This window comes from Conger conger, chromosome 16 (genome assembly GCF_963514075.1).
Source record: "Conger conger chromosome 16, fConCon1.1, whole genome shotgun sequence".
Classification (NCBI taxonomy): Eukaryota; Metazoa; Chordata; class Actinopteri; order Anguilliformes; family Congridae; genus Conger; species Conger conger.
The window spans coordinates 6,204,107-6,276,195 of record NC_083775.1 but is presented as its reverse complement, the minus strand read 5'-3'; the positions used below and the strand labels follow the sequence as shown (position 1 = coordinate 6,276,195).

The 72,089-nt window shown below is 42.4% G+C and overlaps 3 protein-coding genes across 5 annotated transcripts in view; all 3 read right to left on the bottom strand.

Moving 5' to 3' along the window:
* The window catches only part of igf2bp1 (insulin-like growth factor 2 mRNA binding protein 1), a 72,260-nt gene extending 55,794 nt beyond the window's left edge, over positions 1-16,466 (bottom strand). For all 3 annotated transcript variants that reach the window (XM_061224353.1, XM_061224354.1, XM_061224356.1), the window contains exons 1-2: positions 16,292-16,466; positions 14,904-14,964 (exon numbers count right to left, since the gene is read on the bottom strand). In XM_061224353.1, the coding sequence (XP_061080337.1) occupies positions 14,904-14,964; positions 16,292-16,466 (236 nt within the window). The remainder of the gene's footprint in view (positions 1-14,903; positions 14,965-16,291) is intronic.
* A 23,272-nt stretch (positions 16,467-39,738) lies between these two features.
* On the bottom strand, positions 39,739-51,914 carry ube2z (ubiquitin-conjugating enzyme E2Z). Its single transcript, XM_061224622.1, has 7 exons — positions 51,086-51,914; positions 49,379-49,451; positions 48,185-48,372; positions 46,960-47,071; positions 46,406-46,518; positions 40,964-41,054; positions 39,739-40,011 (listed from the first exon to the last, which is right to left on the bottom strand). Exons 1-7 carry the CDS (start codon positions 51,541-51,543, stop codon positions 39,835-39,837), a joined length of 1,212 nt encoding a protein of 403 aa, XP_061080606.1. The 5' UTR covers positions 51,544-51,914; the 3' UTR covers positions 39,739-39,834.
* Positions 51,915-55,704: 3,790 nt separating this feature from the next.
* Positions 55,705-61,785, bottom strand: atp5mc1 (ATP synthase membrane subunit c locus 1). Its single transcript, XM_061224698.1, has 5 exons — positions 61,669-61,785; positions 59,654-59,701; positions 57,979-58,056; positions 56,860-57,041; positions 55,705-56,063 (listed from the first exon to the last, which is right to left on the bottom strand). The coding sequence occupies exons 2-5, from the start codon at positions 59,690-59,692 to the stop codon at positions 55,949-55,951; spliced, it is 414 nt and encodes a 137-aa protein (XP_061080682.1). The 5' UTR covers positions 59,693-59,701; positions 61,669-61,785; the 3' UTR covers positions 55,705-55,948.
* Positions 61,786-72,089: the final 10,304 nt, after the last annotated feature.

The following is a 72,089-nucleotide window of genomic DNA, read 5'->3' as shown; positions in this document are numbered from 1 at the left end:
CTAGCCAACATAGCATCAGAAACATACTTACGTTGTGAACTGACATACATAAACATTAAAGATAGCCAGTTTGACCCACACAACATATTCCTAATTATTTTCATCAAACACGTCCTTTTCAAAGGATGAAAAAAAAACATGAAGAGGCAGCTTCTATTTTTGAATATGGAGTTGTTCCGAAAAGCAACCTCTACAGTTGCTTTCTGATTTTTGTTTGTTTAAAATTCATTTAGAATTTATAGCTTAAAAAAAAAAACACAATGGAAGCAAAAGGTTTTAATCAACAAATAGTATTTAGTAATAAAATCATGTTTGGTTACAAACTTATACTCACTTGTAGCACTACAAACTTTCAATCAACTACATATGCGATTCAAAATAACTACTTTGATGTAATTTAAAGTAAAAAAAAAAAATGTAATAATTAAGTTCAATGCTTCAATAACAAATATTTCTGTATGACAATGTTGCATCTTGCTAAAGTTACTCAGGAAACGAACTATGAGGCTAAAAAACTTCCACAGTTGAGATCCATCTCATTTCACAGATTCAGTATATACAAAAATATATATAAAAAACATGACAATCCAGACACATAATTAAGTCTTAAAATGGAATCCTGACCAAGTACAATATCAACAAATTGATGACTATCACAATTGGTATCGTCATCAAGCGCAAGAATCGATTAGATTTAATTTGTCTAAAGTTCAGGCACAGTACATGTTAGGTTAGCCTGAAACCAGCTCCTGCATCCACTGTGAGAATGCCTTTGCACATTTGCATGTTTTCGTTTCAGATTTTGAAATTGGAAAGCTAGAACCACATGATTCAGTTAATTGAACATGATAATTTAATGTCCAACTAATTGAAAAAGAATGAAAACCATTCTTAACTCAGCTCCATGGTAACAACAAAATTCTGACGATTGTCATTTTGTCCTTTGCATTTTGCATATAAATGTTTATACTTGCTTGACACGAAATAGATTTGGCTTATTTTGCAGCAAATAACTTTTTGTTTCCACTGAAAAAAAAAGTTGTGTTAAACTGCTATAAACCAGAATTCAACATGAGCCTTTATTAAAAAAATTGAAAGACCCTGGGTCATTCAAATTAGTTCTTTAAAGGTTATAGAGTCTTATAAATGTGCTCTTTTCTTAGAATTTCCACCCAGAAATATTCCTTAGGTTTAATTCTAAAATATTTCTGGTGATCTCTTAAAATATTAAAGCTCAAATCTTGTACAGCAACATGCTAAAATGTTAGGTCCTGTTCATGTTACACAAAACAGTTCAATACTTTGCAAACAATGTGATGTTGCAAAGTATCAAAAAGCTACCCATTTCACAGTCTATTATTGATCAAAGCTATAAGCCCAAGTCATACTTTACTTCTGCTCTGAATTTAGACAAATAGCATTCTTCCCCCCCCCCCCCCCCCCCCCCGTTTTAAATGCAGTTTAAAACAGACAAATCTTTGTTGAAAATGAGACTTAATATATTTTCAAGGAAAATTAACTTTTAAGTAAAAAAAAAAAAAAAGGAATCAGACATTTAGTCTGGCTGAAAAGTGCTCTTAACAGATGTGGATGAGTGTGAATTCAGTTGTCAATGACTTGTGCTGGAAGAACTCGGGAGGACGAGGAGGGGGCAGTTCCTTCCTCCAGGCTCTGATGTCACGCCTTGTGTTGTTTTGAATCGGTGAACCCCACGGAGCTATGGAATACACAGACTACACTGCCCTGGAGAGCGAATGAGAAGCCTCCATTTAGAGTCAAGCAAGCCCCCCCCCTACACTTTCCACTGAAAACACGCGTACGAGTCGTACATTTCCCCCTCGGTTGTGGTCGGTCGTAAATAAACCCCTGCCCCTGAAGAGCGTTTCGTACACCGACACATTCGAACAGATACATTTAACTTGATACGAACCGCGACACGGTTGTTTTTGGGAGAAACTGTGTGACTTGTTTTAAATTTGAGAATGCAGGCGATTTAATTATGACAACTAGAGTCCAAGACCTGTCTCATAATAGGTCATAAGTAACATGCATTTCACCGGCAATGGGAGTTGGTCCATTTCATTCATTTGATGACTTGAAGTGTTAGCAATTTTATGTTTAATGTCACCAAACAGCATTAGTTAAACCATCACATTTAGTTAGAGCCAACAGAGGTCTCTATTACATAAATTAATTTAGAAGCAAAAATTAACCGTCCCTTCCACCAGAAATTTTTTTATTTAATCAAACAACCACAAAAGATTCAAGACAATTAGGCAACTCTATATCAGATGCTTCTCATCATAAAATGAATATACTTTTGTCTCCCATCTTTCTGAGGGATGTCAGCTTTACAAACCATTTCATGAAATAACACTATAATCAACAAATCAGATCTTGTCTGATAAATGAAGGGCTGCTGTGAAGAGACATGCATTGACAATTGGGGGGGGAACACATTCCCAGTGAACATAACACAACCAATGTCCCATGGACAGGATAGACAAAAAGTTAGGAAGAGTAAAGGAATGACTTCACAAGCATAATTTAAACGTATACATGTTCCATACGTGCACACGGGCAGGATGAAATATCTCCGAAAACAATAAGCACTCTGTGTGATGTGGCATTTTTTCTGAGGGGATGGCAAAGTTCTTCACAATGTGGTATGATTACACACGGGCGTCTCACTCCCACCAGCCCACAGAACGAGTCAGAGACAGCAGGGCTACACCAGCATATGCCTGTTTGACTGACATGTGAGGCAGAGGCCATTTTAACTGTGTTTGTGTGGGAGAGGGGGGGAGAGAGAGAGAGAGAGGGAGAGAGAGAGAGAAGACCGAAGGGACAGGAGAAAGAGAAGGGAAGAAGAGCTTGAAGACAGACAGGAGACAATAGACAGAATGAGAGAGAGAATGAGAGAGAGGGAGGGAGAGCAGGAGAGGGAGAAAGAGAGGAGAGAGAGGGAGAGAGAGAATGAGAGAGAAAGAAGACAGAAGGGACAGGAGAAAGAGAAGGGAAGTAGAGCTAGAAGACAGACAGGAGACAATAGACAGAATGAGAGAGCGAATGAGAGAGACAGAGAATGAGAGGGAGGGAGAGCAGGAGAGGGAGAAAGAGAGGAGAGAGGGAGAAAGAATGAGAGAGAGAATGAGAGTGAGAATGAGAGTGAGAATGAGAGTGAGAATGAGAATGAGAGAGAATGAGAGAGAGAAGACAGAAGGGACAGGAGAAAGAAGGGAAGAAGAGCTAGAAGAGGAGGAGACAATAGACAGAATGAGAGAGAATGAGAGAGAGGGAGGGAGAGAGAGAGAGAGAGATAGTCAGTCTCAGGTCTGTATGGTTAGATGGCCTCACAAACAGAATGCTATGCGCACACACACCTGCCATTCACCATCCTCTCCCCTAGAAATGGTGTCCTGTTCCTGTTGGTTCTAATATAACTGTGAATCATATCTGAACTAAGTAAATCTGGGGGGGGGTTTTTCTGCCATTAGATCGAGGTTAAAAAGTTTTTAAATGCCAACAGTGAACCATGCGATTATTCATTCATTATTTCTCAAAAACTGTCCCTTTGCAAGTAGATTTTAGAGTAAAAGCATACTTATACCAGAAATAATACACACCTCATCTTTAGACTTTTTAAAGCCACCATTTTGTTATTTATTCTTGCATGTTTAATGGCAGAGCATTATTTCTTAACTGCAGATGCACTAATGGATTTTGTGTTTAATAAAAAAAAGTTCTGTTAGTACAAGTGTAAAAGTTAAAACATGCAGAAAAAATCTGGTGATTTCAGAGTCCAACATTTAACAGAACAGAGACTAGAGGTGAGAAAATTGTATTTTCAGCAACAGAATTTCAAAATGCAGTCGAATTGCCATTAAACTGAACAGTTAAACTGAACTGTGAAAGTCATTCCTCTAACAAGGTGGACAAACAACCACACACTTTCCGCAAAGAAATGCATAACAAATTTGAAAAGGGATCGTGCATGTGTGGTGTCTTGTTTAGATTGTGCATTCTAAATAAGACCCTCATCTTTAAGAATGCCATTCTCATGTTAAACAAAAAGCAACACGCCTTAAAATGACAAAAACAAAAAGACAACCCTGTTGCTAACTTTCTCCCACACACGAGGCACACCAGGGTATACCCCAAAAGCAATAGCTTACACAAATATACCAATAGCAAAATAAAATGGAAACTGACCCAAAAAAAGTCTCCTTTCGGCCCCATCACCTTCCCCTTCCAGAAGACGCAAGGCAGTGTGACCACTGGATCCCTCAATTCTCAGAATCCAGAAAACAGAAAACATTTCTGCAGTGGAATTTTAATTCAAACTATAACTGCCCCCACGAACAACCGACATCTCTAGAATTCTGTTTTTGTATTTCATAGGACGGAACAAGGAATCTCCATGAACAACTAGGGTACGTTTTCTGTACCGATTTTCACCTCCAAACTAAAAGGTTTCAAAACAGCCGTCAGGAACTAATCAAATGAAATGCACTTTAAGAATTGAGTATTTCCATGTGTAAAATTTGGTTAGCTTGGTTTGTTAATATAATGTTAATAAACACTGATCTTGTCACCAGTACCTCTTTGGAACGAGCAAAAGTTAATTGAATGAATTAGATAACCGATTCACTTTTAGATGACTGTTCTTTTAAATAAAATGGAGTCTTTGAAACTCAGAAACAAGCATTTATTTTGGGAGAATAGACACTGGTGTCAGCAGTTACTGCTTTAAAGCAGGGGCATTAGAAGACATTTCAGATGCAACTTCCGGTACGTGTAAGATTTACATCTTCCACACACAGACAAAAAAAAAAAAACTTCTAATGACTAAACCATATTTTCACCTCTGCTGATACATGCACAAACATACATACATACATACATACATACATATACACACACACACACACACAATTTACAAGTTATGTTCCCTCAAAGCTGTTCATCAGCATTATAGTTCAACTAGACAAAGCAAAAGGTTTGCTACACCGGGATTTCAAAGAACAGGGAAAAAAAACAAAAAAAAAAAAACATACTGTTTGGCCTTTATGACATTACAAGTTCTTAATCTAAATATATACACAAAACAAAAATAAACCTTGTTTAATGGAATGCATGAATTTGCTGCAGCATTAAAAATGAAGGCATTTAAGAAAGCAAATTACAGTTTACTTAATTAAAAAGTCGAAGGGAAACGCACTCACCCATTTTCTATTTATCCATCTAAACAACCATGTATGTCAGAGTAAGGTCATAACCCAACCATGGGCAGACATGTTTGTCAGAGCTAGGCCATAACCCAACCATGGGCAGACATGTTTGTCAGAGCTAGGCTATAACCCAACCATGGGCAGACATATGCTAGAGCCAAGCTATAACCTAATGATTACAACCTTACATGTTCCTCTTTTCCACTGAATCATGTTTGATTACCATTTCAGAAATGTTTGAACAGTAAACAGTAAAGTGTAATTGAATCGCACAAAGAAAATACTACGTGCAATTAAAAGTAACTACAAAATGATTTCACAAGATTAACATTTTCTACTCTTACAACTTACGCAGAAAGCTTATTTAGCAACACAGTTGGGAGGCAAAGATGGCCACGCAGGAAAGAGAAGTACAAAACCAATACGACATTTCAAGTCACACATGCACACGCATACATGCATGTACGCGGACACACACATACGTACACACACCTCTACTAGAGCCCACCATTTCCGTGTTCTTACGATACTGTCTGTGAAAATATTGACAAGACTATTATGAAACAGAAAAGGTATACTTGGCCAAATTGACATTGGAATTCACTTAAAGAAACGCATGATCAAAGACAAATGGCGTCAGTTGCAAACCGTTGGCACGGAAACGGGACCTAGGGCTACACCCTCCTCATTCACCGCCGGCCTTCGGCAGCTAGGGGAAACGTCAGCGGGCTATCCTATTCGCAGCCGATTACATAACACCATGCATAATGTTACAACGGCAAAAATACCAAACCCCCCCGTTTCCTGGAAAGAACGAGCAGCACAGCCTTCAGAATAAAAGCCTCTGCGGGTATCCTGAGCGGTTTTCTGCTCAACCCTTGTGGCATGCTTCCGCAGAACTTACAGACCCCAGAACAGCACCTGTACTCTGTCCGGAGGCTCTGTGCGCTGAATGGAGGAGTCAGCCCGGCTCTGTACTCCCAATGCCACCTGCATTTCTTCAGTCACTTCCCCACGCCCTGCACGCTCAGTCCCCAGCACGGTAAAACAGGGCTCTTTTATTGTCCATCTCTTGGCCTTTTTAAAAGCAGAGATACCGTTTTTTTTGTTTTGTTTTTTCCCCAAGGGTCATTTTGCAAGATTAAGATAAACGGAAAGTTGCTTTAGATTCTAATTCTAATACTAACTCCAAATGCATTCTCTTTCTTTTTTTTTTTTTTTTTTTCCCCCTGGGGTGTATTTTTGCATGGTGCAAATTCAAAGCTCCACTGTAACATCGTGAAATCTAAACTCGGAAAGCAGTTGTGAGAAAACACCCTTTTGCTCATCTTGACCATCAAAACAGACACCTCCTCCGTCCCGACCAATCGTCTTCATCGCTCAGCGCCCGCCTTCAAGGCCAAAGAGCCTCGCTCGGCAACAAACGGGGAGGCCCCGGTTTCTAGAATGTGTGTCTTCAGGTGAAATCAGCGACAACACATTATCTCACGTTCCCCCGTCCGTATACAGTCTAGTATGACGGTTTGTGTTTTCACCCCCCGAGTTCTTTCGAGAAAAAGGTCCAGGCCACTCACTTTCTTGCCCGGAATTTAGGTGTGGTGGCGTCCCGATGCTACGCCGCACTACGCTACACAGGAAGTTGCGTGGAATAGATGCAATCCAGATATGATGCAGAGGTGTGAAAGCATGTTCGGCGCATGTTCAGTACTCAATAATACTCCAGTTGTTCTGGCTGAATTGGCAAGCGACAATAATGACCGTTTTTCTCCCACGATAGCTAAGTCGATGCTAGAATTTCACAAACTGCATACACAAGAGGGTCCACGTCCAATTTAATATTCTGTCATCTCTTACTTACCTACATGAAAAGACATGCAGGTTAGGCTACTTGGGGGGCACTGACAGGGCACTGCTGCACAAGAGCGCGTGTGCTCAGTCAACTTACCCTGTATAAATAAAGCTTCATAATAACAATCAATATCTGAAGGAGCTCACTAGCCGAACAGCTCGGCAAATTTCTTTTAGTTAATTTCCATACAGAGAAGCACCACAAACTATTTCCAAAGCCAATGTCATGATGCGAAGATCAGGTAGAGAGCACACACAGATCGTGCACACACACCTCCATTTTGGAACTCCCTTTGTTTCTTCCGATACACCGAACACTGTCACAGGAAAAGCAGTTTGGTAAGACTTCCTGGAGACGAGATGACAGACTGAGGTAATGGTGCCATCACGCACTGTTGTGATGGCACATTTTCACACTGCCGTTCACACTGAATGACGTTAACTACACTGGTTAACTGAGCTGGTGCATATAGGGAACAGAATCCCATCCCACCAGCCGCATCCCACCATACCCGTGGCAATGTCTGTGCCCTTCAGCAGGAAATGTAAATTAAATTATTTTGCGGGTATTCAGATTTGATGTGAAATAAGTTTAATATTCACAAAGAGGATGCTCTCAGCATGACCATCAATAACAGTTCTCAGTTTTTTTTTTTAAATATATATATATATTTTTTTTTGCATGGTATTTTTCCCCATTGTTTGCAGACACATGGTGCATTTGACCAGACAACGGATTCCATTTCAAGTCTTGAAACATTCTGGCAGAACTCAAAACACTACCTGGTATGTACAAGTACCAAAAGAAAAAAAAAAAAAAACAGGAAGTTGCAAAATGACAAGAAAGTTCATCAAGACTGGTTACCACCACTTAATTCCTCTCAATAAATATTTATCCTTGAATGAGTGTTGTGCCCACATCACACCAAACTGCCACAGTATATGGAGGTCATCTGTGTTCACTGCATCACTTCAGGAAACGGGTTTTCATTGGAAGCCGCACGGTGCTAAAACTCAAACCGGGATCGCACTCATTTTTTACACGTAAACTTAGGCAGGTTAAGTACCTGGTGATTACATGCGTAAATCGGCAAAAAATTTACAACTCCTATTAAGCTGAAATTAAATGAATGTTCATCCTAATCTTTTACACATTAGATAACTCCTCTTCATTTCACATTCACGTAACAGTTTTCTTAAGATCTGAAATATTTTACTTGTGAATTTAACTTTTTTGTAATTTGTCCTACTGCGATCTAAATTACAAATTTGGAAAATGCAAACCGAAAGCAAACCAAACCAGTTACAAACAAGTTACAGATCCTTTGGCCCGGTTATAAAACAGGATGATTACCAACTCAATGTTAATAGTAAATAAAATATCACATTTAATCAAAGTATTAAGCATTGCATTGGGCTGTATGTATTTAACATTGAGCAAGAGATTTCAGCAAGAATTTCTGTTATTTTCAATCACCAATCCCCAAAATATGTTACTTAAAAACAAATAGTACTGCCTACAGATTAAGCTCAGGTCTTAAGCAAAACCATTTTTACAAGACAAAATAAATACGTACTCATTTCAGAGTTAACCCTCATCTTTACCCAGTTTATTTTCCAAGGTTTTGTGACAGAAAAAAAAAAAGAAAACACAACAAAAAAAAAAATCATGCTTAATATTTAAGCTCCGCCAGCTATTCAATTGTTTCTCATTTAGGTCAAAATTACAGGATTGGTTTTTCTTATAGATTTAATAAGATCAATTCAAATTTCAAATTCACACATCGCAGTATTCCCATTTCCATACTTTTGGTCTCCAAACTTCAAAACTGCAAAAACCTACAGGCAGCAATTCCCCCAAATGTCGTGGCCCCTAAAAGCCCTTTGCTCCTCTTTGAGAGGGAATGCGGTTCTTTGCACGGTCCGAAACGAGCCATCAGGTGCCCCCCACTTCCTACTCCATTCCTGTTGTGCGTTTCTTGCCTCCGCGCCCCCCCCCCACCCCAAAAAAAACAGACAACCCAACAACCGAATGGCGGTGGTGGAGTCCACGCGCATAGGCATTACTGAACCTCATTCAACTCACAGCCACCAAGATCCTTCCATTCTAGAACAAACCAATGAACACCCCCCCACCACCCACCCTCACCCCTCCCCACAACCTCCCCCCCCGTGCTTTCTTCCAGGTCAATGCAATACACTTTCAGCCATTTCAAAGAATAGGTTGCCATTTTACAACCTCTTTTTTCTTTTTCTTTTTCTTTTGGGGGTTGGTTTTGGTGGTGGCCGAGAGTGAAGTGGTCCCCGCAATCTGGGAGAGGAACCTAGGACTGGAAAAAGGGCTGTGCCCCTTCGAAAACGGGACAGATGGTTCGAACCGGAGAGAAGGACTTTTCAGGGTTTGGTGGTAGAGGGGAGGGGGAAGGTGGGGGGAGGGGAGGGTAGGGGGGGGGGGCTCTTAAAGAGACACTGCACGATTTCTCCGCCGTCTCTTCCCAGCCCAATGCAGTCGCACCCCACCCATCTGTGCGCAGCGATCCAGTGCGAAGAGATGCGAAGAGGAAAGGCTACCGGGAAGTTCTGTCATGAAACGCCAGTTTCTGCTCGACGGCCACAGGCAGCAAGCCCACGTGAGGCGGATCATATGATCCGGAGCCCAAGCGCACATGCGTGTGGGCGGGTGGGTGTGTGTGTGTGTGCGTGCGCGTGTGCTTCCAGTTCTCCAGGCTGCTGTGGGCTCCGCACACGCGACAGCACCACTCCAGAATACTCCCTCCCCGTTACGAGTCTCAGAGAGCCCCTCTCTCAGTCATCGTTCTCACAAACGGTTCTTCGTAACTGCACCCAGGTGCTGCGCTTTTAGGCTGCCTCTCCCTCTTCCATCTCTCCCCGCAACCTCCCCACTTGCGCCACGAGCACTCCTGAACCGTAAACATCTGGATTTCGGTTTCAAGCGATTCTCGTGAGGTGAGAGAAAAAAAAAAAAAAAAGAAGAAAAAAAAAGTTTTCATTCAAAAATATTTAATAGGATTAGCCCTTCACCATGCCACGACTCCCAATTACAAAGTTGAATTAAAATATTCCGTGTCGGCCTCTAATGACTGTAGAGTATTAGGCTGTTGTTTCAGGCAATAAGAGAAAATGACACACTGTACAAAAGGCACGTGCTGGGGGAAAGAAGTAAAAGAAGAACTTGTTTTTGAAGAACCGAAGCAAAAACAAATATAACTTTTTCTTTTTCTGTCACCTAGGGCAATTTGAAGAATTTTATGACAAACATGAATTTCTTGTTTGACGAGACCAAAATGAGGGATGAAAAAAAGAGTGAGCTGGCGACAGGACTATGCCGACTCTCCCTCGCATTCTTGTTTCGATCTGCTGGCAAACACTCGGCCATCCAAGTCACAGAAGATGGCTCGTAGGCACACACTACTGTAATTACAGAGCAGTCTTACACAACAAACAATTACAGTAATGAATGCAATCAGAAAACGCAATGGCACGCTCTTCTCCAAACTGCTTTCAAGGAACGGTTACAAAACGATCCGCCCAGAAAGAAGGTATGGCAAACTTCAGCACAACCCGGCGAAGATTCAAAGCAGCGAACGGCCGAAGTCGTGAAACGTTTTCCCTTATCCGGCTAACAATGAGTTTGAGAAGTGCCCGGAGTTTCACTAGCGAGGAAACCGGCCGGTTGTTTGTCTTCTCTTCTCTCTGAAGTCTTTGTGCTCGAAAACGATCTTGACACAAAGGTGCAAACAGCAAGCTCACACAAATGAAACATTCCTCATCCGTCTTCAGGCAAAATGAAGGAGTGTGTGTGTGTGTGTGTGTGTGTGTGTGTGTGTGTGTGTGTAGTATGTGGCCCTACCCCGTAAACCCACTGTAATCCTGAAGTCATGGCCCCACGACTCAGTCCAACATATATTTTTCTTGACTACACTTTCGTATTGTCATTTGATGTCTACATATAGTCTGGAGTTGATGTTAAATGAGCTCTCTGGAAGGCAAGTACACATTGAAATACACTTCTCCCAAAAGGTTTATTTGGGGAGAAAATTAGAAAATGTGCCTTAAAGCAAAGTTTTAAGCACCTTGGAAATCAGAAAAGTGCTTTCTTTTGGTTGGATTTTCTTGTCTACTTTAAACAATCTATTTCATGTTCCCATTAACCCAAGGGATGACTACACAAATGAGGAAATTTCACTAAAGCCCGCACAAGAACTGCAACTTGCACCTGAGAAGTCATGAATTGAGAAGGCAGCGCATAAACATTTACTTCTCACAAAGAATCCACAAACTGATGAGACAGTTTCTGTCATTCAAAAAACATAAAAAATAGTCAAGCTTTAGTCAAGCACGCAAAATGAAACATTATCCCCACACATCGGTGGCTATAACGCGACACCACGGACACAAACTTCAGTCCGTTCGCAATTTATCTATTGACAGGGGAAATGCACGTTAGGTATGTCCAGTCACTGGTACGAACCACAGAACGCTGCCAGATATCATCAATATCCCTTTATTTTCAGCAAAGTCTTCGCCCGGCTGCGTTTAACCCTTCGAAGGGCAGGCTTTCTTTTGGAACGCGGTTTCAAAATTCCAAGCCGGTGTTCTAGAACTCCATCGCTGCCAACGGCGCCGGCGGTGACCGTTGCCAACGGCCGGCGGTGACCGTTGCCAACGGCGTTAAGAGCGTTCGGTTAACCGCGCAGTCGCGATCCCGCACCTGGAACGGGCTTTTGAAGGCCTATTATTTTACCGCATTTCCTTCGCACAAACCCAGCTGCCCCCGTCCCTTGTGCACACACTCCTATCAGCAGAAGCAGGCGTGTAAACGCATATATGGGGGGTGGGGGGGGGGGGTGAACATCGAAGGCCCACCCTTATCTGCTTGGTCGTTCTCTCACTATGTCGGCCATACTTCACTCGGCCGTGCCATCAGTCAGAAAGACCCTCCCTCCCACCGCCAGGCACAGAAGCTGTGGTAAGGGCAGGACTTTCTGTAGCATTCAGCAAAAAATAATAATGCATGGGCCACAAGGGTCGCCAGAAAAAACCCCCACAAAAAAAAAATAATAACCACTGCATGTACACAATTGCACAATCGATACGCAAACTCGGAAATGGCGTCGTCCTTAAAATAGACTGGCCACCCGCTTCACATAATGTGTATCCATTTCAGTTGTGGAATCGGGTTCAATGGGAGAGTGACAAAAACCGTAATAGGTCCACTGTCAACAAAACTAATAATCAAAAATAATAATTATACTTGAATGCGAGCTATGCGTGTTCACACATTGTCTCAATGCACTTTAGGAATAGATCATCTGTGTCTGTGACCATTGCTAATAAAACTATCTATTATGAGTAACATAACATCTCCCATTATGACATTATTCTTATAAACTTTCTTAACAATGAGAATCGGGTCTTCAGACATATACTGTAATTTATCCCAAAAAAAAAAATATTAAAAGCTTATTTTAAAATGAACATTTTATGAAAAACTAATTCAGACAGCAAGATCCCGTAACCGATCCCGTTTGCCTTAAGAACCATACAGGAAACAAGAAATCCAGATATTTCAGTAAAACTAATTTATAAATCAATTTCAATGAGTGCGTTTATAACTCTTCAAGTACCCTTTCCATTCATGGACTTGTGGAACCGGGTCATCTTGCCATCAAGCCTTTGAAAATGTTGTACACTTTAGCACTTCCTTTTAGAAATGTAGAAATGTAGAAACGTGATTGTTTCATTGCGGTTGTGGCAGCCAAAAATTGGCATAATTCAGCTTTGTTAAAAATCTGACTTATCACCCTACATATATGACGAACAGAGACTATGACTCACACGAGACATGACCTTTTTCATAAGTGACATTGATATCTTTGAGGCAAACAAGTTCATTTTTGCCTTATTATCTGAATCACCATGTTTATTCATAATATCAAAAGTCCTACCTGTAGAGATTCACACAGAGTGATTTTTTTTTTTTTAAACTAAAAAACATTCACACACATCTGCACCTCGAAGGTCAAAAGCCACAAGTCTAAAAACAGAGACACTTCAAATTAACCAAATAAACACATCTCACTATATCATTCAGGAGAAGGACAGAACTCAGGGCAGAGGGCTATCGATTGGCACGTTATTTGTAACACCCTCAACTCACCTTCAAGAACACCCGAAATTGTGAAATTAAATTTTCCAAACTTGAAAATGGCTTGCAGGTGCCAGTGAGTTGTGAACATTCCAAAATGAAAAAATTTATAAACACAACTCAATCTCAGCCCAGAGAGCACAAACAAATTATTACAAGTATGAATGAGGATCTTAAGAAAAGCAATTTAAACTGCATACACTTAACTTGCACTGCTACAGTCATCAAAATGTTACCAGAAATGCGTTTTCTTTTTTGTGAATAGCAATGACATAATAGCTTAGCGAATAAGATTTATCAAAGGGAAATCAGGTGAGATGTTATGGTTTGACACAAAGCACACTAGCCTCGGCTCTCCTACACAGTATCATGCTGCTGGAGAAAGGTCAAAGTGGCCTGGTGTTATATGGTAGTCGTGGGCAAGGGCTGAATATTAACCTATTTTTTTCAAAAAACCAACCCACAAAAAAAAGAAAAAAAAGAAAACACACAAAAAGTAGAAACCCAGTGCGTGGAAAGGGGAGGGGTAGCAGGGGTGGATGGGCAGTAAGAATTATGGTGGGGGGGGGGAAGGGAATTCACCGTTTTGTTAGTAAAATGTTTTTTGTTTTTTTGTGCTAAAAAAAAAGAAGGTGTTTTTGATCAGCTATATTCATAAGCACCCCCCCTCCCCAACACATTAATTCCAAGCATCACCCACAATCCACATTTTCACCAACATTATAGGCATGTAGAGTACATTTCAAAGCACGTTGAGTTCAGTGGCAAGGCAAAAACAATACAAGCAGCAAATCTTTCAGCCTTTCCAGTTCCAAAGGTGTCAATGTCCTTTCTCCAAAGACTGTATGGTTAGCCCAACAATATTGCTCTTAAGAAATCTAGGGAGACTGAATGCTGCGAAGACCCAAGCCAGTTTGGAAGCAGGCATTACCATTGCAATGAGAAACGTATTATCTTTTTTTTATTTTTTTATTTTTCTGGTCCAAGAAATTAAATATATGCCGAGTGGGCCCCTGTGAAGGGCCACGTTTCTCTTTTAAATGAGCATTTTTCTTAAATGAGATTAACTATTTGAAGCATAAACACAGATACTCGACAAATCACTTGACTTACTGTACCGCAGTCAGCTATCCGAAAGAAACCCTATACATACGAGAAAATGGGGCCGAATTGCAGGCGTGTCAACCTTCATGCGTTTTCAGACTAGGCCTCGCGTCGCCTATACGTCTAAAGAGCAGTAGCAATTAAAATGGCACCGCAACTAGTGATCCACATGCGTTTTAACCCCGTCTGGTTCTTTTAGTCTTCTTTCTGTTTGTCTAATTCACAAACATGAACTCCGATCTTGAGAATGGTAGCCTACACTCGTATGTGAACGCAGTGGTAGCACACGTAATTAGACGGCCATTTGAGTGAACAGGCCCTACATCTCGATAAACAATTAATGTATACAAATTTACATTGAAAATGCAAAACTTTTTTTCAGAAACATGATTATGGTTGCGTTGGCTAAGTAGCCTACGTAGGCCCAAACCGAGCATACATTGTAAGATACAAACTCGTTCATTTTCGAACTCCCACATTCCGTCAAGCGGAATGTTACAATGAGGCAAAACGTGGAAGTGGGGAAATTAAAACAAGTAGCACCAAAATACCTTTGTTTCTTAGGGACAGAGTGTTCGACCTCAATGCGTTTGCCGTGCAGCTCCACTTTACCTGGAAGACAAATGTTTCAGATATAAATTACGTCCTCCATTCATTTGCTATCCGTGTAGTCTTATTTACACGTTCCTTAATTTGTTACAGAAATAATATAATTTGACTTCAAATGTTACTTGGAATTAAAACTTTGTAGTTGGTGTTTACCCCTTTCAAGTTTTTTTTTTTTTTTTTAGTTTTTTTAATGATGTACCAATATACAGCGAATCCCATGTGGTATATAGGCTACGACGTGGAAAGCGTCATGGTAATTTCGACAGATTTGTTGAGTAATTCAAATAAAGCATATCGTTTTATCACTAAAATACACTTTAAAATTCGTCTGTTCCCTTTCTGCCCTTGACGAACGTTAGTACATTTTCAATAAAAGGCTACACAACCAAGAAGGAACTTTTAATAGCGTTTAGATTAAATATTTTTTTACGACTTCAGCCTTTTACTCTTGTCTGGGTTTGTGTACGTTATCCTCGCAATGTATTTATCAAACGTTTATCTAATGAGCATGTATTCGCTGGCCAGAGTTTGGACTGTGATCTACTTCAAGCACAACACACGAACAGCATGGCGACCTTCGCGCTATACAGAATACACATCACATGCTACATATGTGCAAAATCATGAAAAGACATTTTACGAAATCAAAGTCAGTCCTGTCCTCCTCCTTTATGGTATTTTTCACCATTATACCAGGTTTCTCATTAAAACAAATGTATACCATTGGGTTTGGTCGATTCATTTGCGAAACGTAACTATAATACATTTTTTCTTCGCAATAGTGGCTTGTTGTCCAAAAGGGGGAGGGGTACCGTTTGACTCTATAGCTGATCCGAATATACAGAGCCTACTCACGCGAAGACACAGTAGCTTCAGTTCTGCTAGCACAACGAAAACGTTTAACTGCGGGGCAAAAATAGGCTAACGGTTTATTAAATGTGGAATTATCAATCTGTTCGATACCATGCATATAACGTGTCACAACCAAACCAAACATTTCAGAAATCTGCAGCCTATATTTAGCGTATTTCTTTATATGCCTGTCCTTCCCTCTCCCCCCCTCTCGCTCGCTCTCTCTCAATACGCCCCCTCCCCTTTAAAAGTTGAATACCTTGTTGGTCAGCTTCGGACTTTAGACTTATTTAAATAAATATGTCATACCATACCATATTCCAAAACCTCAAAACTACAATTTACATTATGAAAAGATAGTGCTAATTGGAAAGGCAAGCGTTATAAATTAGCGCATTAGGACGTTTCCCGACTGAATAAAATCGACAAGAAGGTATAGCGGTAATGAAGCACCCATTACATTCAATTAGCTACTTACCAGAACATGTTTCAATGGCTTTCATAGCACATTGGTCGTCCGGACAGTCAACAAACGCATAACCAGTTTTCAGGAGAAACTGTCCAGAGAATGGAATCTTGCAGTCTTCAAAGACTTTAACCAAGTCTTCAGGAGTCACGTTTTCACTAAGATTTCCAATGTATAGCTTGTTCATGTTGAAGAATGACAACTGCAGAGATCCTCCAATAAAAAGAAATAGCAAAAAGTTTTTTCTTTTAAAAAAACGCACCAAAATCTGTAGAGCGCAACAGCGAGAAAAGAAAACGCATAAAAAATAATATTGCAAAACAAAACCAAAAAGATGAGGAAAAATGTAAATGAAAATGAAAATAAAAAAAAGTTATGCCAACGGTACTGTTGTATTCTGGTTCAGTCCTGTTAGCTCAGCGCGTAGAGATGCGGAGAAATCGAGACTTCAGCACCTTCCGCTCAGTGATCGCACACGGCATTAAAATGTTTTATTTGGATTAATCTGGTGGTGGTGGTAATGGTGGCGTAGTGGTAGTGCTATGGCGGGATCCGGGGGAAAAAATCCTCACTCTCTCTGCCCCTCAACCTCGAGTCGTACCCAGCACTGTCACAGAGCCTTCCTCCTGACTCGCGATGGCACCGCCTCTAAACCGACTCGGAAAAAAAAAAAAAAATTGACTACATTTTTTTTTTTTGTTTGCAAAGAGGAAACCACGTGGTCTTGGAGTAGCGAGAGAAAGGGCTGGCCCTCCGAGGCGGAGGAGCTGTGCGCGCACGAGACGAGCTCGTCTTCAGGAAAAGCCGACTCTCTCTCTCTCTCTCTCTGCTGGAGTTGGTATGGGCGATGCGCCTTTGTGGAAAACACATGCGCACTCAGGAGTGAACTGGAAATCACACTGACATTATTATTATTGTTGTTGTTTTTTTTTTGTTGCTGTTTTTTATTTTTATTTTTTTACATTTAACGTATAAAGCGCCGAAAACCATCTGTTGGTGTTGGAAGTGACGCGTTAGAGGACGTGGCTACAGTTTCAGGGAAGGGGGCTAGGGGAGAGATGGGAGTGTAGGCTTTGCATGTCAGCTTAGTAGGCTAATACCTCGCGTAAAATAAAGAACGGTTTACAAAGGTATTCCGACTATAAGCACTGTCCACCGACACCCCTTATTGTACTCGCGAGTCTCGTGAGCGTAGGTATAGCTGGGTCGTTGTATTTTAGGCCGAAACGTTGCCATAATTCCGACCAATTAAATGGCAGAGGCCTACGATCACACTGTCGTTATAATTATTTGTGTGAAGCCCGGAACCATAATACACCTCGGGGGGACGTCGCCCTCAAACCAATTATTGATACATGATCAAATCGTGTCCACCTATTATTATAGTTTTGGCTAATAGTTGTATTTATTTATCTTCTCCTATTCCGTGGTAGTCAGTTGTGGATTAGGCTACCGATTATGAGTTTTTACTTACCATTGAAAATAATGCATGCCGATGCGTTTGTCTAAACGGAAAATGAATGTATCAGTTTGTTGATCTTACAATGTTACTTGAATGTTTTGTCAATGTTATAACATTGCTGCAACATTGTGTGAACGTTGTGTGAATGTTCGGTGTGTAGTTACACACCAGGCACGGAAAATGTACGGCCTGATAAACTGTAAACTGTACCCGATTCAGTGTTTGACATCTTAAAAAAATAATAATAATAAAAATTCTGATATAGGATACGACCTTTTTATTTTTGACACTGGTGACAATTTCATACCCAGGTATACCCAGGTAACTTTCACTTACTTAAAGCACTAAAATGAGAAGTCTCTCCCATATGTTTAATATGCCAGCCATGTAATATAAAGGCTAGCCTTAGGTGATATTAAGAAGGTGACACAAAAAGTGTCAAAAAGTTTCTATTGCAGGAATTTTGTGTCAAAATGCCAAATATAAAAGGCATCATGTGTTTTCAATATAATAGTAGGCTAGAACAGGCTACTAGTTTGTAGGTAGCTAGCTAGCTGTTGTTAGCTAAATCAAACACAAAAATTGCTAAAATTGAAACTCAACGATTAAGCAATTTTGTGTAGCCTATGAGTCTCCAGTGATAATATTTTTTTGAAACAATGAATACACTGAACCTACACTCCTATAAAACTTTGCGCAATAAGCCTTAAACTTTGTGTAATAAGCCTTAATAGTAAAGTAGCTAACGTAGGCTACTGAATGAGTTGCCACTTTGCTGTTTTTGGCAGTTTATTTTCAGAATTGCAAGCAGTTTTATCAGTCAGATTTCACACACAGTGTCATCACTCATGAAAGGGAATTATTTGGAAAAGCAAAAAAAAAAAAAGGTTATTTGAAATAAATACAAAATAGCTGAGAGAGAGAAGGAGAGACAACATAAGGAAAGTAACATCCAAGTTACTATGGAGCGGAATACAATAGCAAAACAGTGAGACCCTCAACAAATAGAGTGTGTATCAGTAGTTACACGTTTTCAGCCAACTGTCATGTTTGCACCATTGAGTGTAGGTATGTGTGAGAGACAGAGGGAGGGGGAGGGAGAGAGAGATGTTGGAGGGAACAGGAGGCTGTTGACAGGTAAAAAGGAACAAGTAAAATGGAAATTAGTGAGAAAGGAACAACTTTTTAAAGTTAAATGGATGTATTCCTGCCTTTTGCCCAATGTATGCTGGGATAGGCTCCAGCCCCCCTGCGACCCTGTTCAGGATAAGCGGGTTAAGATAATGGATGGATGGATATTCACAAAATTACAAAATTACATGATTGTCTCTGATCATGAAAGTAAGATATAAGATAACCAAGAGAAAAAAACTAACAAAAACAACTGGAATCTACACTTTAGATAGTCAATGATCACAGCTAGATTTGCCGACAAAGTCTGCTATCCTTCAATTACATGGTCAAACAATCTAATTGGGGTATGACATCCTGCCACTAAGCCTCATTTTAAAACTGGAAATAGACAAGGCAATCTGTCATTTCCTTTGTATTTTCACAAGTCGGTGATGTTGTCTTAATCACCATTTTCCTTTAAATACTGCAGGTATGCAAATAAACCAGTCCCTGAACCATGGAGTCAATGTTATGACTTTGTTTTCATTCTACAACAGATCGGTTTCTCAGGTTAATGTGGTTGACATGCTACTTCATATCAGGATAGTTAGCACAGAGCAGAGACATACGCTACCTACGTTCCTGTTGATCCTATGCTTATACTGTCCTAATATTGAACCAGTAGTTGCTATGGCTACCATCATATAGTTATCAGCTGAATGTTTTTCAATCGAAAAAATATATATCTATATATATATGTTTATGTTTAAATCTGATTTAAGTTGTGTTCTGAAGTAAATATTCGTATAGTGCGGACGTGTGCTCATTAGATTCGCCTAAAACTTCTAAACATGTATTTAATGTTTAAAGAAGATACTGCTCACACTACACCCCAACGCCTGGTCATATTTCGTCCCTCCCCAATGTCTAATACATGGATACGGACTTCATTTGTATGTCGTCCATCTGCAATTTATGCTGCCGCAAGCGCCTGAGTCCTGGTTCAGTGTTCGATAATGGCGTCTCCCACATCCAGTGGCACAGGAGCCCAGTGACAAGGCCTCTAACCAAACTGAAGCCTGCGGCTTTGCGTTACGTGGATAGCAAGCCAGTTTGAAGGCAGAATCTACTACACAGCCTAACGAGGGTTGGAGCGGAAACGAATAGGTCGTGTTCTATTAAGATGTCGGCAGAATGCCAACGATATTTTGATATTTTCAGTCTCACAGAACCACGATAAACAAGCGAGATGGCAGAAAAGAAAATAACTGGCCCTCTAGGTGTCGTGCAAATAATATTTTGTCTCGAAAATGTCCGGAAATGTGAATCACGATTTGTGGAAACAAAATGCCAGATGTAGCTACATAAAGATGTTACTTTAACCCAATGTAACACGTCAATTTCCAGTCTGAACAGTGTTGTGGCGTTCGTAAAACGTTCAGATACGTGTCGTGTTAACATAGGCTACACAGCCTATGTGTGCATTTGTTTATTTGTAACCTTTAAAAGCGATATAAGTAATTAACCGAGACATTCTTTGTTTCGATATTAGTTCGACTACTAATTTTAGCAGGCTGGTAAAACAGATCAGCGGACAACCTGCTGAAGAAGAGTTGATTGTGTAGCCCAGTTTATTTCAATTTCATGACAGCGGAGCACATACAAATCTATGCTTGAAGCTACAGAGAAGCGTTTAATTGATGTTGATTTCTGTAGCTAAATAACCGTACAGCTGTGCACTGCACTTTTTAAAGTCACTAGAATAACCTAATTGTATAGGATTTGAGGGCAAAAACGATTTGAAAAATAGGCATTTAAGTATGAATATGGATGGACGTACAGAATATATGAATACACATACAATTGTAAAGGTAGCCACAATTCTTTTCGCATGGGTGTTTTACCTGCTGAAAGAAGCAATCAAACGTCTAAACTTTAGCAGGAAAAAATTGTGTCTATGGTTTAAATAATTTAAGTTCAGTAATTTGGCGAAAATGCTGAAGAGTAAACCAAAATGGGACGTTTTTATAATACGCAGGTTTGAAAGTCATATTTTTGCGAACACATATGCACAGATTCAGTTGTGATTGTTTTGGCATTACATTTGATATGACAGACATCTCTTCATGCCCAAGTGTGAATAATTAGGATGGCGTGTGTTGAATGGCAGATTGTTTACAGATGCAGTTAGAATACTGCTTCCAGATTGAATTAGCTGCTTTTCTCAAGGAAATATAAGGCCTGGATGTTCATGCAGACTTAAAAACAAACGCAGACATTCACCATGTTCAGCCGTTTCTGGCTTACATTGGAAACCTCTCGACCTGTCTCTGGTAAACAGGCGAACTCACCTTTGCTGCTTTTCCTGGGTGACCCTCACACAACCTGTGAAAATTATTATCCTGCAGGATAGGAGAAATTGCAGAGAGGTGCGCCTTCATGCACCGAAACGACAGGCCATTTACAGTGCCAGAGTAACAACACAATTTCTTGATTCAGCATCTGCAGTTTTGACTTTTTCCAGAGGTCAGTTAAGTTTTTACCAATTACATTACATTACCCTTTTATCCAAAGCGACATACAAAACAGTGCATGTCAAGGTCACAGAACAAACAACTGAACACAACGGGTAAGGTACAATTCACATACGATTGCTTGTTTCCAGTGCACAAGGCAGATAGGCCAGGTCTGTAACTACCATACCAAGACATTGACAAGTTGAGGAACTACTGTACTGAGACGAATACAAATTCGAAAGTCCCAAGATTAAGGTACAATTCAGGGCAGGCTGGCAGTGTGACGTGACCGCGGCGCTTCCTTCTGAGGAAGTTTTTCCACTGCATCTCATCCGAAGCTCCTCAAGCCTCAACAGACAGCCGCGCGTAGCACCCACCTGAGCGATTACCAGCCAGAATGCTAACCGAACATGAGCGGAAAACAGAGAGGCCAGTATTTATTTCGCTTGTTAAACTACTGGATGAATAGGTGGCCGGGCCTGAAAGAGTTGCGTTTTGGAATTCAGCCAATGCCCTGGCTTCAGCACCCCCCCCCCCCACCCCCACCCTTTGTGAGGAGCGCCTTTAACAAGGACTTTTCTTAACGCACGGTGGGAGTCCAGGCCGTGATTTAATGTCTGTCCAGGGGAGAGGCATCTCCTGCAGGACTGTCGCTATCTTGGCCCTTGGGGTTTTTTTTTTTTTTTTTTCTTCCCCCCCTCTTCTCTTCACTTGGTCAAGAGGGTACAGTGCTTGCGTAACAACCACACACCGCTTCCAACAGCGCCCCCTATATTCTGGGATGTATCTCACCCCCCCCCCCCCCCCCAACCCCCGCCCCCCCCCTGTCACTGGAGAGGGGCTGTACTGCGTGCAGGTATAAGCAGGCGAGGCTATAATGCCTGCTGGTAGAGTCTGGGAACTAATTCCTGGCTGAACATTTGGCCGTAGGGCAACTTCAAAGGGGCGGCTCAAAGTGGTGTACAGATAAGAAACAGAGCAGGGACTGAGGGGCATCAGCCATTTGAGGTGTAGATGTGTGTGTATATTTGTGGACGTGTGTGTGTGTGTGTGTGTGTGTGTGTGTGTGTCTCAGCGAGGGTGGGCTAGCAAACCTCACGCTGGCATTACATAACATTACATTACATTACATTACAGACATGTGGCAGAAGCTCTTATCCAGAGCGACGTGCAAAATAAAGTGCAAAACCATAACCAGGGACAAGTGCGCCGAAAGACCCGAGAGGGAAGTACAGTTCTAAGTGCTAGTAGTGACCACATAGATAAAAACATGAACCCATGTAGATTAATCAGGTAACAAACTGACCAAGAAGCATGACTCATACAATTCCAGTCCAGACCTTAAAATCGGTTAATTCACCCGACAGGCACTATTTTGTAGATTCTGGGGATAGGCCAGGTCAGGATGATGCAGAAGTGAATGTCACTGCTGCCTTTGAAACTTGGTTTAATCATTGCCTGGTCAAGTCTCTCCACATAGTAGCTTACCAAAACTGTCACTCCCAAAAATCTCTCAAAGTCCTGAAAGGAGTAATCTGGTGGTTGACACTTGTCAGTTGTCTTTAGGCAACAATAAAACAAATGTGCCAAATTTCTTTTTTTTTATTCAGTCATTTAAATGTATTTTAAAAGATATTTTTTCGAACCCTATATTCGTGCCACTATAAAAGTTAACCCAAACTGTCTGGCCAATAAGTATTGTCCATTAGCTATGACATGCCTCCACTTTCCTGTAGGCCAGCAGCACAAACTGTGGGTCAAGAGTTATAGGGGAGGGATAAGGGGAGTGGGTATCCTTGTGTGCCGCGCTACTCGGAGAACATTCTCAACTGATTGAAAATAGGATGATACATTTAAAACGCTTGACATCTTTCATATAGAGACCTGTTACTTCCTTAATGTTACTTCCTTAATATTGAATCTCATCAAAATGGTCACTAGGAGAGGGTTAATGTCCGTAAAACCTTAAAAAGGGACGTGCAGTATTGTAACCAATAAATATGAAAGGAAAGATATCAATAAGTATGCATGGGCCAGGAGAAGCTGGGATGTCCCACACCTGTTTCAACTAGATAGAAATGTGAACTTTCTTTCTTTAGTTTGAATGGGAAGTGGAATATTCAGCGGTCTTCTGGTTTTTGAGCTTTTAGTTTTAGGCTTTATTGTGTCTATTTTGGGAAGTAACTGCAACTGGTTTGGTATTTTCTTAAATCTATTTCGTGGCTGTGTCTGTAGCCTTCATTGTCGGAGTTGAACCTTGTCTGTAGATTAGACATGGATATTTGTTGCACATTTATGAATTTTAAACTTTTAATAAAGGTTGATCCAACAAGTTTAGTCTCTGCTTATCAAAGAATGCTGGATTCAGAAGTTGTTACTAGATTCCCCACACCAGAAGAAACCTCAGACAACATCAACACTCAATACAGAAATCTCAACACTGGAAAAGCATCTACACTAAACACAGAAATCTCAACACTGGAAAAGCATCTACACTAAACACAGAAACCTCAACACTGGAGAATCATCAACACTCAATACAGAAATCTCAACACTGGAGAATCATCCACGCTAAACACAGAAACCTCAACACCGGAGAATCATCCACGCTAAACACAGAAACCTCAACACTCACTGGAGAATCATCCACACTAAACACAGAAACGTCAACACTGGAGAAGCATCAACACTAAACTCAGAAACCTCAACACTGGAGAAGCATCAACACTAAACTCAGAAACCTCAACACTAGAAAGGCATCAACACTAAACACAGAAACCTCAACACTGGAGAAGCATCAACACTAAACTCAGAAACCTCAACACTAGAAAGGCATCAACACTAAACACAGAAACCTCAACACTGGAGAAGCATCAACACTAAACTCAGAAACCTCAACACTGGAAAGGCATCAACACTAAACACAGAAGCCACAACACTCACTGGAGAATCATCTACACTAAACACAGAGACCTCAACACAGGAGAAGCATCAACACTAAACTCAGAAACCTCAACACTGGAAAGGCATCAACACTAAACACAGAAGCCGCAACACTCACTGGAGAATCATCTACACTAAACACCGAAACCTCAACACTGGAGAAGCATCAACACTAAACTCAGAAACCTCAACACTGGAAAGGCATCAACACTAAACACAGAAATTGCAACACTCACTGGAGAATCATCTACACTAAACACCGAAACCTCAACACTGGAGAAGCATCAACTCTAAACTCAGAAACCTCAACACTGGAAAGGCATCAACACTAAACACAGAAACTGCAACACTCACTGGAGAATCATCTACACTAAACACAGAAACCTCAACACAGGAGAAGCATCAACACTAAACTCAGAAACCTCAACACTGGAAAGGCATCAGCACTAAACACAGAAACCGCAACACTCACTGGAGGATCATCTACACTAAACACAGAAACCTCAACACTGGAAAGGCATCAACACTAAACACAGAAACCGCAACACTCACTGGAGGATCATCCACACGAAATAAACTCAACGCGGCAATACTGTGAGCACTTTTATCAGAGTCGGGCCCCGCAAACTTTCCATTCACAAGTGGAAAATGTACGTTTGGTTCACTGCACAAAGGACTGTTACATCGATTTTAAGTGGATTGCTGAGCCACAAAGAAAGGAAAAGAGCAAACGAGGCTGCACACAAGTTTATATTTCTTCTCCACTGTAGCTGCACACCTGAACTTTAGCCTCTCTCCTTTCTCAAGCTTAATTCGCCGGTCTTAGAGACACACTGTTTGTTATTTTGGCTCTGTATCCAGCAAATTGGATTTGAAATAAAACAGTGAAGGAGGTTAAAGTTCAGACTGTCAACTTTTATTTGTGGGTAATTAACATCCGCATCAGGTGATCAGTATAGGAATTACATCCCTTTTTATACATAGTCTCCCCCCCTATTTTAGTGAAGTAAACATAATGGGACAAATTCATGTAATCTGAAATAAAGTTGTTAGTTTTAGTACTTGGTTGCAAATCCTTTGCATTCAATGACTGCCTGGAGTGTTGGACCCATAGACATCGCTAGGCGCTGCCAGCATCTTCAAGCCAAACACATTTTTAATGCCCTTCAGGACAGGTGGGATGACTTGGCCAGTCAAGGACATCCTACTGCTTGCCCCTGAAAAACTCCATGGTTAATTAAGCAATATATTTGAGGTCATTTTCCTGCTGCAAGACTGTCCAATGAGCTTTGAGGCATCTCCTTGGAATTTAATGTAGTTTTTTTATTTTATTAATCCCGTTGCTGCTGTCAGCAGTGACATCATCAACGAATACAAGTGAGCTGGTGACAGTGGCAGCCATACATTCCTAAGCAATAACACAGCCTCCATCTTGTTTCACAGATGAGAAGGGCAGGGAGTGCTTTGGATCGTTTCCCTTCTTTCTCTATCTATCGCTTTGGTGATAACATGCTGACACTCGTCTCATCTGTCCATAAGAGTTTGTCATTTTTCAATGTACTTTTTAATTTTTTATAAATGTATTTTAAAGCATACTCTAACTTTGCTATCCCTGCTTGTTCTTGAGGCTTACCTGTGGATTGCATCTGGTTGTGAACCTCAAAGTAAATGCTTCTGTTTACTTTGGTCTTTTACACGTCTATGCCTACATCCTGGAGACTGCTCTTAATCGGTTCTTGCCTCCAAACAATGTTTTAAACACTTTATTTTATTTTTGGTTTCTTGACACACCCAATGCTTTGGATATATGTCTGATTTATTTATTCTGCTCAGTATGGCCAGCTTTACTGGCATTGACACTTATTTGATCCTCGTGTCAAGAGACAGCAACAGAGTCCACATCCAGAATCAAATCTAGACCTTCGCTTTCTGGCGTAAGAACTAATTATGTAATGACACACAGCAGGTCAAAAAACAGCTGAGCAACCAATTTATTCCATTAATTTTGCTTCCCGAAAATGGGGAACTGCATTTCCTTGGGGGATCACATGATATAGATGTAAATACTGTCAAAACAGTAGAACAGTTTGCACATTCACCTCATATTTGTTGTTTTATTTCACATTGAACAGAGAAGGGGGAGGGGTCGTATCAGCCATCCACAACAGAGTTGTGGTTTGAAGGTGTTTGTTGCTGCTATTCCTCTCTTGGCCGTTAGAAGTCCTAAATTACCTATAGTACCTTTAACACACACCCCAAACATAAAGTATTTTTTATTTTAAACATCAGTAATAAAGTAATAACTTGTGTATGTAATATAGCCACTGAATGTGCACTTTTCAGCAGGTAATTTATAAACACACTACACACACGTTGTGCCCATGCTGTGCTATGTTCTTGTCTATAAGTCATTAATATTATCATAAGAAAATACACCTTTTCATTCATTTTCTTTGCGCTGTTTTAAAGTAATTATTGACTAGAAAAGAGGTGTAGCACACAGTTAAAGCCAAAGTTCATTGCTGCTATATTAAGCTTGGATAAGTTGCATAAAGTATAAATATTGTGTGTGAATTCTCAGAATTTTTCTTATAAACCTATCAGAATCACGGAGATTCATGACAATTCAATGTTTTTTTTATTGCCTTCTAATGGGGTCATGGTGGAAGAATTATTTCTTTTTTTCAGATAAAGGAACCCATCTTATTAAAATGAATTATCATTGGGACTATGCAAACATGAATTAAAAGTAAAAAGTGAAATCTTCTGTATATTATTGCATCTGCTGCGCAACATTACTGGCTTTTTGGCAGGTGCTCTGATCCAGACTGACAACAATGAGGGGAAAAATGTAAATCATTATTTGTTTTCAGATACATTCTTTTCAAAGACAAACTTACTTTAAGCATTAGCTGAACAAACATGAAATGCACATTCTTTGCTATTTTATAACAAATTATTTTCATCAAAAACATATCTTGGTATTGGGGCAGAAATGCTTGCCAGTACAAAAATTTACAAATTACAGCATGAATCAAAACAATTCAACTTATTTTATAATACAGTGATCAAAACCAATGTTGATAATGATAATGCATTTGTGCACACAAGTACTGTACTGAAATTAAAATGTCAAATTGACAGACTTTGTCTCGATTATTTCCCCCAGTGAAGTACTTTTCTGAAACTCCGTCCCCGGCTTGTTTGTGACACAAACACTGGAGATTGCAGGACTGACTGTTGATTCTGCAGAAGCGCAATTTCTGTGCCATACAAGTTGCCTCTTTTGACTTGTGGGTCATGTTCTGTTGTCCACGAGTATGAAAGGGGAAAAAAGGAAACGAATGATTCAAGACTAAAGTGACTGTTTTAGTCCCTCGAAAACAAAACCACAACAAAATCAAGTGAAAACTGTGAAGCCTAAAACACACAAACAAATGATTCTCGACTCTCAACCCAAAATGGCGGGACAGGCTAAAGTGAGCTCACAGCGACTCATGACCACAGTGACACAGGGTGTCTGGGCTGCAGGAGGCTTTAGCACCACATCTACAGATGCTGTCTTTTTTTTATAAACAGAAAGACCTAAAAACGAAGATATGCCCACATAATTTCCAATACATTAACGTCCCGCAGAAATAGAGTGATCAAGATACAATGCACAGGAGAAAGGCAAACGCATTATAACATGCAAGTACAAGTTTTTCCTGGAAAAACACAGTTGAAAAGATGTCTGAAAACCATGATGCAAATAAATTTGTCCAAATTGAGGGTCACATTTAGCCGATTCATTTTAAGAGAAGGTGAAGTCTTCCCTAATTCTGTATTGACGGGGGCAGGTATACAGAGTAACAAATTCCTCAGAGTATGTCATTCAGCATACTGAAAAGCACTTATCTAACACTGCTTTGTAAATGACTATACAGCAGTAGCATACATTTCTAGTTCTAAGTGAGGACATGTCTGCTTTCTCAAACAGTGCACAGTGATGTGATCTAAAACTATCACAGGGAATAAACCTGAGTGCACTACTTAATGTTCAGTTTAAGACATTGTCAGGTTATGTGATGCACTGGGCACATTGTTTGAAGTTGATTCAATCAACTTCATTTTGGTCTTTGACACATTTTTTTTTTTTACTTTGCAAACATTTAGATAAGTTCAGCAAGCACTAAAACTAGGCTGAGATTGTGAAGAAAAAGTGAAACATTTTCCTTGTTTTTGTTTAAAAAAAAATAAGATTGAAACATGTTCCCTGCTAGGGGAAATCAGGGTCCTTGTCAGGACACCAATGGAGGAAACCAAATATTGAAATGTTCCATTAAAAAAACAAAACACTATTGACTTTTGTTTATGGACACTTAAAATAAAAAATAAAAAACTGCTGTCTTGTCATACTCCCAATCAATCACATGCAGCTTAAACATTTGACATAAAAACTACAAACTATGGCATTTTTTCAAATGCAACTAATAACAATCATAACAATAATAATATGCTTCCAGGATTTAAAACAAATAAGCCACTTTACAGTGCTTTTATATAACACTATTTTCAACTATTTTCAACAATATTCCATAGCATTGCAACCTCTGAAAACCTCCTGTTTTTCCTAACAGAGTAAAACACTGCAGGACAAAATATGTTTGCAGCGTTCTGCAGACATGAACTCCACTTTAGCTTTTCGCAAACATTTCAGACGCAAAACAATTTAACTGAGATAAATATGTAGTCAAGCAGTGTTGGACCCTGGCAATGACCGAAATTGATTGTGCTATTCGAGTTCATTGATGACTAATTTGAGAATACACTGAACGGCATGATAATTATTCGTGTTTTGTACCCTTCATAATCACAGTTCAAATGTTGTTATCGAAGATACAAATAATGATTGAAATTGAAACTTTTTCGGGAAAATCTGTTTTTGGTTGGAAGGTAGACGAAAGCTGTAATGGGTTGGCTTTTAACCTATTTCTCAATCGCTTTCAACTTTCGATTTGTAACAAACGAGTAAGTTGGGGAAAATAGGTATGCCCCCTGGTTACTTTGAAGTACTTTGAAGTGGTCGATGCAAGTTGGCGTGTAATGTTTTAAAATATGTCACTGGACTGGATGGATTGTTCTTCTGTCACGCGGCAGCTGAAGTAAGCCTAATGGAGAAAAACAACATGAAAATAACGAACGAAAATAACGAAAATATTCAGAAAGCGAAAACACATACACACATACTGAACGAAGTCCTTGTATTTCGTACAGTTCTAAAATTTGGTTGTTTTTCAGCATCAATAAAGTGACTGTTTTAGACACTCGAACAAACCACAACAAAATCGAGGGAGAACGTGAAGCTTAAACGCACACAAAAAATACAATAGTGAACGCACAGGCAGATATATACTTATATGCGAAATATTCATTTAGGCTACATACTAACTCTCAAATACCTTACGTTAGTATATTTTCTGTATCGAGGGTTTGAGTAACCATGGTTCAAAATTTACGGAAGTTCGTATCAGCCATCCTAGAAAAACTACCAGAAATGTAAATACCCCATCTTTTTTTCGGTATCTCATTATCTTGCCACTGCGCTGTAGGAATACATTCTGTCATATAAAAAAATATATATACATAAAAAAGTTTGTTCAGTTTTGTGAAGTTTGGATAGAAAACGAGCAATAATTATTTTATGGATGGTACATTTTCCAACTGAGACGACTGTAGCTTCAGTTAGGAATCGGTCAACACATTGCATGAGAGTTTAAGAAATTGTTACAATTAAATTATATTAAAAGTTTGCATTATAGAACTTTCCGTCAGTGCATTATTGAAATTTTGAACGGCGACAACAAGTGTTTAAAGTGTTAAAAAGAAATGTTACATTCTTGGTTTATTTTAAGAACATCGAACTAATTTTACTCGTAACAGCACTGACACCTGCAGGTTAAACAAATAATTACACTCAGCCAACGCACTAAATGTTCTTTTTAAGTGTGATCCACAAAATGATTGGTGAGGATGGGATTACGTTCCATTTCGTTTTAACAGAATTAACATGATTATTCATGTTTAAAGTTGATATGGGGTTAAATACAAACCAGTGGAAATGTAAGGAAAATAAAAGATTTGAGTTTGAACAAATACAGTTAATCCAAGTATATACCTAGTTAACTTGGAAATTATACAATGCAGTGACGTTAGCGGTAATGTCACTGGCGATTCAACTGGGCTCACCTTTGGATAATGGATTAATTTTGCTGGACTATTGGACAATGATTCATTTTGTTTATGATTGAGGTAAATTCTTACGTGTTGCTTGGAAAAAAAAAATCACCTGAGCTATTGTTATTCCGCTGGAAAGCAGCTACTCCCACCAAGTGGACAGATTGCGAAACTGCATCCCTCAAAGGGGTAAGAACAGAAATATCAAAAAAGCATTTATACGTTTTTCAGCATTCAGCTTGGTACCTCAACAAATCAATTCAATTATATAATCTTTCTAAATTCACGGGAATCAGGATTTATGCGAGGCTGGGCTTTTGTACGATGCGTTTACATATCCCCTAAAGTTCACCACTCTAAAGTAGCCTACACTCCCAGTAGACTGAACTTCGAATAAATTAATAACAAGCATTTCAAAAATAGTTTTAAATCGGACGATGGACCCGTGTCGACGACCACGTCGACCTTCTACGGTAAAAAGACCAATGGACAACCGGCTTCAACAAAAGATCTGAGATATTTCAGGTGAGACGGTGCACATGGTTATTAAGATTCATGCCATTTTAAGAATAATTTGAAGCCTGTGGTGAACGCATTCGGAAATTAAGTCAACACAAATATCTGGAAAGGAATAAATAGCTTGCAAAATATATTATTTCAAAGAGCAATACATATTTATTAATAAAATAAATATGATCAGTGCAGCAGTTGAGCCAATATGCTTGTCCTATTATATTCTGGTTTATACCCTCAAAATATTTAAAATAAAAATACAAAATTCGCGAATTTCATGCGAAGAAACCGAAACCAAAAATACTGGCCCATTTCAAATAATATCATTTGGACGTAACTGTTCTTAAAATTTGAATTATCGGAGATAATATATTTGCAACATAACAGCTGTATAATTTCAAAAAACATATAAAAATATATATTCACGAAGTTTAAAAACTGTAATAAATCGTTATCACAGTATTTCAAAACATAAAATTGGAGTCTTGTATCATTTAATCTGAATTTTCTGGAACAATTATCTACAATGCAGGAAAGGAGTTGTTATAACCTGGTGACATCACAGTTTTGGGTGGGGTCACGTAGCCTACGTTTTCTTTGTTGTGGGCAAAAAAAGTTACACATAAGAAGTGACATAGATGATTATTAGTCATTGACAAAGACGAATATCAAGAAATATTAAGTCAAATATTTTTTTAAGTTCCCTTCAAATTCTGAATCCCGTTAAAATGAGATTAAACCATTAAACACATTTGTATCATGATGAGGGCTAGGTCAATTTCTAACTGGCGAAGTTAATTCGAATTAGAATAGTTACATAAAACATATAGCGAAAGCCTTCACGCGCATCATTATTGACGTGAACAGGGCTAATCGGCTACATAATTTGATTATCACCGTTTATCATCATCATTAATGTTTTCTTTAGCCTCCAGTGTGACAACAGGATTACCTAATATCCAAATTTTCAAGAATATTCGGTATTAAATGAAAAATTAAACAAAGCTGCATCATGCACACCTAATAAATGTTTTCATGATAAAAGTAAAGTCAAAATAAGGTTAGCAACTCTAATTGTGATCATTTTTATTGGTTGACTGAATCCTCAGATCGACACTGTCACACGGCTAAATCGATTCATTGAAATTACAAAGTAAACAGTCAGAAACCCGCATAGACTAAAACTAACGAAGAAACAAATTAGATTAAGATGGCGATGCCATCCTTGGTTATTATTATTGTTATTATTATTATTAGGCTATTATTATTATTTGGATTATTGTTAATAAACTATGCATACATTATGTCCATCTGATTTATGTTACAGTAGCTCGTTTAAACTGTCTGTTGCCTTTCTTTTTTAGGATGCATTCCAAAAACCGAACGATCGACTTAAGTTTTCCGCCAACTTTAACTAACCTATCAGCACATTGATTTAAAAACATTTGTAAGATCCAACTGCTATTTGACCGGTGGTCAGTTATTTATCTTGAAAATATCAAGGACGGAGACTACGGAATGAATGACTAAAAGAATCACAGGAAAATATTAAATGTAAATAATCTCAGATGGTACATCCATCTTGATGTCATATCGCGAGTTAACTTAACGCAGGACATATTCGGTGGTCATTGTCCTAATGCAGCACAAAGGTCCCTGAGAATTTCCGTACTCTTTTGGGTTACTAAACTTCTTTTTAAAACCGTGTGCCGTGGCAAAAACGGCCCTGCAAGTGCAACGCATGCTGCATGCATTTGGCAAAGTATTCAAACGACGGGACAGGCAAAGTCTCTTGTTGACACTTCTGGAGACGACCACAGGTGTGTGCTGGAGGTGCGGGGATTTTAGGAGAGATGATCGGACAGGAAAGGGGTCAGACCACAAGTGGAATTCATATACGCTAGTTATCGCCACCCAACATATACAATAACAAACAGAAACTATCAAGAATATTCTGCGCGCGCGGAAACTGAGGCTAGTTGACGCTTCTGTTTTGTCAGCATTTGAATAGTGACATGGACATTGTGTTGCGTTCAAAATCCAACCGAAAAGTATTTATACGTTGAAAGGGTGCCATCTAAGCAGTTGTTAATCAGAGTATGTTTGTATCAAGCAAAAACCAGTTAACTCAGAAAGTTAAGCTGTCTGTGTGCGAAAGTTTTTTTAAATTTAATTCATGGGGTCGTTACTTCAACGACAAATTAAACCACAATGGAAGAAAATAATAATAATAATAATAATAATAATAATAATAATAATAAAATTAATAATAATAATAATAATAATAATAATAATAATAATAATCATTAGGATTATTATTATTATAACAACGCAACATCTCAAAGACACTGGATATTTGCACCTCAAATGAACAATGTTAGAAATGAAAAATAATTATTTGGAAGTATCGTTTCCTTTTTCCCCCCAGTAATTATTGTTAAAACTTTTGTTCATCCACTAAAACAAACGAACTGAATGCATCTCCAGTAATGTTGGCAAAGACTAAGCTCAATGTGCGCATGTCTGACACAGAAAACGTTGTGCTCATTTAAGATTAAATTAATAAGAGGTTTTCACGAAGGCTAATTGCGTGTCAGATATCTTTAACGCCTTCCAGAAATTTGACATTTGATTGATATACAATATCAATATGAGCTGGTTTCCCCGTTGTCATCCAAAGCAAATACAGAGATAAAAGTATCAACACTCATTCAGAGCCAAGCCCTCGGGGGGCGGTTTCACAGACACGGATTACGTTTGGAGGATGGGGAATCTCCAAACAAAATGGAATTTAGTCGAGGACTGGACTTAATCGCCGTCTGTGAAACTGGCCCGAGATGTCAGGGCTGACAGCACCTTTAACCTTAAATTCTATCCACGTGCCCCTGGATGATCCAAATGGATCCAAAGCGCTGACCCTGGATCAGTCCTACCATGTTCACACTGGCATCAGTGTCGCCGGAAACAGAACGTTCCCTTGAGCCAGAGATAGAGAGAGAGAAGTCGAGCTGTGACCTCACAGTACTGGCCACCTGCCCATGACATCATCAACAGGAGACGATACTCTGAGGAGCTTGGGGGTGAACAAGAAGACACACAAGATTAATGCACAAGGTCAGAGGGAATATTGAGAGTTTTTTTTTTCTTTTGATGCTCATTTAAATATATAGTTTGCAAGCACTGACCATGACTACCTTTCAAAGTTCTGACAAGCAAAGCTCAGGAGTTCAACACATTCAACACACGCAGGATGTTGCGATGGGAACCAGAGCTATACACACTACACACAAATAGCCTGTTCCATCTAATTCAAGATATGCTCATGGCTCACAATAAGTTTTACATTACATTTTATTCATTTATTTATTTATCCAAAGTGACCAACAAAAATTTTTTTTTTTTTGAACCCTGAATATGTCTCAACAATCTGCGTCCGGATGTATAGCACTCATAGTATAATTCAGAGTAAACCCTAAAGTGTTAAACAACAATAAAATATTGTTCCAATCAAACTTCAGTGCTCATCTCAGCACTCGCCAGCCAGCTTGTGATTAACTTCACCTGACAGCGGCCATCTTAAGTCTTCCTGTTCCACCGGGAGGAGACGCAGAGTGAAACTCTCAAGATGGCTGCACTCAAACCCTGCGCTTTGGATCGAGGAAAGATGACTTTCACAGATGACGAACGTCTGGACAATTAAAAACAAACATGCTGTAAAATGTCGTCTTTTCACCAAGCATCCTTTAATAATATACATTACTGATAATATACATAATATACATTATTAAAGAGAGACACCACTGTGCCTATGATCCTCTGAGATTCAAGAGCACAATCAAAGAAACACAAGACGTCAGGTTCTACATTTCAAGGAACGAAACAGAAATGAAAGACAAAAAAGGATTTATTTGCAGTTCATTATTATGAGGGAAAAAAAAATACAACATTGGACTCTAACATCACCCGTGGTCCCAGTTCTCGGAGAGCCACGGGAAATAATTATGTACAGTTGTAAGCGCAGAGTTAATTCACCATGCTTTTTACAGATACGTGTCAGTTACGCACATAAAATCATCTCTCTCCTACCATAAATAGGCCTACGCATATTTGTCGTCTGTCTGAATTATTATCCGAATCAGGGTTCCTCCCCCCCCCCCCCTCCCCCACCAGATTTCACCTCTGCCACGATGAAACTTGAGCTACAAAATGGATGCCTACAATGACGGTTCACTTCTGAACCTCAAACACGGTACTCCAAAATGGGTCGTCAAGGATGAATAACTCGGTCCAAACTTTCAGCCTAGTCAGGTCCACATCACAGGGTAAGATAGCGGGACATCAATTTATAAAGATTTTTCTTTCTTCCACAAAAAAATAAAGCATTTTACATTACAAAGGTAGGTGAATACACTACAACCTGGCAACCCACTGACAGCACTTACTATGATGTACAGGACCTGAATACAAAAGATTTCCCCAAAGGAAAATAATGCACATTTATGCATGCTGTGGAAACTGTATTCAAGCTTCAAAATTAATTCTGAATCCCTTCAAGTCCAAACCTTAACAGCGGTCGTCTAAAACGGGCATTTATCATTTATGTGTGTGTGTGTGTGTGGCGGGGTCTTGCATTCAAAAAATGATTACTTCACAAAATTATGGACAGTGGTTGCACACAGTATTGTATGGGACTTTAACTGATTCGGTACTGGTATCAAGTGACAAATCTTTAACACGATTGCGTGCAAACTCGGTCCATAAATTCATAATTTCTGTGAGCGAATCCAGGGATTCATCTCTTTGAATGTGGCTGTAGAGGAGGGATCACCATGGTTACTGCTGAAGGGCGGACTTAGGAGTCCACATCCGATACATTTAGCCACTTTCCTTGCTATGGGAGGTTGACAATGTGTTAAACCACGTGCAGACAAAAAAACAAGAAAGAAAATCGAATGCATTTGAGATTTTTTTTAACCAAATACATTTATGGCCAATCTCTTTTCCATTGTTAACACAGCAAAGAAAGAACATAGTCACAATTCAGCATATTGAGAGCAAGTTTAAACTTTTGTGATTTCAGGTTCCATATTTCCACGACACCCTCAGGCTGGTTTGCCGGGGAACTCCATAACGCTTTGGTTTAGACGCAGATTCTGATGAATGACGGATCGCGTGGTTTTTTTTTTCCGAAGGGTTTCAGCAAGTCATTTCAGCAATAGTTACTTGTCTGAAACCAAAGTTCCCAACTGATTCAACCATTTAAGCATTTGGCAAAAACAAAAAAACAACAACAACAGAGCGAACCTAAGTGCTTTGTGAAGAAAATAAGTAAAAAAGTAAATAAAAAGGCACACATTTAGAGATCAGAGATCTAAAGGACAGTGAGCAAAGAATTACCCACCCGTTCAAAATTCAAGGCAAAATAATCTAAGCATTTGTTTTTGTTTCTGGGGTTTGCTGCGGGGGAATCTCTTGTTATTTAGCGAGACCACATGACACGTTTGGGTGGACAGGTGAACTCTTCTGCCCCCTAACGACCTGGAGGACCCAGCGGTGTGGAGGCAGGCTTAAATCTGGGATGGGGCGCTCCCATATCAGAAGAACATTTCTGAAGGAAAACCTAAAAGGAACCTAAAGGAACCTTTTTTCCAGGCAGCACGACACATGAACTGTTAGCAGTTCTGATCAATCACAACTTACTCTGCCAGCATATAGGGCTTTTATGACAGACCCACCAAAGCTACAAATTAAGGTCCTGCACCAAATCCTGCAGCCTTAACCGTACAGAACTCTCTGCGTGTCTTACACACAGCCAGGGGCACCAGCACCGAGCTACGCTTCTCACTGGTCCTCAACCATAACACAGAAATACCCAAATCAAAAAAAAATTTAAGTCCTCCAACAGAAACCATTCTGAACGGCTACCCACAGTCAAATACATATCCAAATAATTTTTATACACTTTTCCCCAAAATATTCAAATGCATAGTGTCTGGAATTCGGAAAGGCAATTGAAAATATATTTTGAAAGTACTGCAATGGATGAGAATACTTTCACAATCTTACAATATACAATTTCCCATATTCCCAGAAATTATGCATAATGACAAAATTGGGTTCACCAATTTTGGCCAAAAAGAAAACAAAAAACGAGAGAATGGCCATGAGTGAGCCATGTGAAAACGGTGTTACCATGGTGAATTTTGAGTGACAAAGCTCTTGTAACGTAATTGATATGCATTTTAAAAGTGTTTGACGGAAGCACTTGAAATTACAAACGTATTTCAAGGACATCTGCTAATAGTTTTAATCAAACATCGCTGTTTGTGGGAGAAAGAAATTAAATACTTAAAACACAATGCACTTTTCAGTCTTCGACAATGTCATCAAACAATCTTAAAAATGTCATTTCCAATGCAAATGCTCAAATGTCGTTGTATTTGGCACAGTTCTGCTGAATAAATGGTTGAGAAATTTAAACAAACAAATAAACAAAAAAAGTAGAGAAATGAGGCGAATAAGGCTTGAGGGGGACCATTTGCCCCAGCAGTTGCCCCAGCAGTTGCCCCAGCACAGTTGCCCCGGGGGCACACGGCTGAATCCCGCCCACAGCCCTCTGAAAAGAGCATCAGGGCGGTGAGCAGGGATATGGACTCAGCTCCCTGCAGAAAACCCCAGAATTGAGAGCAGCACTGCATTCAGGAGCTCGGATGTTGAGAGACATATCTACGGATGTAAGGTCAACCGATAGAGAGCAGTCCTGAATTCTGGGGCAGACATATCTACATATATGCCGCCATAGGCTCCTGGAACCGGCTGGGAGCAGTGCTGAAATTTAGAGCAGGGAGATGGTCGATTCAGAAGTCCCGATAAGATGCATAAGTGCCTCTGCTAGAAGTCTACAGAAGGAGGGTCGGGCTGAAAACTGGGATGCCATATTATCCAAGCGTAGTTGCCCCGAAAAGGCCGCTAGATTATTCCGACTGCCCAAGAAACTTCTCCCAGAACGCAAGGCTCCTTGTCCCCTTACCAAAATTCACCGCCCACGAGAGAGGCAGGTTTGGCGCTTTACGACCACGCCAACTGTGAAATAACGAAGTCCAGGAGGAAGACATGCCTTTGCGGTCACTCAGAACGGGCTGGCTGAGATGATGACATGAGCGTGACCGGTCCTGGACCGCAGGAACACAGAGGTCGGAGGGCGAAGCCGTGCGCGGCTGCTAACTCAACCTCCATTAGCAACGCGCACTGTTGCCAAGGGCAACAGAAAGCCTTGACCGGGCAACAAAGGCGAAGCCGTTTTCTGGTCGATCTTAACGCCACGTCCCCACCAACCCGACCCCCGCGTGCTAAACGAGCGCTAGCTAGCTTATCGCGTTTTCAGCAACCAGCGTCCACACGGCAAACAGGATTGTGTTTTGAGTTATTGCAGAGTAAAACACAGGAAAACACCCCCCTCCCCCCCCAACACAACACCAGCCACCAAAGGACCGACTGACTGATCTTTGGCTTTGACTTTAGTGATGCGAGCCATGCGTCTCAACGCCCCACTGTCACACCGGTCACACCCGATGACGGCTTTGCAAATGAGCATTTTGGGCGCCCCTTTAGATTCGTAAGTGCTTCTGTTGGACGTCTACAATACGGGAGTTGGGCTTAAAAGAGGGGCGCCTTATTATCCAAGTGTAGCGACCCCCGTAAGAGGCTGCTTGACTTCCTCTACCCCCACAGAGTTGTCCCTTGTTTTCAGTCAGGAATTTCCAATATCACCACTAACTCGAAAAATAGCGTTTATCTTTGCGTCTTTATCGTCGGTGCATATCAAGGTTTATGTGTTTTGCTGGCATTGTTTCAGAGTGGTCAGAGAAAGAGAGAGAGAGAGAGAGCAACGTTCTCTGTAACAAAACCACAAAAAAGCTGACCAATCAACAGTCTACGAAGCCCTCCTGCGCTCTGAGACATCTTTATGACTTACTTTTACGTCTGAGAGAATGGCGTGCCAATGTACACACTACATACATACATTTTCTTGGCTTGTTTTCAATAAAAAGCATAATCGATTTTATTCAGAATCTCTCCTGTGACTCTGAAATGGGATGTGTTTTTCGTGTTTTTTTTTTTGTTGGTTTGTTTAACAATTCATCAAAGTAAACAACATCAAAGACAACAACAACAAAAGAGGGGAGCTGTGTCGTGCCACAACGGTGCGCCCGTGCGGGTCTCCGCGCCGTCTGTGCGTTGCGTCGACACAATAACCAGACGGAAAGACTCGCGTCAAACATCATCTCACTACCCGGCGTCCACCCTCTCGCGCTCTCCCTCCCGGTGAGACGCAGCAGCTGCTGGTGTGTTCGCGTTTCCGACAGAGGGATCCACGGTGACCCAAAGGGGGGGGGCAGGCTTCCGAAGGAAGTTTCTAGATTTTTTTTTTTTTTTTTTTTTCGCCTCCGTTCCGTTTTCTGCGGGCCGAAAACAAGCCAAAAGACGAGTACCACGCCCACCAGTCCTCTTTCACCCTTTCATCACTCAGCGTCGTTTATGGAGGGGGGGGGGGGACAGGGGGACGGGACAAAACAAGGCAGGTTGTTATACCTGAACAAAACGGGGGGGGGGGAGACCACCGCTCCCCTCCCCCCCTCGCCTAACTGACCCCAGAGTCTGACCCCTCCCCGACCACCGCCCGCCCCACGGCGCTGACGTTTGGCGGAGTCCCGGGCGGGTGGGGGTTACGGGGGTGAGGGGGGACAGTTAGGGTCGGGGGCCCCGGGGGGGGGGCCCCGGGGGTGCCCCGGCTAGGGCTTGGAGCTCCCCTGGCTGTCGGGGTCGGTCCCCGAGGAGCTGGAGTCGGAGTCCGTGTCGGCCTCGTTGTCCTCCAGCCGGCACTTCTCCCGCAGCCGCTGCTGCGTGGCCTGCAGGTGGGCCAGCAGGGTCTGGTAGTCAAAGTGGCCCCGCTTCTCCCCAAACGGGTCCTGCCGCGGGAAACAGGAGAGCCAAAATGGCCGACGCCGTAAGATATCGCCTCGCCCCAGAGCGGGGCAGCCATTTTGTAATCCAGTGGACCTCACACTCCCGGTCCTGGAGAGCCGCAGTGGGGGTGGCTGGCTTTTTATTTTTAATATCCAGCAACCGATTCAGACCCAGAGAAACCAGGCGAGGTGAGTTAACGGTGTAATTAACTGCTTTAGTTCAGTTAAGTGCTGAATGACAAAACAATCCAGCACACCCTGCGGCTCTCCAGGACCAGGAGTGAGGAGCACAGTTGACCGCCCGTGAATTTACCACACAATCTGCAGGACTGAAGTAGTCAACGCCAACACAATTCGGTTACATGACGACCATCCCGGTTCCTGGATCTACCGTCCTGTAGTTTTTCCACTCCAACCCTCATTTAGCCCACCTGGTTTTACAAATTCGGGCTCAATGAGATCTCTAGCTGTTGAATGAGGTGTGCCTTGTTAGGGTTGGGGTGAAAACCTACAGGACAGTTTTTATTTAAAATATTATTTAAATAGATGTTATTTTAAAATGTTATATAAAAACTAATATCTTTATTGGACATGCCAAGCCAATGAAATGACTCTCAAACTCCTTTGCTATTATTCACTACTGCGTACATACATTAATTTCGAAGGCGAACATTTACTGGTACAATGTATTCATTTTTTAATTCCAGCTATATAATGCGCGCTGTGTAAAATCTTAATTGTCAATTCAGAAAATGAATGGGTGGCTTTGTAATTAAGAGCATCGGCAGGGTGAAAAGCTGGAAAAAGAAGCACGCGTCTCCATTTCCCTCTAAACGATATTTTCTTCCTCTATATTACCCCTCTGAATGCCGTGTGCTGTGGGCTTGTTGCCATGGTAACTGAATCTATAGGTTTACTGTGGGGGAGGGGGGGGCTTGCTGAGGGGTGTCACTACCTGCATGGTCTGTCCCTGAAGATGCAGGCGCTCCTTACACACCCCCTCGTAAAACTCGTAGTACTCCAGGAAGGACTTCTCCATCACACTCCTGCAGAAAACCAGAGAAGAAGAGACGGGGGTCACGGGGGGGGGGGGGAGGTCTCAGTCTACACACAAAATCACACTCCTGCAGAAAACCAGAGAAGAAGAGACGGGGGTCATGGGGGGGGGGGTCTCAGTCTACACACAGAATCACACTCCTGCAGAAAACCAGAGAAGAAGAGACGGGGGTCACGGGGGGGGGGAGGTCTCAGTCTACACACAGAATCACACTCCTGCTGAAAACCAGAGAAGAAGAGACGGGGGTCACGGGGGGGGGGGGGGGGGAGGTCTCAGTCTACACACAAAATCACACTCCTGCAGAAAACCAGAGAAGAAGAGACGGGGGTCACGGGGGTCACGGGGGCGAGGTCTCAGTCTACACACAGAGCAGTGACTGTGTGGAATAGCTGGGCAGGGCATGCAGCAGAGGCAGATACGCTGGGGGTTTTTAAGACTGGAGTCTACGGAGAGTGTAGGCAAACGCTGAGCACGATGAAAACGGCGAGCTTTGTTGGGCTGCACGGCCTGTTCTCAGCATTATGTTATGTAATGTTATGTAATGTTATGTTACGTTGTGTTAAGAGGAGTCTCTCAATCTTTCAACACTCTGAGAGCCAAGGTCTCATAGAACACAGATGCCGCTCTCCCGATGGCAAAGTCGCCGTTTACCTTCCGCCACGAGAATTTGGGGGTTAGGTGTCTTGCTCAGGGACACTTTGACACAGCCCGGGCGGGGGATCGAACCGGCAACCCGCCGACTGCCAGACGACTGCTCTTACTGCCCGAGCCAATGAGACGACTGCTCTTACTGCCTGAGCCAAGGAGACGACTGCTCTTACTGCCCGAGCCAATGAGACGACTGCTCTTACTGCCTGAGCCAATGAGACGACTGCTCTTACTGCCTGAGCCAATGAGACGACTGCTCTTACTGCCTGAGCCAATGAGACGACTGCTCTTACTGCCCGAGCCAATGAGACGACTGCTCTTACTGCCCGAGCCAATGAGACGACTGCTCTTACTGCCCGAGCCAATGAGACGACTGCTCTTACTGCCCGAGCCAATGAGACGACTGCTCTTACTGCCCGAGCCAATGAGACGACTGCTCTTACTGCCCGAGCCAATGAGACGACTGCTCTTACTGCCTGAGCCAATGAGACGACTGCTCTTACTGCCTGAGCCAATGAGACGACTGCTCTTACTGCCTGAGCCAATGAGACGACTGCGCTTACTGCCTGAGCCAATGAGACGACTGCGCTTACTGCCTGAGCCAATGAGACGACTGCTCTTACTGCCTGAGCCAATGAGACGACTGCTCTTACTGCCCGAGCCAATGAGACGACTGCTCTTACTGCCCGAGCCAATGAGACGACTGCTCTTACTGCCCGAGCCAATGAGACGACTGCTCTTACTGCCTGAGCCAATGAGACGACTGCTCTTACTGCCCGAGCCAATGAGACGACTGCTCTTACTGCCCGAGCCAATGAGACGACTGCTCTTACTGCCCGAGCCAATGAGACGACTGCTCTTACCGCCTGAGCCAATGAGACAACTGCTCTTACCGCGTGAGCCAATGAGACGACTGCTCTTACTGCCTGAGCCAATGAGACGACTGCTCTTACTGCCCGAGCCAATGAGACGACTGCTCTTACTGCCCGAGCCAATGAGACGACTGCTCTTACTGCCTGAGCCAATGAGACGACTGCTCTTACTGCCCGAGCCAATGAGACGACTGCTCTTACTGCCCGAGCCAATGAGACGACTGCTCTTACTGCCCGAGCCAATGAGACGACTGCTCTTACTGCCTGAGCCAATGAGACGACTGCTCTTACTGCCTGAGCCATGTCGCCCCGCATCAGATTCACAACCATCATCACAGCTAGGACCTGACATCAGTGCTATGTCGCCCGAACCTTTTAGTTTGCGCTAGTGTCGCTCTGGATAAGAGCACCTTCTCAAAGCCTAAACGTAAATATGAAATGTAGGACACACAGGACCAGGAAGGGAGATTCAGAGCATCCGTACCCATAAGGAGCTGAGAGGGGAGTCTCCAGGCTCTTTCCAGTCATTTATTCTTCAGCTGTTATCTCCTTTTCCGCTGCCTGACCCGGAACGATCGAGCCCCGCTATCTTTAAGGACATTCCAACCTGTTAAACGTTCCTTCTGGGAGCGAGAGGTAGAACTTTCCTTTGAGCAAGGAACCACGAGTGCATCCTTTGCAGAAGTATTTTTTCCAGAAGGTCTGACGTATAAATGTAATAAATGATCGACCTGTGGATCCACCTCACCCCATCTGCCATGTCTGTAACTGACCTGTGGGTCCACCTCTCCCCGTCTGCCACGTCTGTAACTGACCTGTGGATCAACCTCACCCCATCTGCCACGTCTGTAACTGACCTGTGGGTCCACCTCTCCCCATCTGCCACGTCTGTAACTGACCTGTGGGTCCACCTCACCCCATCTGCCACGTCTGAGCTGACCTGTGGAGCCACCTCACCCCATCTGCCACGTCTGTAACTGACCTGTGGAGCCACCTCTCCCCATCTGCCACGTCTGTAACTGACCTGTGGATCCACCTCTCCCCATCTGCCACGTCTGTAACTGACCTGTGGAGCCACCTCACCCCATCTGCCACGTCTGTAACTGACCTGTGGAGCCACCTCACCCCATCTGCCACGTCTGTAACTGACCTGTGGAGCCACCTCTCCCCATCTGCCACGTCTGTAACTGACCTGTGGAGCCACCTCACCCCATCTGCCACGTCTAACTGACCTGTGGATCCACCTCTCCCCATCTGCCACGTCTGTAACTGACCTGTGGAGCCACCTCACCCCATCTGCCACGTCTGTAACTGACCTATGGATCCACCTCACCCCATCTGCCACGTCTGTAACTGAGGAGCAAGGACATTCCATTCGCCTAATTACCATTCTCTCAATTTCCTCATCTTCACTTTCTTGGACAGGTGTGTGTATGTGTATGTGTATGTGTGGAATGTTAATTGTACTATTTTGAGAGATGTACAACAAATTCTGTATTACGTTAACGTGCAATGATAATAAAGGAATTCTATATATATACTCTATATGTCTAGCCTCTCCTGATGGGAGGAGCAAAGAGTAGGAAAAGGAACAAGGAAAGGAGACAGGAAAAAAAAAAAGCTATTTGAAAAAGAGACCTCTGTCTACGAGAACATGCCCGAGTTTAGGCACACCCTGTTGAGGCCACAGGCTTCATGGGTAAACTACCCTCAGGCCAGACCCACACCCGCCAATCACACAAACCACAGAAACAGTCAGGCGACATTCCTCTCAGATCACTTCCCCAACACGGCGGGGACGAAGCGCACAGAAATGCTAATTGCGGCAGATTGAGTTCTCGCCGACTTCATTAGCATTAGCTGCAATTTGGTTAGGACAGGCGTAATCAGAGAGCTGTGCGGAATCAGAATCGCTCAGTCTAATTCACTTTGCATGTTTCATTAGATTCCAGGATGTATTCCCTTCGGATGCACAGAATTTTTTAAAAATATTTTTATTTATTTATTTATTTATTTTAACATAACTGCTGGCGGTGAATATTGTGAATATTAGCCCGACCCACCCTCCTCCAGAAAACCCCCCACCCCCCCCCGAGGAGTGTAGCGCCACCTGTCGCTAAAAACAGGATGAGGGAAGCCCCAGAAATCTGAATCTTCTAATTCATCATTAGCATCTCAGGTCGGGTGGAACTGCTGCAGGTTTCTCTCCTGGCAAACAGAAATAGCCTGATTATCGTCTCACGCTCGCTCTGAACTCAGAGTCCAGACTGTCTATCCTTCTGCCAGGCGTAATTACTGCGTGCGTGCGTTTAATTACATCATTCCCACGGTAGCGGAGACACAGGCTATTGTTCGGAAAGGCAACACAGAAAAGTATTTTTAATGAGACACCACTTACGCTTTCTCGAGATTAGAGGTTAGCAACTTAAACTGATATCAATATTTACGAAATGAGAGTAGCCTTTTCAAAAAAGAAATTAAAAAAATAGGGCTTAAAAAAAAATGTAAGTAGCCACTTCATGAAAGGGCTCTCGATTTTAATTAAATTAAAACTGATGCAGTTTGAGTTCATTTTTTGCATGACCCCATTCAAGATGTGTTTATATCTATCAGGGTCTACGGCACTGCTGCCTTCCGCCCAAGTCCTGCTGCAAAGAAACAAAAAGTACTGCAGCCCAAAATTTCTCCAACCAAAATCAAATGGCTCGTTAAAAACATACAAACATACATTTGGATTTTTGAATCGTTTCATATGTTAATCAAGTTGAGTGAGGGCTGTAAGACATAACGCTAACGTGCTGAGTGGTGACGTAAGGGATTCTAATGGTCTTCGCTGAGCGGTGACGTATGGGATGCTAACGGACAGTAGCGTCCCATGCTAATGTGCTAAGCGGTGACGTATGGGATGCTAACGGACAGTAGCGCCCCATGCTAACGTGCTAAGCAGTGACGTATGGGATGATAACGGACAGTAGCGCCCCATGCTAACGTGCTAAGTGGTGACGTATGGGATAACTGACAGTAGCATCCCATGCTAACGTGCTAAGCGGTGATGTATGGGATGATAACGGACAGTAGCGTCCCATGCTAACGTGCTGAGCGGTGATGTAAGGGATTGTAATGGTCTTTGCTGAGCGGTCACGTATGGGATGCTAACGGACAGTAGCGCCCCATGCTAACGTGCTAAGCAGTGACGTAGGGGATGATAACGGACAGTAGCGTCCCATGCTAACATGCTAAGTGGTGATGTATGGGATGCTAACGGACAGTAGCGCCCCATGCTAACGTGCTAAGTGGTGACGTATGGGATGATAACGGACAGTAGCGTCCCATGCTAACGTGCTAAGCGGTGACGTATGGGATGATAACGGACAGTAGCATCCCATGCTAACGTGCTAAGCGGTGATGTATGGGATGATAACGGACAGTAGCGCCCCATGCTAACGTGCTAAGTGGTGACGTATGGGATAACTGACAGTAGCGCCCCATGCTAACGTGCTAAGCGGTGATGTATGGGATGCTAACGGACAGTAGCGTCCCATGCTAACGTGCTAAGTGGTCACATATGGGATAACGGACAGTAGCGCCCCATGCTAACGTGCTAAGCGGTGACGTAGGGAATGCTAACGTCTCCGCTGCAGCAGCGGGTCGAGCGGTGACGTATGGGATGCTAACGGGCAGCAGCGCCCCCTGCTAACGTGCTAAGCGGTCTCCGCTGAACGGTGACGTATGGGATGCTAACGGACAGTAGCGCCCCATGCTAACGTGCTAAGCGGTGATGTACGGGAGGGGACAGATGGCACGGGGGACGATGACTCACCACAGTGCTTCGGGGCAGGGACACTTGCCGTCCAGCATGTCACACACGGCCACACGCAGGGTCTCGTGGCGGATGCACTCGTTATAGTTCTTACTGTCGCCTGGGTGCCTCTCCTGGAACACACGCACACACACGCACATTCACATGTGTGCGCACACACAGACAAGCGCACATGCATAGGCACACACACGCATACGCATAGACATACAAACACACACACATGCATGCACACATATACACGCACACAGACACACAAACACAAACACACACACATGTAAATTCACACGAACACACACATAGGGCCAAGACACAAGCAGATGCACACACCATAGAACACATACAAATAAACAAAAAAAAGGTAAATCAATTAGTTTCAATCAATAATCTTTAACTTCAATCTGCATACACAAAACTAAGAGCTCCCTCACTTCAACTTTCAGGTGTATTTCTTTTAGTAATACATGCAGTGACTGGATGTACTGGTTCTCAGTGTTGCATTGTGGGTATTGTAGTTTACAGTAAAATGCAGGTTGAGCTCCTGGTTTTCGGCGCACCTGCTCAAAGCCCGGCTCGTTGTGGTAGGGGTTCTCCGTCATCAGGGACTGGATGGAGATGAGCACGGAGGAGATACTCTGGGCTGGGCTCCACGCCGGACCGGTCCAGGTCCTGGGGAACCACACAGAACAGGGTCATGGACCGCAAGGCAGCCACGCGTAGAGGACGCTGCCACAGTGGTCATACGATTACCCGAGGAGAATATCAGCCATACGGAACGCAGCAACCATAATCATTAACGGCACAGCACGCCCGCACAGGCACAAGCATAGCAGCCAGAGGTACAATGTTCAGCACAGGTAAGTGAAAAGTGGACAAGCAAGGGTAGAAAGGGGCTTTTGTCTTCATTAAGTATTATGACATGCACTTCCTGATCACGACAGTCGGTTCTGGCCCCATGGTGGTGGAATGAGGTCAGAACAGCAGACTCTGACCATCTTCGGGCGCAGACTAAAGACTCACCTCTTCAGGCTGCACCTTACCCCTCCCCTCCCTCCCTAACTACCTGTAATTTATAATGAACCATGTCTACCATCGATTGTTATTATCACGCTTGTTTCATTATTCCTTGCATGGTATTTGCTAAAACTTGTTTTATTGCTGCGTCCTGGTTGGTTTGTTCTCATCAGATTAAACTACACGGTTTTGAACCATGTGATCACTGGCACGTGGAACAGTACTTCTTTCTATGGTTTTTAGGGTTTATACCTGGTGCTGATTTGCACTTGGTTGAAATGCCTGTAACGCAATGCAATGTAAATAAAGGTTGTGTAGAGTGTGAATGTTGTTCAGCAATCAACACACAATCTGTCTGTGTCCCCTCAGTCCTTGACTGACCAGGATATCGATCAAGGTCCGCCATCTTTAAGGACATTCCAACCTGTTAAATGCTCCCTGAAGGTGCCAGGAGCTAGGAGACTCCCAAAAGACTCTTGAGCAAAGAAACCGTATTCATTAAAGAACACGGTACATATATATGACCTGTGGATGCACCTCTCCGCATTTTCCACGTCTGTAAATGATATGGCTTCAAACTAATGCTCGAAAGAGCAAGAACGTTACATTTTCCCAAATAGAAGTTCTCGATTCCTCCGTCCTAGCATTCTTTGACACGAGGAAAGGATGCAGAGAGGTGAAAATAACCTATTTGGAATGAGCGCAGCCTATTCGTGTAAAAAAACAGGTCAGAACAGGTCCTCCCAGGCAGCAGGGGGCGCCATTTACCCGAGGATGCTGAGGCACACTTTGCCGTTGCGGTAGAAGTTGGGGTTGAACCGCACGGTGTTGTTGCCCGTGGTGATGAGCTTGACGCGCGGCGGGTGAATGGGGTAGTCAGGGGGACAGCGGAACAGGAAGAGGAAGAACCCGCCCTCGTACGGCGTGTCGAAGGGCCCAGTGATCAGAGCGTGGATCTGCAGGGGACAAAGCGTCACTACATTACATTACATTACATTACATTACATTACAAGGCATTTAGCAGACGCTCTTATCCAGAGCGACGTACAACGAAGTGCCGACCGAACACAGGGACAAGTGCGAAGAGGACCCGAGAGGACAGCACGCGTTCCGAGTCCTAGCGTGACCGTGCAGATGCAATCGGAACCCTTGAAGAATACATCAACTTATGAACTGGCATACCACTGTTGGCAGCGAGAATACCCCCGAGTCATTGGCTGTGACATCAAGCACGTGTCGTATGACATCGCTGCTTTAGAGACACCACCTTTGTATCACGTTTTCGACAGCACTCATGTGACATTTTTACACCACTGGCCCACGTAACGAACATAAAATACACTACATTACATTACATTAAGGGCATTTGGCAGACGCTCTTATCCAGAGTGACGTACAGTTGATTAGACGAAGCAGGAGACAATCCTCCCCTGGAGCAATGCAGGGTTAAGGGCCTTGCTCAATGGCTGTGTGGATCTTACTGTGGCTACACCGGGGATCAAACCACCAACCTTGCAGGTCCCAGTCATGTACCTTAACCACTACACTACCGACTGCCCTGAAATACACAGTTCAGAAGGATAATGTGGAAGAGGTGCACAATAAATAGTTTCTGCTATGGATCGTGGTTTTCCAGGAACCTTCGTAAAAACGACCTCTGCAGTCTCTCCTCAATCTGCGTGAGGGCATTTTAAGGGGCAGCCATCGCGACACAATCCTGAACAACCGACACTCAACAGAGCACCTCATTATTGAGGTTACGTAGGTTAATCTACGGCCCCAGCTTACAAGCAACGACAATTACACATTTGATCAGAGGTGTAACTGCGTCCATATGTGTTTCTGGGCAACAATCTCAATGAGATAAGCAGCCAATCGCACCCAACAAACGTGTCTGGGCACAGAGCGCGCTACGCACGGAACGTACAGAGGAGACGCATTTCACTGGGGAGTGAGGCTCACCTTAGTCATGTCGTGGGGGTCGGGAACCACAAACATGCCCGGAGGAGGCTCCTTGTAGATGGACATAATATCCCTGCAGAGTCGGCGTCAGACGGGAAGAGAATGCGTAAGAAAGGGAAGAGAGAACGAGAGAGAAAGAGACAGGAAGTGACAGATACGGGGGGGGGGGGGGGAACCGACATCTCACACACAGAACCAAAAACCCCTCGATACGCGTTTCAGTGGAAACTGATGAAAGGGTTCTCCCAGTAGAACAAGGGGACATTGGTGGGAAATTAAGAGAAATGTGAATTCCATTTATTATTTATTTATTATTCTTTTTTACAGAGAGTTGTCAGGACAGGGAACAACTTGCCAGATCATGTCATAGAGGCAGACGCCCTCTACTGAAACGACCTAACAGTCTATATACACACAGTTTTTCTTCAAGCTTTTCAAATTGCTCCTTTCCATCCATTCTACTGCTTCTGTTGAGGGGGAAGTCCAGGACCCAAGGCTGGATGAGTGGAAACAAAACGGAACTCTGCCTACTTCCCTGACAATAGGGGGCTTTCCATCAGAAATCCTAGGAATTACCAAAGTCGGGCTTCCAAAATTAGAAAACAAGTACGGTAAACATTAACACTTAACAATAAGGTTCCATGAATTGGCATGAACTAATGCAGTTATTCACCAACTACTGTATTTGTACAACATTAATTTGTGCTAGCAAGATTAGTTATTGCTCATTAATATTGGAATGAAAAAGTCAGTGAACGTATTTGTTAGTGGTTAACTAATTATAAGAGCATCCTGTTTTTGCTAATGTATTAATATCATGTAACAAAAACATCAGTTAGTTGTTAGAAAATGTATTAAAAAGTTGATTTAATACTTAATTAATGTATTTGTCCATCATTAATTCATTAATTACATTAGTTAATGCCAATTAATTCAAAGGCTTCATGTCGAAATTGTGTCAAGTCATTAGACAACAGTGCTAAATCAACGTCATAACATTGATTTTTGCGATGACAAGGTGCAGAACGCTAAGTTTCGAAATTACAACACAGGAAACATTGTAGGACTACAGGCAGGAACACACCTCAATTTATCTGCGGGGTGGGGGCGGGGTTAATTTACATTTTACATTTAGGCGACGAGTAGAGCTGATGTCATAAGCCTCACAACCTAGAGTACTAAAAATACATGCATAAGAACTACAACATAAGAAGACGAATAGTGAGAATTTTCAGGAGTGGCATAAGAAACAAAAATGTCTAAAGGTAGAGAACTTGATGTTGGCACAAGTAAGGCCAGCAAATCCACGAAAAATGCCCCTAGTTAAGCGCTAGATCAACCACTATGCAATGGAAACAAGTGCGTCTTCAGTCTGCGGCGGAATATACCAGAAAGCAACTCTGCCGACTCAGACCAATCTAGCTAGCTACGACCTCTTTCTTACTCTGTTACAAGACTTGTGCGGATTTTAGGTGGCTTTTCGTGTGAACTCAACACTACCGGGGCTGCGTTTTGATAAATATTTGGCCCAAAGTTGTATTTCCTTAACATCAGTTACGTTGATGTTCATCACAAACTGGGTGCAGGAACCAAAGTTATCTCGTAGATGGCTAACGTTAGCTAGCTAAACTCGCTAACGTCTACTTCTCTTATTAGGCATACACGTACCAACACCAGTACGAACAAGGTCATACATTTAAGATTTACCTTTTTATCCGGAGAACACACTGCTGCGATGGCTTCTCGTTGTCCCAGTCGGTGCTTACGGTCGGATCCCAGAAAGTGGAGTGAATATGGGAGAGGAGACCTGCCCCGGCCAAGTTCGGAGTACCAGTGACCCCCAAACCGATGCTCGGTGGCAAAACTGTCGCGGTGGCAGAAGACGGTGCTAAAATGGCAGTGCCTACGGCAGTACCAAGGACACCTATGGCAGTCCCAAACCCGCTTCCCACCGAAGAAGTTGTCATATCTGCAATGCCCGGAGCCATAACAGCTAGGCCGGTCTCTGCAGCTGCTGCAGGAGACGGCGAACCAGGGTTAGCACCACTCGAGTGACCTGGCACAGAATTAGCTAAACTCGGCAACAACTGCTGGGTTCCGCTGCCCTGACTCGTCCCGCCAGACAACCCAACACCACCGATTGCCTCTTCTCCTGTGCTATCCATGATGTTTAGATTCTGTATGCTTCTGATAGCTAGTTAGCTAGCTATCGCTGTGGTATGTAATTCTTCAATGGGAGGCAGTCATACGGATTTATCGGCGAACGAGGAAGAGCTTGCTATCTAGCTAGCCTAGCTAGGTAAATTAGCTAGAGCTAACGTCAAATCGTTAGCTACATTGAGATGAAAGACTAACGTTAGTTATTTTTTTTCCCACAAGCTAGCTAACTGCGAAAACGGATAGTTACTCGCGTAAGAGTGGAATGAATAAAATCAATTCTCGCTACAAATTTCTTCAGATCACAACTCTCAATCACACGAACACAAACTGCTCTTCCAATCCGAGTATCACGGCGTTAGCTCGTCTATTTCCACACAACCACTTCCTCCTCTTACAGAAGAGCGCTGCTCTCTAGTGGTAACATTTCAGTATAACAGCTTGTGACTTCAACAAATCTCAGTGTGCAACCATTTTTGAAAGGTGTCAAGCTGACAAAGGTTTTGCAGATACGTTCGGCTAAGCTAGCTTTTTCAGTTCAAACATAATCGCTACAGTTAATGTTAAAGGTGAAATAAATGCATGAAAGAACGCTGAACTAGCGTTATAATTCAAGACAAAACAGGAATGAGAATGCCTGGATGAGTGTTCATTTGCCACCTGAAGAATTCCTTTCCTCGCCACCAGGGGGAGCTTTTGTTTACGTCTGTTTTAATGTGTAGGAGGCATACTCTAAACAGATTTGTTTAAATACGAGTTAAATAGTAGCCTATTAGAAACGCTATCACTAGGCGTGAACGCAACAAATGAATAATCGCCATGTGATCAATAAGTATCCGTTTACAAATATTATTTTAAAGGTTCAATTAATCAATCCATATGCACTACATATGAACATTGACATTCCACCCCCCCCCCCAAATAAAACAAATAATAAGAGTAATAATTCGTGCTACATAAATATTTTAACATCTAATTTATTGTGATGGGTCAAGTACATTATAGAAACAATTATCATCCCATACTGACCTCAAGAGTCAGCACAGAGCAGAATTGTGCCAGGCCAAATCCTTTTCCGCTGCATATTAAGTTAATTTCTTTCGAAAACACTCTCCTCAATGCATTTAGTTTTGCCACATGAAGAGAATAAATCTTAAAGTGGCTGTTAGGAGCCTGGATGGCTGACGGTTCGGTTCACAGCCAACAAAGTGAGTGCTGAGTACTCTAAATTTTTAAGCACTGTATTTATGTTCTGTATGTTTTTAAAGACTTTAAAAAGCATCATTGTCTCATCCTGGCACTTCTTACGAAGGAGGATTGAGATATTACTCCCTTGGGTGAGCTTTTATCTTGCACACGGCTCACCCACGGGGGTAATAATTTTACGAAATCTAAAGCATTGCTGAACTTGCAGCTCCCACCGAGAAGTAATGTTCAAAACAGATCACACTCAGCATTTAGACCTACCATGTAGAAAAGTAAGTGTATATAGTACATGTGCTGACACACACACAAACCACACTGTCACCTTTCATTTCAGTGTATTTACAGCCATACCGGGTGATCTGTGTTGGCTGTGTAGGAATTGCATCCCTTTTCTATACATAGCCCCCCCCCCCCCGTTTTTGGGGGCCAAAAGTAATTGGACAGTTGGCTTCTCAGCTATTTCTGATTAGTCAGATGTATTTGATCGCTTCTATAATGCAGGTATGAGAAAGCTTTCAGTATCTAGTCTTGATTCTAGGCTTTTGATTGCCTTTGGAGTCTGTTATTGGCATTTGTCAACATGAGGACCAAGGGTGGAAAAAGTACACAGAAATTATACTTAAGTTAAAGTATGGGTACTGTGTAAAAATCTCACTCAATTAAAAGTATCAATTTCTTAGTAAGAGTATCAAGCTAAAAAATATAGTATTAAGTATTAAAAACTAAAAAATTAACTTTTTAATTGCTAGGGATATACAATGCTGAAATTAAGGGACAGATAGCAAATGTTTTTGCATTGAAAAGTGTTTAATGTTATTTTGGAATACATCAGTTAAACATTATTGATTAATATAGTTTTTACTCTTTACCATGCACAACAATTCCGGATAATTGTTTGAATTGGACTGGAACGTAATGTTGCAGATAACTTGCTAAAATGTTTCACCGGTCCGGTCTGGACTACACCAACCTCTTAATTGTGGCATCTAAACACACAAATGGCCAACAAATCACATTAGTTTCGTAAGATGCTAATATCAGCCGTCCAAGGTTGGCAAGCACATTAACATTGAGGCTAGTGAGCTATGGTGCCAATTCTTCACCGGCGGCAGTGATGAAATTAAACGCACTGTACTTCAGCTTGTGTCTAATCAGGCATTGCACAACGAGCAATCGGAATGGGTGTGGCAGGTTCATTAACCATTGATATGGGTTTGATTGGAAGTTTTGAATAAAAACAGGGATTGACATTTTGACCAGAGGAAAAAAAACAAAAACTTGTCGTTGGATCTATGACATTTATGAGTACTTTGAAGATGTAAATTCAAAATGAGTAAGAAGTATTATAATGTTTTTTGTTTTTTTTAAATAGAAGACTACACAAACAGAACTACAGAGGCTACACTCCCAAGACGCAGCCTACTTGCAAAAACAGGATGGCCAGGTTACAGCATGCTAAGAAGTACATAAAAGAGCCTTTAGAGTTCCGGAAATAGGGTCTTGTGGACAGATGAGACCAGTTGGGGGCATCATAGCTAGGGCATGTATGGCTTGCCTCCATTGATAATGACAGCAGTGGCAGCAGAATGAATTCTGAAGTGGACAGCAACAATTTTTCAGCCCAAGTTAAATCAAATGCCTCCTGATGGACAGTGCTTCATCCCCCAACAAAATAGTGATCCCAAACATACACTAGTGCTTTTTTTCCTTCAGGATGCTCCAAAGTTTGTTTCGGTAAGCATACTGTTTAGCGTGGCTGTTTATTTAGGCGGCGGCCCCCCCCCCCCCCCATATCTCTGCCTGAATTTCTTTCCTCGACTCCAAAGGCGATCATTCAAAAGCCTAGAATCAGGACTAGATACTGAACTTTTCGTATCTGACTAGGGAAGCGATTGAATGCACCAGACTAATCAGACTATGCATAAAAAGGGATGCAACTCTGACATGGATAACCCAATACGGATGCAGCTACCCTCAGATTAAAAGGTGACATAACCTGAAATTAATCGTTTAAGAACCAAGAGAGCAGAAAATGTACCGCTGTCCAAATGCTTACGGACACCACTGTATAATCAAATCCAGGGCAACATCCCAGCTTTTGGGCCTCCACCCATGAACTAGTAAACAGAACGGTTACACCAGCCGGGGTACGACACTACTGGCTGTCCAGGCAAGATTAACGGCAGACATATTGAGAGCAGGAGGCTTCTAAACTAAAGGTCAAGGCTGGAATTTCATCCGGCGTTACCGGAGGTGAAAAACGAAGGGGAAATATCGCCATAGGTTTAGTCATGCGTTTAAGCAAGATGGTTCTCATGCCCTTGGAACAGGGGCGTCAAATTGAATTCCGAGGGGGCCGCAGTGTCTGCCGGTTTTTGGGGTTTCCTTTCAATCAGCTGCCAATTGAGGCCTTGAGAACAAGGTATGTGGATACTTTAGCCAATCAATAACTTCAATGAACCACAGGTGCCCAGAACATCCCAAAAACACTGCGGCCCTCCAAGACTGGAGTTCAACACCTGTGCCTTAGAACATTAAAAAGGATTTTTCAGTTTACCATGGTCATTGGTTTTATGATTCGCCTCCCACTCTACGAGTCTTTGCACACAGCACTGTACTTAGCCCCGAGTTGCCCTTAGCCCCAGGCTAAGCTAACCCAGCGCTAGCTAATCCCATGTTCACACATGCCGTTCTTAACCTTGGGGTAAGTGTTCACCCCGGCCATCTTGGCACCGTGCTAGGGGGGATATTACCAGGTCTAAGCCTGAAAAGGGCAATGCAAACACTGCTCTGGAGGAGGGGCAGCTAGCTCAGGGCTAAGGTTTGCGCTAGCCCACTTCAGAATGTGCAATGAGTATGAACACACCCGTAGCCTGGGGGCTAATGGTAATTTTTAGCCTTGGGCCAAGGACCGTGTGATTGGGCATCGTGAGTCCCATTTTATTGTGGAATAAAGAGGCACGTTTAAGTTCACAATCATTTATTCAGACAAACTGTCCAAAATGAAGTGAGATCTTCCATAAAACTGGTCTGAAAACAAAAAAACAAAAAAAGGAACGAAAAAGGTAGAGCGTGGTTTTTTTTTGTTTTTGTTTTTGTGAGTTGGAATGGCGGTGCTAGGGCCTGGAGCTGTGTGTCCCTGTCCCGGTCCCGGTCCCGGTCCGTGGATGGGACGGGACGGGATGGGATGGGATGGGATGGGCGGGGTTACATGGCGAACAGGATGAGGAATGCCACCATGAGACAGAAGAGCCCCATGGCCTCGGACAGGGCGAACCCCAGGATGGCGTAGGAGAAGAGCTGCTGTTTGAGAGAGGGGTTCCTGTGGGGGGGAGAGAGGGAGATTTAGGCATTTAGCGCTCAAACAACCGAAAGAAGCCCCGCATGGTGCTAGGAATAACAGGCGCTCATTGGCAAGGCAGGTAGGCAAATGTGGACCAGTAATCCATGACCAAAACAGCCTCTAAAAAGTAAAATTAACTCAAACATGCACCAAGGAAATGGGTCAAATCAGTCTTTGGGTATAAAAATGGATAAAAAGCCTTTAATGACTGGGATGGAACAAGGCAAAGTAAAACCAATGAGCATTAAGACCGTTAATCAGGGTCATAGTACAGTGTAATACAGTGGTCACAAACCCTGTTCCTGGAGATCTGTCCTGTGTTTCCACTCCAACCGTAACAAAGCACACATCATTCAACAGCTTCAGATCTCATTGAGTTGGTAATTAGTGGGGTCAGGTGTGCAGAATTAGGGTTGAAGTGAAAAGCTTCAGGACGGCAGCTCTTCAGGAACAGGGTTTGTGACAACTGGTACCAACACCACTACGCATGGTCTGTGTCCAGATCAGCTTTGTGGCCGCCTGCAAAGTATGATTGGATGCTGCCAGCATCTTTAAATTACAGGCATTTGGCAGATGCTCTTATCCAGACAATCCTCCCCTGGAGCAATGCAGGGTTAAGGGCCTTGCTCAAGGGCCCTACGGCTGTGCGGACCCCATTGTGGCTACACCGGGAATCGAACCGCCAACCTCGCGGGTCCCCAGTCACGTACCTTAACCGCTACGCTACAGGCCGCACCCTTCTGCGAATCAAGATTTCTAACGTTGCGGGTGTTACCTGGCGTATCCGATGATCAGGCTGCCGAACACGGTCCCGATCCCGGCACCGGACCCGGCCACGCCCACGGTGGCAGCGCCGGCGCCGATGAACTTGGCAGCCGTGTCGATGTCCCGGGACGCTGCGCTCATCTGGAACCCCCGGGCGAGCAGGGCGGAGCTCCCGCCTGCAGGCAGCAGGGCCTGGGGGGGGGGGGGGGGGGGACGTGTCATTACATTACACGTTATTTAGCTGACGCTTTTATCCAAATTGACTTGGATGACTAGACTAAGCAGGGGACAACCCTCCCCCCGCCTCCCCCCCAGAAGAATGTGGGGTTAAGGGGCCTTGCACAAGGGCCCCCCCCAACAGCTGTGTGGATCTTATGGTGGATTACTGGGGATTGAACCACCAACCTTGTGGGTCCTGGTCATGCACCTGAACCACTAAGCTACATGCTGCCCCAGACATTCACTTGTTTTTGGACAAAACTTAAACTGTACACCCCCGCCCCTCCACACACAGTGCATCTCCGTGATTCAGGTTCTGGATAAGTGTGTCATAAATGGGAGAATATAGTGTATTCACAAGCAGGGTCAATAGAAACATTGCAATGGGGCTTTGGAAGACTTATGGGTTAACAGGACTGCATCAAATTAAAAGCCAGTGTACTCGTAGCCATTTGCTTTGACCTTGTGAACAGAAAGGGAAGGTTACTGGAAAGGTCAGGAGCTGTACGACAGGCAATCATGGGAAACCAGAACCACCGAGAGCATATCACCATAACGCATGACATTCAAAATGTAACGAGTGACCACAATGAGAAACAAAATACTGGGTTCAACAGTACCCCTGAACAATAAAATTGTACAGCGGCAGTAACTGCAGACCATCGGACAGCACCCGTACCTGCCAAACTCACCCTTTCCCCAAAGACTATTATAGTATGACACTTATTATAAAAAATAAATGCGTCTTGTGTCATTGCCACTAAACCCTTTCAACCTCCTGAATGAATATACGCCATGGTAACCATGGTCACATGAGGATGTACTGCTCCGGATTGATTTTTAATGTCTTCGAGTCGTGCAGCCACACCGTTGGCCCAGATGCCTGTACAATTGCTTGGAGAAGACTCACCTGGTCTTTTCTGGCTTCAGGTCTGTTGAACACAGACACGGAAACTGGCCGGGCGAGGACTCTGGACCCAGCACGCAGCTGCAGGAGGAGGTCAAAGGTCAGCAAGGTCAAATCTACAGCGGCCCGAGCAGAGAACCGCTAAGATGGCTGAACAGACAGTTTACTGCACTTCATCACATTACATTACATTATTGGCATTTGGCAGACGCTCTTATCCAGAGCGACGCACAGTTGATTATACTAAACAGGAGACAATCCTCCCCTGGAGCAATGCAGGGTTAAGGGTCTAGCTCAAGGGCCCAACGGCTGTGCGGCTCTTATTGTGGCTACACCGGGATTAGAACCAGCGACCTTGCGTGTCCCAGTCATGTACCTTAACCACTACGCTACAGGCCCGCCCTTCAGCTGGCAAGCCAACCAACAGCCAAGCTCACCATAATGTCCCAAACTCACACTGGTGAACTGCCACTTCTCTGGGCAGCAAATACTTTAAATTTTCCCATTGTACATCCTGTCAATCTTCCATTAGTATGTTCTTAAGTTTTAAAGTTTTGGTTGAAGTGGGGGACAATCCAAAGAGCTGCACCATACGGTGGACTTCCACGACACCCTAACGAGTAAAGGCAAATCTGTGAATGGCTTCAAACCACATTGCATGGCATTGTGATATGCATGAAGAATCAGCAACAGTAGAGAAATCAGTTTCATTGCAATATTGACTGAGCTATTGGGCCCATATCATGACATGAAGAACCGGACCTAATGGCAAATGCATGTGTTAATCTCATTGCACACCTCCCATAGTTTCATGTGACTTGGATCATTTTTTATTATTAAAAAAAAAAATTTATATAGAGGGAATTGAAGCTGGAGTCATATGGTGGCAGTGGATTACACCATTGCCTCAAGATCACCCTGGGTTCGAATCCCAACCAAGGACTTCCTGTGTGGAGTTTGCACTTTGCAGCCTTTAATCCCTCTCCAAGTCTCACTACTAGTTGAGGGGGGGGGTGACAAGACGGTCCAGAATTTACGTCTGACTTAATGTCAGAAATTGCCTTTCCATGGCACATTTGGTGGTCGTGCGACGGATAGTTGTCTTGGTGACAATGTAAGGCAATCTCAATTTCCAGACCCTTTACTGCCATAGTCATTTATCCTTCATTGAAAAATATAATCACAACATTAGAAGATACCATGTGAAACTCTTGTCACTGTCTAGTGACCCCAATTGCCAGAATGCATAGGAAAGTTGGCAGTGCCCCTTTAACCTGTAAGCACAGCTGTTGCATCAGAATGATTGAACCGATATTCCAATTAGGAAATGTTAGCCAAACGACCTTGCCACAGAACGAGCAGTGCATCTACAGCCCAAAATTAAGAATTAATTGAGTGACATACATTACTTGCGTAGAACATTTTGAAATTTCAGCATTTAAAATGATAATTGCAAGCAAATAAATATCCATTTTTGGATCCATTTTAACTACAGCATTGTTCCATTACTGTAAACATAACTGTATGAACCACAAAAGAACAGCCTTTGAGATTCATTTCAAGTTATTCTGTAATTCTCATTTGTGTCACACAGGAAATTCAGTGACAAAGGGTACCTGCCAAGGACAGTTTCATCTGCAGGCCTGAATAACTGGTGGGTTCTGAAACATGCACTTACCACTGCTGGTGAGGTGACAAATTTTGCACAGGTGTACATATTTCAAGTCTGTAGGGGGAAAGAAAAAAATAAAGAAAAGGTAATTAGTTTCAAATGAAACAAACAGCATCTACAAGCATTAAGATACCATGGACATGACAGGAAAGACAAAAAGGCCTTAAATTCATAAGTGACAAGTTAAGATTCCAGTCAGGTAGCGGACCTGCAGTTCTAGGGTCTACCGATACCAGGAGGTGCATGTAAAGGTGAAACCAGAATCTCATTTCTCGTCCTTCACGGGACACATCAGGACAATACCATAGTGGAAAAGCCTGAGTCATTTCACATTTGCAATGACAATTTTGTTCAATAATTTGGCAACAATTAGCAAGGAGAAGGTTAACAGCCACAGAGACATGCCCAACCCCGAAATAATTGCCAAAATGATTGTGTGCAGTATGATTTTTCGACTACTCAGAAATAAAACATGTAGGGTGTTCTCTTCAGAGCCGCACAATCCCGACCATTTTAAATCAGACAAACGAATCCTGATTTTTTTTTATTTTTTTATTTGCAAACAGCCTGAGAGTTGAGCCATTTAACATACATACGGAGATGTTACCAAAAGTGAATCTCACCATCTTAAATGGGTTCCCCTTATAGTATTCATAATTTCATACGGCATAATTAAAATATGTAGGAGCCTGGCATCTGCACAAATTAATAAGCCAAAATCTAGATAACATGGCACGACCGTGCCAGGCATCAGAGCAGGAAACGGAGCTCAACCGGACACGCCATTTTCAGATGCCGCAGTCTGCCAGCCTCCGTTCCGTAAGATTATGGCTGGAGTACATTAACTGATGCTTTGCCAGTTTACTACAGCAAATCCTTAAATGAACCCTGGCATTGTTGGCTGTTCGCGCATCTGCTGACGGACGAGGCCGTTGCGCCCGCGTAATCTGGCGAATTACCCATTTAAACTTTACTAGGGAATAGTTGCTAGACAAATCGGACAGTGTCGAGGGAGATAATGAAATCTTATCCAACTGAAACGACTGTTTGGAAAACACAACGTTAACGTATTTTGATGAATAACATAAGCAACCGAATCAGATTAAACTGTCAAGGATCTTGAAATAAATCCTTGGGTCAAGTAGACAATTTGTCATTCACAATTATCTGTGCAGGGCACGGACATGGATTGGCCAAGTAACGTCAAGTGTAATTTGCCTTTCAAACGTATTATTGACCATTCCATTCCATTCAATCTACTGGACATCTTGGCGTGTGCAACATCTAAACTAGTTTTGTGGTAAATTTAGAAATGCAATAGGTCAGTTTCCTTACGGAAAGGGCGGAACGACATCTCCATTTGACAATGTCAATGCACCGACCGCGTTAGCAAACTTATTAACGTTAGCTTGCTAGCTAGCGACCTAGCTAGACACTCTTGACCGCCTTCACAAAGTTAGCATGCTAGCCAGCGAAATGAAGGTCACAAATAAGACACAGGAGAATACGTTTTTGTGCTGCAGTAGACAAAGGCGTAGCATATCACTTGGTTATCGATATATCATACTGGACTGACTTGGTCAGAATAATGTCAAGAGCATTCGAATCACTTGAAACCCAGATTGAGAGACGCTCCCTACTGCTAGCTTGGTGTTGCTAGCAAGTTCAATACACAAGTAGGCCCCGAGTCATTCAGACGACATTTTGCAGAAACGTCTCGTTAGCCAATAGCAATTCCGCAGGATTCTCGATTAGGGAACAGATTCGTTTTTGTTAAAGTCTCCAGTCTCTCAACTACCGATTAGTTAATCGGTGACTGAAAATTTCAGTGAGGTTTCAAGACAAAATATAGCAATACATAGCTAGCAAGCGGAGTTAATAAATGAATGACTGTCTATCCAACACTGGACATCTTGCTAGAGACACGCACTTTTTAACAATGCTTCCCACAGCCGGATTGTCAACCTGTGGATCCAAATTATCCAAAGTAAAATGCAAAAAAACATGCAAAAACCGATTACCTATTCGTCACAGCGCACACAAGCACCAGGATCACAGCCCAAATCTAACCTCTGCTGCTAACTATCTAGTCAAGGAGATCGCCGTCCAACCTCACCTTGTTCTATATAGGCGTCCACTCTCCGTCCTAAACGCTTATTGGTTCGCCGAATCCTTCTCCGCTTGCGATTGGCCTCTTACCAGAAGCGGATTCTACGTCCAACATGACCCAGTTTCAAAGGAACTACACGAACCAGATTTGATGAATTGGTACGCGTCATATGATTACGCTTCGGTATGTCGCTCACTTTGGAAATATAATACACAATATAATTCTGACATTTTTTACTGATTGCGACTGTTTGCCCACAGCAGTTGAGAAAAGGCGTTTGGTCGATGAACAAATCTAGTGCTCACTCGTCTAATCTCCCTTATCCTATACCAGCCATCCAGATGATATATAGATCTGTGGAGCGGGTACTGTTTGCTCCTGCTTGCGAGCAACGGGTTTTCTTTTCAAGTGCATCCCGTGTGCTCTGTTCTCATTGGCTATCTTTGGTGGAAACCCTGCCTATATTACTGATTGTGAAGACTCGCCAGACAGGCTAAATGTTATCATTCGATTCAAGTTAGGACCCTGTGGTTAGGACGCCCAGGTCTAAACAGTGGTCTCTTCATGAATAGTAAGCATGCAGATTAAAGCTGTGATTATTGTGGGCAACTGGGAACGGTAATCCAAGATGCATAAAATATGTCAGAAAATGTCAGGGGTGTTGATTCCAGTATTCTTGAACACATGGTTGACTAATACTCTGACAGGTTACCATAAGCACCTGTGGTAACTGAGCTGCAACACTTACCGATGAACAGGCAGGCCGTGTATTCGACTATGACTTTGAGAGGGGCGGGCTGTGGAAAGGGCCACAGTTTGCTACACCAAGTTGACCTTCACAGAGATCATTTTCCTCACCCTTTTCCCTTTCTCACCCGTACAGCAATTAAATACGGAACAGCTCTGGCCCGCAAAAAAATCTTCTATCTCCTCACAGTTCGAAAAGCATTTATGCGCAGTCTCCACCTCTCTGATGCATTGCATTACATTATCCAGAGCGACGTACAATAAAGTGCAGATCGAACATAGGAACAAGTGTGAAGAGGACCCTAGAGGACAGTACGGTTCCGAGACCTACCGTAACCATACAGATACAATTGGAACCCTTGAAGAATGCATCAACTTACGAACTAGCATACCATGGTTTGCAGCTAGAATACCCCGAGTACAACAATACAATATCTTGATATTTGATCGATATTGTTGCTTGATATTTCACCGCATTTAAAAAGTAGGGGAGAGTGGGGCATATTGTCACAGTTTTCACGCTCTTACATTGTGCAATGGAACACATCTCATATCAATTGAAAAACTGAAATCTCAGGAACATATTTTGTATTCAGTACATCTTCATATATTATTTCAGTACAGAGTTATAGACAGTTAAGTAGAGGGTGTGCTCTTGTAACAACCTGCCCCATCAGTGGGTGAGTTGTCACACTATGTGGGGTCACATTGGATTTTTGAACAAATATCCAAGTCATTATGAATATTTTTTTTCTTTATATGTATATACACACAGTGAGCACTTTATTGGGTAGACCTGTACACCAGCTTGTTAACGCAAATACTTAATCAGCCAATCATGTGGCAAGCAACATAATGCATAGAATCATGCAGACATGGGCATGAGCTGTTCTGACCAAATGTCAAAATAGGGAAGAAATGTGTTCAAAGTGACTGTGGGATGACGGTTTGTAAAATGGTAAATGTTTGGCATTTATATAGCGCCTTTATCCAAAGCGCTGTACAATTGATGCTTCTCATTCACCCATTCATACACACACCAACGGCGATTGGCTGCCATGCAAGGTGCCGACCGGCTCGTCAGGAGCATTTGGGGGTTAGGTGTCTTGCTCAGGGACACTTCGACACCGCCCGGACGGGGGATCAAACCGGCCACCCTCCGACTGCCAGACGACTGCTCTTACTGCCTGAGCCAATGAGATGACTGCTCTTACTGCCTGAGCCAATGAAATGACTGCTCTTACTGCCTGAGCCAATGAAATGACTGCTCTTACTGCCTGAGCCAATGGGACGACTGCTCTTACTGCCTGAGCCAATGAGACGACTGCTCTTACTGCCTGAGCCAATGAGACGACTGCTCTTACTCTTCTTATGTCGCCCCTTGTACCAGGCTTGAGTATCTCAGAAACTGCCAATCTCCTGGGATTTTCACGCACAACAGTGTGTAGAGTTTGCAGAGAATGGTGCGAAAAACCAGAAAATCGAAATAAATACGCAATAAATACTGAGTGTATATGTACAATAATATTAGTACTTTTATAAGAAACCTAGTTGCTGTACAATATCACAGTGATTTTTGAGCAAGTTCAATGCGTCAATTTCACATGTGACAACTGTTGTCAATTTTACAAACTGACATGTGGGTTAATTAGGGCTATACCGCATCTCAAGGTCAGCTTAACATAGGACTGCAGCTAAAGTATCAATAGACACTTTATTCTCTCCTTTACTCAGTACAAAACATTGATATCAAAAAATATGCCATTTCTTTACAGTTGAAGGTGAAAAACAAGAAAACTATCCTCACTTTAGATTTTGTACTTTTGCACTACCACCATTGCACACAATCTACCATAGCAATTTATCATGGTCAGTATATCACAGGGCCAGTCCCTAGTAGGCCTTTGTAATCACTTCACATGTGCTTTATTTCTTACTTTTCTGTGAGCGATTTTGACAGTGGCTATGACATTTTAGGAGAAATGTGTGACAGAGTGACAACTCACTCTCCCCTATTTTTCATTGCATGGCAAATACTTCTGACACATATAATGGATGGTAGCTGGCTGTTGGAGCCTGATAAACCTGAATAGAAAAAATTAACCACAGCCAAAGCAGGCTAAGCATGCTATGTATATACACATACATACATGCCTGTGTATGTGTGTGTAGGTAAGCTCTGTATCTGGGTGTATATATGTGTGTTTGAGTAACAGTGAGTAAAAGTGTGTGTGTAGCAAAGGGCTGTATCTGTGTGTTTGTGTGTGTATGAGTAAACGTGTGTGTGTAGCTAAGGGCTGTGTCTGTGTGTTTGTGTGTGTATGAGTAAATGTGTGTGTGTAACTAAGGGCTGTATCTGTGTGTATGTATACATGTGTATTTGAGTAAAAGTGTGTGTGGGTAAGGGCTGTATCTGTGTGTGTGTACGTATGTGTGTTTGAGTAAAAGTGTGTGTGTGTGGGTAAGGGCTGCATCTGTGTGTGTGTGTGTGTAAGTATGTGGATTTAAGTAAAAGTGTATTTGAGTAAAAGTGTGTGTGTGGGTAAGGGCCGTATCTGTGTGTTTGTACGTATGTGTATTTGAGTAAAAGTGTGTGTGTGTGGGTAAGGGCTGTATCTGTGTGTTTGTACATACGTGTATTTGAGTAAAAGTGTGTGTGGGTAAGGGGTGTATCTGTGTGTTTGTACGTCCGTGTATTTGAGTAAAAGTGTGTGTTTGTACGTACGTGTAATTGAGTAAAAGTGTATTTGAGTATCTACAGGCCTTCAGTCCATGTGAACTTTCAGCCTCCTTCCGTGACCAGATCCATCTGCTCCTTTCTGCTGCTAAGATCCAGGATACCTATATCACTTTTACTACCTGCTTGCGCGCAGAATCATGGGGAAAATAAATGATTCCCAAACTCTGCTCCGCCGCTGTGTCCCTCTGCGGGAATATCATTTTATTTGACAAAGACAAACTTAAATCTAATCTTCGCTCCCTGACCTGCAACATTGCAGATGACTGGAGTTCAACTATTTATACTTTCTCTCAGCAATAAATGGTGATTTCATTTGACAATATGCGATGCTACATTCTATTTAAAGTTGGCTGCTTATTAGTCCAAGATTTTACTGAACTTTTGTTTTATTGGTACAACACATGTCTGAGTTACATTTCCACTCAAATCAGCCAATGAGAGACAAATCAAAACATACCCAGGTATTACATATGTAGTTGAAATTGCATTTGATTGAAAACATATGCAGTAAAATAATAACGTATAATAACATATAATGACTAATAGCTCTAAAGTTGATAGAAGTATTAAGTATCACATTTTCATTGCACAGTGGTGTAATGTATTATACTGTGTAATATTTATTATATATGCTATGTTGTATTTCACATTGACATCCCTGAAGCTCAGCAGTTAAGAATGGAAATCTAAGCACACTCAGTTGACTAAGAGCTGCTTGGTCTTCCATGGACAAAATATATATTTTAAAGTGTGAACTTTTAACCTGACCTATATACTCTATAATATTGCACAAGATATGTGACTGTAATGAGATATTGATGTACACCTGAGTCATTATTTACTTGTGAATGTTCAAAGAACATTTAGATTCTTTTCAGATCGTTCTCATTTGCAAAAGCATAGGCAATCCATCGTTTTTTTAATTACAGAGAAAAAACAGAGCACTCACATTCGCTATCTTTCGGGGGGAGCTGCTTCTCTCATAAAGCTCCGATCCCATTGTAGCCGGAGGCACACCGCTACATTGGAGGCTAAATTTGACAAGTGTGTTTGCTTGACGTGCACAATAAATAATACTGGTTTATTGGCGGCAGTAGACCGAAGTATTCCTGTGTGCTGCTTGTGAAATCAGCATTTTGTATGCAACAGAGTGTTGTCATAGCTTAATATAGATTTTGTCCTTTTTTGTATTTTATTGCAGCCAGGGATCTCCAAGGCAATCAGTGATATGCTGCCAGGGTTGAGTTCTGTTCTAAACTGAATTAAAATAAGATGGTCGATTCAGATTCTAAACGATCTTAATTTGACACAGAGCCAAGCATTATCAGCATTAGTTGAATAAAGGGGTATGGAAGTGGTGTCTGCTTCTGACTTTACATTTGAGTAGCAGGGGGTCGTTCAATCAATTTTGCCAGAAAGAAAACGGAATATATAGTAAAGTATAAATAGACGAACTCCAAAGGTTATTAGGCCCATATGTTGGACTTCGCTCAGCACCTTTAATGTTTGTGTTTAATAATAAAGAATAAAAAAACACGTCTAATCTAAACAACATAAAGGTTAACTGAAGTTTATACAATCAGAAAATCAGAAAAAGTGTATTCTTATTAACAATGTCTCAAAATCACATAACGTTAACCCTCCGAATCTCAAAACATTGAGGATTACAGGACAATGTACAGTACCCTTTCACTATTTACTGCAGTTATAGTTTTGTGCCACCAGGTGGCGGGTATACATAGTAATAGAGACTTGATGCGGCAACGCTTCTTCTTTACATTTTTCGCCTGATCTGAAATTCTGTGAACTAAGACAGTAAAAAATAAAAATAAATTAAATAAATAAATAAAAATCAATAAAACAATACATAACATGCAATTTAACTTATTGTGGACTTGGATATTTGTATTGTTATTATAATTATTATTATTATTATTATTGCTATTTTCGAAGAAACAGCTATCTCATATCCCGGTCTCTGAAATATTTTGCTATTGTTATGATCAGTCCAGAATATAGTTCCTTGTAGGCCTACTATTTCACAGTATCACAATTACTACCACCTTCACCACTGCCACCACCATAACTGACGATTTATACTGCAACCAATTTTTACTTTTCCCCATGTTTTATGACATTTGACGATTCATATAATGAATTTCAGGATAGATTAGCCATCAATTGGCATCATCACCTACTGCATGAGCCAAGAGCTTGTCGTCCTACTTCGAAACAGACTTTAATTATACGGATATTAGCATACACATTACCACAAGGCGGACATTAGTAAATTGATCACAGTCATTCATTGATATTATGGACCATTATATATATATTATATATATTCTAACAGCATTCTAACAGCATAACAACATATTCTAACTATGCAGAATATTAGAATATGCAGAATGCAATTCCTTTCACACGAGAGAGCAATACAGTGCTGAGGGAAAAAAAACTCTTGCAGTCAGGTGCCCGTCTGCTTCCGCCCCCCATGTTTTATGGGGGCTGTCTGAATCATCCAGAGGGACAGGGCTACTGTCTGGACAGCCGATCGTCTGAGCTTTCCTTCAGATTACATTTTACGAAGAAATCAACACTCTTGCTTGAAGAGGATTGGCCACTGCTTGTAAAACGCGAAAAAAAAAAAAAAAAAAAAAAAAAATAGAAAAACCTCCTCGCTACTATAAGAGCGATAAAACAAAATGCAACTCCACTTGTTTAAATTTTACAGTTTAATAATAAATAATATGAATTACAATCACCTACGTTTATGGAAGACGCTTGTACGACCTCAGGCTAATGTGGCACGCGAGCGCATAAACTGAGTTGATCAATAATTAATGTGATTAAACAGCCGTGCACTTTCCCGCCATAATGCGTGTGCTGTAAAAATGGATAACATTAAAATGTCTTTTCGTGTGCTGATTTATAAACATAAAATTTGAAAAAAGTTGTTTCCTCATAGTATTGCCGTTATATTTGTTGTAGTTGTGTATCTTTTTGTATATATATATATTATATATATTGTTATTATTGCAGCTCAATACCAATGATGTCAGTGAGCTAATGCGCTGTCATTCACAGTAAGAATTGATAAAAACACATTTTTTATCTTTCGACCTCAACAAATAAGTAAATAAATAATGAAAATATTTTAAAATACAATAATTAAATATTATTTTCTGTCCATAGTTGGGCAACACGATGATTCACTCAACATTATAAGACCTGTTATTTTATCAAGGACTGGTTAAGACGATGATAAAATGATAGCTATTAGATCCTTTGGGAAGCTCCGTCAGAACAGGATACACACATAGGCAGAACGCAAAAAGGATATATCATGTTAGATTATCCCCTTAATTGATTACAGTGATCTTATTTACATACAGTAGGCTACAACTCGTATGTGCCCCTCAGTCTTTTCCCGTAGAAGCGCCACCCTAGCAAGGCAAGCCGTGCGGCCGAACCACCATCAACTTTCAGATTCCGTTGAGGGAGAGAAACTGCAGTCAACAAACCACACCCAGTCCACCTACACTACGGCGATAACCGCCCGCGGGTGGGGCAGACTGTGTGGCAGCCAGACCAGGGTTTATGGGCTGGCTTGTTGTCCGGACAGAAGCAGATGACAAGTTTACACGGCCGGGCCCAATCCCGCCATTTACGTGTGGGATTTGCACACGGGCCGGCGCGGCGGTTTGCGGGCGCGTGAAAGGAAATCCGAAACGAGCGGGACTTCGGCGACAGGCCGTGAGGATGGCCGAGCCCCGTCCCTCTCCGAAGGGCTCACGCCATCGTTTCGGTGGATAGACAGCTGCAGCGGCGGCTTTCGGTAATCCGGGAGGGAGGGGGGAGGGCAGGGGTATCCGGTTTCCACCTGGCCCACCCTGGCTGTGGCACATGTGTACAGGATGGGCAATTCAAGCGCAAGAAGGAGGCCCAAACTATGCACTTCAGACTGCGGGTGTTCTCACAGGACAGGTAGACCACTGGCAGAGCCTTCAGGCAAGTAAAATATCCTCGTAAAACTCACCAACTAATGTCTGTCCCCTGTTGGGGCCATGAGTATCTGGTCCAAATCTGAAGAACCACATATTCGACTGTGCTGAAACCAACATGGCATTGAATGTCATTCAATAAAAAATGACGTAAATAATTTCTTAAGAATATTTCCGCTGCAATATGTTTTTGTGATCAAAGATACTTTTGCATTATGTCAAGAAATTAAAATACTTTTTTTTCTGCCAGGTCTCAGGGGGAGAAGGCAAGCTATTCCTTGGCCCAAGTCAGAAATCTTTGTGGGGCAGGGGACCGAGATGGCTGCAAGGTTTCTGGACCTTCCTCACGCACGTATAGCCTCTGTAGGATGTTCTCCTCACAAATTTGTCAGATTTTCTCCTCACAAATTTCAGTCAAACTTGTCCAAACTGAGTCCTTTAGCAGCGAGGTTAATACCTCAACTGTAACCTGCTCAACCTGAGTATTAGCAGTAATAGATCCCTTATTATATCAAATGCAGTTGAAATTGTACTTCCCTCTAGGGTGTTTCAGCGAACTTATCCCTGGTTATGGGTATGCACTTTGTTGTACGTCGCTCTGGATAAGAGCGTCTGCCAAATGCCAATAATGAAATAATCATTAGGTTGAGCAGGAGGTATTAAAATAGAGGTAGAGTGAAAGAATACCTCTATCTCACTCTGGGCCAGCCAGCAGAGGATGGGCTTTCCCTCTCTATAGCCGGGTTCCTCCTGAGATTCCTTCCCACTGGGGAGTATTTTCTCGCCAACGTTTTGAGCGTTTTTCTTTCCACTGGGGGCTTTTTACCTCACTTGCTTTTTGTGGGTGTTCAGGCCCGGTTTTTTGCCCAATGTTCCTTCTGATTCTGTTGAGCATCTTGGTGACAGCTCTCTCTAAAAAAGCGCTGCCCAAACACACTGAGGCAACATCCAAATCACAATGTAAATGGCTATCCAATCGTTCTGTACAAGCTCGGGAACAATCATGACGGAACAGTAGCCATTTCCCTACGTCTGTCAGAGCAGGAGAGGAACAGCGATGAGGACATGTGATCCAGAGGGTCTGTCCAATCACAGGCCTTTAACGACACTTTATCAGTCACATGGGACATGAATACAGACACCCACTTTATTCAGCTGATAAGGCTCGCTGTCACACCCCGGTGGGGGTTGTGTTGTGTTTTGGGGTCTTGAAGTTGTCCGACAGCCGGCTTCCACAGACGCAGATGAACAGAGCCTACAGACTCCATGCAGTAAGTGGTTAGACCCTGGGTCTATGGTGGCTAAACAGTGTCATATTTCAATCTGTATTTACATATGAATTAATATGGGTTTTCATTCACAACAAGGTCAGTGATTACAGGAATCTGCAGCCCTGCCTGGCCACAGAGCACAAGGACGAACACACCGGAGGAGAATTAACGAGGTTTTAGCCGGTTACATTAATGAGCAAACAAACAATCAGCATATTTTCTCAACCACTGCCTTTCGGGGTCAATAAATTTAATGAAACGTGAAAATGACACGGGTTCAGTGTTTAATTAGTCCGTCACCATTTGCCCTCTTGAGAGGTAATGTTGCTGTAATTCTATGAGCATTTCCGTAACCATGGGATCACATTATTAACCGCTTTCAAAGACTGATTTATTTGCTTAATATTCTTGATTCAACACGACTGCCTCAGTATATATTTATTAGAATGTTATAACATACTGTATAATATACTGTACTTACAAAATGACGTTTTGGATAGTGATATGATTATATTTATTCTCTCTCTCTGTGGCACCCAGGGGCAGCCCCATATTGGGCCCCAACACCCCAGGACACATCCTCCTTGCACAATTACTGGAACCACAGGCATTCGTTTTATTAGTATGTTGTAAATAAATGACATTAATATCAATATTAATGTTTTTTTATTTTTTTTATTTTTTAAGAATCCTAATCTTTGAGGGCTCATGTCAGTCAGGTCTCTGGGAATGGTCCTAACACACATACACACTCTCTCTCTCTCTCTCTCTCTCTCTCTCTCTCTCTGCAGGTGAAGCACACTCTCACCAGTGTAGCGGTCGCGCTAATGCTAGCAAGAGGAGAGGGGCTTTTCTCACTGATGTAATGGGCGACTGGGCAGCCATATGCTGAGGAATTCTGGGTAATAAACCAACTCTGACCTTCATTGGACAAGGCAGTCACTGTGCCACCACTACGGACTCGCCTCGAGACGTCAGACCCCGCGGTAGCAGCGCCTGGGTTTTTTTTTTCATGTCAGTCCCAGTTATCGTTGTGTGACTCTGAAATTGGTGTTTAACAAGTCGATAAAGGATTGTCTCTATCTTCTAGTACCTAGGGTAAACACAGCAGGTGAATCCCGCACTTTCATCTCTTGCAACATCAAATGTGCGTCCGGGAGGGCGTTACGCGCCTGTGTGCTCAGAGTGGCACCAGCCCCTTCGCAAATCCACCTGTCCTGACGGCCCCTGATAAAAACTGTCACAAAGCATTACGCCGATCCGAAATCAAATTACATTTATGAAGACGCCGCGACGGGGAAGCGTCCGCTAACTGTCGCCTTTGCGGGTCGTAGAGGACGGAGTGCGCTGTAATAACGCCGCTCTTAAAGCGCTCCAGCTCACACGGTTGGCCCTCTGCGGAGAGCAGAACAAGCGGAGACGGAAGCCTCCCAGTTCACCGCGCTCCGGAATGACTTGTGTGCTGTCAGCTGGTTCAATTCCAACCGCCAATGCAAGTGCTAAGCTCCCCTCCACCGGCGTCGTAATTGCAGGTTACTGTAGATTTTATAACCATCTGGGCGAACCGAGT

Excerpts from the sequence above, each read along its gene's own strand:
- ube2z (XM_061224622.1), bottom strand. The coding sequence starts at position 51,543 with ATGGATAGCACAGGAGAAGAGGCAATCGGTGGTGTTGGGTTGTCTGGC. Across the intron at positions 47,072-48,184 it reads GTGTGCCTCAGCATCCTCGG|GACCTGGACCGGTCCGGCGT; the intron begins GTAAATGGCGCC and ends GTGGTTCCCCAG. Across the intron at positions 46,519-46,959 it reads ACGAGCCGGGCTTTGAGCAG|GAGAGGCACCCAGGCGACAG; the intron begins GTGCGCCGAAAA and ends CGTGTGTTCCAG.
- atp5mc1 (XM_061224698.1), bottom strand. The coding sequence starts at position 59,692 with ATGTACACCTGTGCAAAATTTGTCACCTCACCAGCAGTG. Across the intron at positions 58,057-59,653 it reads TTGTCACCTCACCAGCAGTG|CTGCGTGCTGGGTCCAGAGT; the intron begins GTAAGTGCATGT and ends CTCCTCCTGCAG. Across the intron at positions 56,064-56,859 it reads CTGATCATCGGATACGCCAG|GAACCCCTCTCTCAAACAGC; the intron begins GTAACACCCGCA and ends TCCCCCCCACAG.